Source organism: Manacus candei, unplaced genomic scaffold (assembly GCF_025592945.1).
Source record: "Manacus candei isolate 608988 ecotype Guabito, Panama unplaced genomic scaffold, ASM2559294v1 h1tg000007l, whole genome shotgun sequence".
NCBI classification, from domain to species: domain Eukaryota; kingdom Metazoa; phylum Chordata; class Aves; order Passeriformes; family Pipridae; genus Manacus; species Manacus candei.
This window is the reverse complement of record NW_026138055.1, coordinates 24832-96920: the sequence shown is the minus strand read 5'-3', so window position 1 is coordinate 96920 and position 72089 is coordinate 24832. Positions and strand designations below refer to the sequence as shown.

At 37.5% G+C, this 72089-nt stretch overlaps 2 long non-coding RNA genes across 5 annotated transcripts; both read right to left on the bottom strand.

Moving 5' to 3' along the window:
- Positions 1-33746: 33746 nt before the first annotated feature.
- Positions 33747-38085, bottom strand: LOC127481728 (uncharacterized). Its single transcript, XR_007908313.1, has 2 exons — positions 37583-38085; positions 33747-34082 (listed from the first exon to the last, which is right to left on the bottom strand). It is a non-coding gene; the product is annotated as an uncharacterized LOC127481728 (long non-coding RNA).
- Positions 38086-38296: 211 nt separating this feature from the next.
- On the bottom strand, positions 38297-57865 carry LOC127481717 (uncharacterized). 4 transcript variants are annotated; one of them, XR_007908310.1, is made up of 5 exons: positions 57820-57865; positions 51421-51513; positions 49158-49326; positions 47963-48135; positions 38297-40541 (listed from the first exon to the last, which is right to left on the bottom strand). It is a non-coding gene; the product is annotated as an uncharacterized LOC127481717 (long non-coding RNA). The 4 variants fall into 4 exon arrangements; XR_007908312.1 differs by lacking the exon at positions 49158-49326; XR_007908311.1 differs by lacking the exons at positions 47963-48135; positions 49158-49326 and adding an exon at positions 41395-41487.
- Positions 57866-72089: the final 14224 nt, after the last annotated feature.

Sequence of the window (72089 nt, the reverse complement as noted above, 5' to 3'; positions counted from 1 at the left end):
TTCTGGCTCTTGGAAGTTGCTCTACAACCTCATGTTCTCAATATGCTCACAACACCAGACTTCAGAGCACCCTGGAGGGTCTATTTTATCTACTCTGCATATGAGGATCTATATTAAACTAAGCTGGATAGGAAGGATTCTGTTACTTGGTACTGTGCATCTGGGAAGGATGATTTCTGCAATATTTTTACTGCTGCTGATCTGGGTTGGTCCTACTTGTGACTCTTTGTAAGTTAAAAGGCTGTCCAGAATGCTCAGGGTATCTGCAACAAATATAACATTTAAATAAATAATTTTTAAAAAAGCAATTAAAATAATTATATAAGGATATGAAACATTTGGAGGGGTCTTGCAGAGTTTCAAAAAGTTGAAGAAGTTCTTATGTGTTATTAGAAGTTTGAAATTGAAAAGATCTTCAAGTTTTAATTTTTCTCTTTTGTTAGATAAAGTTTAATTCCTTTTAATTTGTAGTCATACATTCACAAGCAATGTATATTTTGTGTGTATTGGTGCATGAGTGTATTTACATGTGTAACTATGTTTTTGCACATGTAATGTGTATGCATAAAGAAAGTTGCTTCTGAGTGCATGAACTTCTCTATGAAAGTAGGAACAATAATTTTTGTATTGCAGCTGTGGCTGTTTTCAACATCAAAGCGAAATGAAAACAGTAAAAGTAAAAGAAGAGGAAAAAAAAGAAACATAAACCAAAACTATTATTAGAGAAGAACAAAGGAACTGATCCCACAGACAGTTTTTCAACAGCTATTTTTACTGGTCTAGTGCCGGTCCTCTTAACTCTGTCATTTTTTCTGTTTTGTTTGGTGTACTATTTTTTTTGTTCACAAGTATCACTTATGTTTGGGTTGATTTCAATTATGCAGGTGTATGTGTTAAGTTAAACCATACTGAAGTCAAGGAAGTGCAAAAATCAGCACCCTCAGTAGTTCTGTAGGGACTCATCGCCTTGATCTGCCGGGCAGGTGGCCTTTAGATAATATACATTTAACAACTGGTCCAGCATTTCAATTATCGTCCCTGGATTTTGTCGCACTGTAAAGCAACCCTTCAAGTAAGCAGCTTCATTCCCTTTTTTGTAGTGATCTGAGAGAGCCTCAAGACTGAAAGCCATTGACATTCAGAATTTGTACTGATTGACAAACAGTCAAAAAAATGACTCAAAAATCACATAAGTAAATAAAAGTGGGAAACTCCTGGTTTCCTTTGGTACTTCTTTCTGATTTGCATTTGTGGTCTAGAAACTGGAATCTATTTATTTTATATGAGGAAAATCAAGAATCTTTCTTAATCATATGTCCCCAGGAGGTGAAGCTTGATGGAAAAGAAACAGTAAAGTGTGGTAAGATTCAGGATGCAAATTATGGGAGTTGGCAAAGATGAAGTCACATACTCCTCTGCTTCTGAATCTTGGATTGACAAAAAGAGGTGGGTTTTCAGCATCTTGCAGAAGTTGTGCCATAAATGCTTTCTGCTGAAGCAGCTTCTCTTCCTTTTATGGGACTGATGAGAGTACTGTGACTGGTAGCAAAGATTTTTTTACTACTAACAATGTTCCATAAATAGATTCTGAAGAAAACCTGAGAGAATATTTTTAAGAATGTTTTTATTAAAGAAACTGAGAAACTTAGCTGACTAAAAGATGGGATTTGCCTACTGGAAGATAAGTATTTACAGTTTAGGCTCTGAAAACTCATCACTGGGATAAGGGAATGCAACTGCTAACTAAAGTAGAGTAGGACCCACAGATAGGGTGCAGATAGGAACAATAAAATCTATTTAGTTTTGTCACTCTTGGGAATATTTTCAATTATGTTATCTAAAGAAGACATTAATTCACTGAAAATCAAAACTGTGGATACAGCCAAAATCAAATCAAAGCAGTAAAAGATTGTTTGCCCCATTTTTGATGTTATGATTAGTTTGTGACAGGCCAATCATTGTTATTTCCCATTGGATCAGGTTCAGAATTCTCTCTCTCAGCACCTGTTTCTGGCAGTGCAATGTCTATAAATGTCTATCTGGACACAGGTGTGGAATCCAGATACATAATTTTCCTAGATGGTCCCTGAAGGGATGCAACAACCTCAAACGAGTCATTGCTTCAGAAAGTTAAGTAGGAGCTGTCTGAAACTAGCCAATAAGAGAGACCAAGTACAGGGACCCAAAGTTAACAATTTCTTTCAAACTGCAGCTGTGAAATCCTGGATGCTGATACTAATCAGCATCTTCACCTGCTTCAATATGGAGCAGAGAGAACCACGCTGAGGAACTTCCTATCTGAATATGAGTAATTGTTCAGAAGTGAAGGCTTGGGCTCAGCGTGGGAGGGATTTAAAAGCAGAGTTGTCATTCTCTGAGAAGCTTATCCCAACCAACAGAAGCTAATTAAGCAGGTTGGCTGCGTAGGTGGAGAGATCTCACTGAGTTCCTCATTTCTGAGAGCTGAGCCACTGCATAGTTCAGAGTGCAACTCTTGTGGACACATTATGAGCCCCTATGACTGAAAGGAAATGATACCAAGATTCAATTTTCCACCTGCTCAGTACTTGATCCTACCATTCCTCTCTTTGTAAGTGGTTGCCTCCTTCAGTCTGGACAAAAGCCACCATGATTGCTGTGCTCTGCATAGGAGACAGTGGCCGTGTTTATGCACAGGTTCTGCTAGTGAGCCACGAATCAGGCCTTCCTGTGGGGTAGACGTGTGGATAGGTTGTTTCTTGACTTGTGTATGGATTGCTTGGAGCTCAGAGTGGGCTAGCTGTGGACCCAGTTTACTGAATTAGTGAGAGCAAGTGTTCCTCAGCTCTTTCCCCAGGAGCTAGTATGGAATACTGTCTTTCTTTGGGCTACCTTTAATTTATATACACTGAGCCCTTTCAAAAGGACTTTGTTAAATCTTGATCATGATCATTCTTGGGGTGAGTACGTTTAGCTTTGGAATTACTTGATAACATGTGGAATAATATTTACATTGGCCTACTATGAGAGGAAAACAGGAATATTTCAAACTGTGTTCCACATGTTTACTTTTTAAATCCTCCTAAGCCAGCTAATTTTTACACTGAGTCTGTACATCCATTACCTGGTATCACATACTCAAAGAAACTGTCTATGGACTAGAGCTAAGAGGTCATCATGTTATTTCCCTGCACATACAAAATCACTCCCTGCAGAAACCTTTGTTCTCAATGGTATTGTTTTGTCTTGCTTTAACTAACTATCAACAGTTCTATCATGAATTCCCTTGGGAAAATGTTCCACTGAGTATTAGACCTCACTATTAGGTATGTGACTCTGGCATTTTGAGTATTTTTTTCTTGGATCATTTTGTCCCTTAAAATTTATTATTTTATTTACTATGATGTCACTTTCACCATGCAAATGAAAAAAAATCCTTTTAAAGCATCAGCAGAGTGCTGAGGGATGTTAGAAATTATACTGAGAACCTTCACATCCAGGATTTGATCTCGTTACCTACTGGTAGACACCTTTTGCCCTTTCAAGATGGGATCCAGTATGGGATCCTGGCTGGCCTCCTGCTGCTGATCAGAGCCTCCTGCTGCTGTCAGACCTTGACAACCTTATGTGGATGTGTCAGAGAGTGTCTTCTGATGGCTTTCAGTACTTGTGTTAAGGGAACTGAGTTGCACAAAGACCCCTATTTTAAGAATGTGAGTCTTCAGAGTAAGGTAAGTATGATAAGACCTAATGTAAAGTTTTAGGAAAAGTCTTCTGCAATGAGGATTCCCTGATAAAAGATGGGCATGGGGATTATCTGCTTCTTATGGCTATTCCAACCTAGTTTCTACAGGATGAAAGAAACGTTAGAGGTGGGAATTGGCTGTTAGACCAAGATACCTAAATGAGTACTACAGTCACCTGGGCATGGTTCTGTCTGACTGTATTGGCTACCCATCATGGTGGGGTTTAGTAGCCTACATAAGAGCTTTTGCTGTGTGAGAGGAATCTCATGGTCAAAATTCAGCTGCTTAGATATATGTGCCTGCTGTCATCTGAAATGCTCTGATATTTCCAAACTAGCCACACCGGCTGTTTTGCCTATAACATAGGACATGTGATAGACCCACACGTATCTGGAGAGGCTCATGGAGGTGGTGGAACACCTTAGGCCACCTAAAATAGTGCCTGTATTTTACCTATGTTTAGACAAACTGAATCTCACCCTGAATTTAAGAAGGATGAATATTGAAATCTCTCTCAAAGCTTTCAAGAGCCATATTTATTCAGCTAATTTAACCACACAAATTCTTCCATTTGCTGATGTGTTTTAATGCCTTTCTCTAATGGTCCATTTAATGCTTCTAGTTTGTAGTAGAACAAGTAGAAGTTAAAAATTTAAAATATGAAGTATTCCACTGGTACCTTATCAAAATATGCTTTAATATGATAGTCGAAGCATGGAGTGTAAAGTACATGATTAGAATGGCTCATGAACACCTGGGATATTTACATTATCATCTAGCTTGGCATCAAGCTTGAGTATCCTGGTTAAAAGTGTCTTCCTCTCCCCCCAGTCATATAGTGAACCAAACAAGAAGCATGTGTGCTCTGAGTATCACCTGAACTGAAAGTCTAAAATCAATAGAGCATCTGACTATCACCTACCAAAAGGAGCTGCCAAGTACTGCTCTGGAACTCTGTAGTTAGAATCCTTATTTGTGAAAATGAGGTTTCTAATGCTGTCTTAGTGCAATTCCACAGTGATGTGTCCCAAGAAATGGGTTCCTCATTGCCAATAACTGAGGAACAAAGTAATTACATACTGAAAACACAAACTAATATGGTTGCATGGACAAGAAATTCTCTTATTGCCTATTGTTCAACTTTTTGGGTCAAATGTAGCGACAATAGTTCCATATGAATTATTTATGTCATGTATCTTGAAAAAAAATTGCTTCTAGAAGGTGCTATTTTTTTGGTTGGATCAATTAGTTGTTTGAACTTCTGCAAAGATTATAACACATTCAGCTTGTCAATGCCTCTATGTCTGAGATGAAAAATGCAAAATTTATTATGTTCTGCTTCACTGTCATCACTTGCACAGGAATTTTGTTCTGCTCTATTTGGATGTGAAGATTTCTTTGATAAAGCTTTTTATTTGCAGTAAATGATGAAAAAAATCATGTTGACACAATGTCAGACTGGGGAATGTAAAACTAATATGCTTGGTAAACTCAGGAAGAACAGACAACAACCCTTGTTTACTGCTTTAACTGAGGAATATCACAGAATCATAGAATGGTTTGGAAAGGACTTTGAAGATCATCTAGTTCCAACCCCCCTGCCATGGGCAGGGACACCTTCCACTAGAACAAGTTGCTCAGAGTCTCATCCAACCTTGTCTTGAACATTTCCGAGGTAGAACAGCCGCAACTTCTCTGGGCAACCAGTGACTCACCACTCTCACAGCAAATAATTTCTTCCTAATATCTAATTTAAACCTGACCTCTGTCAGTTAAAAGCCATTCTCTCTTGAAGTATCACTACATGCCCTTGTGAAAAGACCCTCTCTATCTTTCCTGTAGGCTCCTTTAAGTACTGGAAGACTGCTATAAAGTCTTGCTGATCCTTATAAAGGAGAAAACCCCTGTAAACATATGCATTTGCAGATGAGAAGATTGCCATTGATTTACCTGGTTTAAGACAATGTTTAGCAAACACTTGTACTAACAGAACTAACAAAGTAGTGTACCAAGACTTATACCCACAAAATCAACATTACAATTAGTCATGCAATAACAGCTGTGTAATTAGACCCTGGAATTTTGCTGTCAAGAGCTACCTCTGGTGTAATATGTGCTTTGTGCTTTACACAGAGATTTGCAATGCAGAGTATGTCTGCATTTCTGCTGACCCTGTACATTACAAATCATGAGCTGCATTCTCTCAAAATCATAAGATTAAAAAAAATCATAAATCTGGAGCTCTTTTGATTTATCTTCTGTCATCAGGGGTGTTAGCTTTCAAGTCTTCAGGCTTGATGTGTCCTTTTTTAAGAGAGGAAACTAAGCTTCGTGCATAATCCTGTGCTGAAAAGTAATTTTAAAAAGAAATAGAGAAACAAACACAACCCCTTGCTTGAGGGACCCCTTATGAGAACTGTAAGGGTCCTCAGTGTTAACCTGTAACTCTCCTACTGTGTTTCACTTATATAACTGTATATTTATATTTGCCGTACAACTTCATTAACTCAAACAGGAAAATACCCCAGAATACGTTGCAGTGTGCTTCACAAAGCTCTGGACTAATTAATTGTGTCTCTTTTCATGTTTTTACATTCCCTTCGAGAAGTACTGATGAAACTTCACCTCAGACATCGTTTTCTGGGAAAAGTGAAAATATAATTTGCCTTTACTTTCACTAGAAATGGTCTGTTGCTTGCAATTCAAATGACACAGCAGCTCAGGGTTTCCCAAATGTCTTGACATTGCTTATGTTTTATAATCACTTTAGGCATCCTTCTTAATCATGGCTGATGTGTGCATATCAGCAAATGCAGAAATTTACTTTGGGTCATTTAATGGGGCCATAAAATTACCAGATGGGTAAATGCAGCTCTTCCCTCACAGTGCATGCAGGCACTCATCCAAGCTGGGAAAGGATCTAACCACACCCTGCAGAGCCGAGGTTGTGCATACATGCAAAACTACTTTTGTGGATGCGACTGCGGAGAATTTACTGCTGAAGCCCCGGGGAAGTAGAGCCGGGGTGTGCCCACTGTGGCTCTCATGGCAATAACAGGCACAGCTTCCAACTTGGCAGCTCGGTTCAGTCTGAGCTTCAAATATTCATCAGAGGAGCTAGTGGAGATTAACTTTCAGAGTTAAGTCAGGAGAGTAGTTTGCAGTCTTAATGACCCTAAACACAACCCGTTCCTGTCCTGTACTTACACCTCTGTGTACCTGAAGGTATAGAAGAGGAGAGGTGGGATGAAATATGAGTGTCTTTGGAAGGAACTAATGCAAAAGTGTGCAAAAGTATATAAATATTCCTTTGAGCTTTCACTGCTCCTGGTAAAGGTAATTTTCACAGAAACTCTCTGCTGCTTGAATTGCAAAATTTGTCACTGTTATTTTCAAAAGTGGAGATTAACGATACTTTCTGTATTCACTGAGAGTTGCTACCCAAAGATAATGGATGAATGAGCACCTGTTGGTTGATATAGTGAGTACTGAAATAATGAACATATTTTTGCACACCTCTCCATTGTTCAAAATATACTGTCTTACCCATAAAGTAGATAAAATTACTGCACATGTAAATATATTTTTCTATATTCCATAATTATACATAATAAAATTATATGTCTTATAAAAATTATGTTAGTTTTATACCTTATTTTTAAGCTGGAACTAGTCGGCTACACCTGAAAATTTTTATGAACAAAATAATAAAAAAAGAGGAAGTGATAAACACAGGAAAAGTTGATCAGAGAGCTTTCTATCACGTTCTGTGCCCAGAGATGTAACTGCTCTGAATGTTGCTCTTCTTACCTTACCTATAATCGAACTCTAAATTAAGGTCATAAGGATATATTTACATTTTTAGGTATGGTATTTTATTTGAAAACATACATTGCCATGTTCTTCCTATGTCTGTTTTCTTCACATTTTAATGGATGTGATAAGTGAGGTAGCTGTATACCTTATATTCATTCTTTAAAAGGAGCTAAAATTTTCTCCCCTCCTCTCATATTTGCCAAGGGAGGTTAACTTTTTGTACAGATAATGCCTAAGTTAAACTGGATTTAGAGCTGCATTGGGTCAGTTGTACTGGAACTTTCACAGGATCAGATCCTACTGTTTTTGAACTGATGGGAACAAAACCAGGTTCACAGTGTAGAAAGCTTGTATTAAATTTTGGTTCAGTAGAAGGTATAGAAAGAATATAGTTTCTTCTTAAAATGATTTATTTAAATTGGTAGACTAGAATTATACTTAAAACCAAGTGTCTAAATGCACCTGTTTAAGTCAGCTTCTTGTTCTCTCAGGTATTTAGGCATTGAATTTTCCCCATTAGCAGCATGATTGACACTGTGGTCCCTACAATAACACATGATTATAACTCTGAAAATAGCAATTACATAAAATGGAAACCAGATGTTTCGTGGAATTTGACTCTCTTGGTTTCTCAGTGAAGTAGATGAATTTGTAAAGCAGAAAACCACAATCATTATTCAGATGGATTGTACATGAATTAATGACATAATATCTAAATCATATATGGTTGAAAATAATGATTAACTTCAGCTATCAAGATAAGCTAATGGAAAACAGATTTTTTAAAGAAAAAATCAAGGACATGCTCTTTTCAATATACTTTATCTTTACAGTAATAACAAAACCAGACCTGCTTTAACATTTCTTTATCCCTTAGATATCAAGGATTTACGTTAAAAATAAACTCTTCACAACTTTTAACCTCAGGGAGTGAGCTAAACAACTGTTCTTGCTGTTTCTTGTTGAAGGCAAGTGCTTTACCTTCTCAGGCTGGAGTAAGTTTGATCAAATCACCTCTTCTTATTCATGATGTTCAGTGAACAAACTTCAGCAAAGGTTCGGGTTTGTGCCTACATAGAATTACAAGTGTGGTGGTGTTGCTCAGTCCACACAGCCACGTTCACACCACAGACACAACACCGGACTCACTTTGGCAGACCAGCAAGGTAGCTTGTTGCCCCTCAGAATCTTAATTCATTTATAGCAATGAATATCAACCCTTGGTCAGCAGCATCCTAAGTGGTTAAATTTATGAAAGACCTGGCACATCATTTTCACTATCATGTATTCTCAATGACATCATCATTGTAAAATTAGGAACTTTCTTTCTCTCTTTCCTGCAGATGTGGAAGTTTGAAATTGCATTCCATGGTCCTGTGCCACATTTCATCAGCGTTTTTCCTTTGCTTTCTCCAAAGACTGGCCACATGTGGTGTGTAGATTGCTGGTGCTGTTTGGGATCTCATATCAAATACTGCTACCTAATCCCAGGCGGCCTCGGTGGGCCCACACCTGCAGCTGATTGAATCCTCCCGGAGTACAAAGCCCTGATTTACAGCATCAAGGATACAGGGCCTGGTTGCAGCTGGGCTTCAGCAGGAAAAGGAAGTTGTTCATCATCTTGTGTGCATTTCATTAACAATAGTGTACCCGATATGTAGCTTATACAATAATTTCAAATCACTGACAGAGAGCATTATGGTGTTTGGCATTAGGAGGAAAAATACTTCAGGATGGGCAAATTAAATCTGAGCGTGAGGTTTTCATGTGACCCAGTGAAGGTCCACATGCTGATTTACACTGGGAGGGCTAATTTCAAAATATTTTCTTTCCTTGACTTTATCCCATTTCTTTCCTCTTGTTTGATGAGCAAAGTGATACATCACTGTGACCCTCAGTGTATGAGCATAGAGGAAAGCCACCTCAAGCTATAACCCTTTCAGAAGAAAAGGCCTGGAAAAAGAGTACTGAAGAAAGAGATGATCATGGTTATAAACCTATTGTTGTCTTTAAAAACAAGGAACTCATGGTTTAAAAATTAGCTTTGAGATAAATTCTGCATGCTGGGCCACAAAGGGATTAATCTAAGATCTGCATCAGTTAGCTGTACAGCCATGTGAAGAAAGGGGCACAGCTGGGATGATGTTCTTCAAGCCTGGGAGTCCTACCCTTACAGTATCTACATCCCATGAATTTAGAAGAGATTGTGGGTACTGTTTCCTGGCAGGACAAATCTTGCACTTCTGTCGCTAGTCTACAAGGTTTATGACTTACAATTCAGTGGTTTAGCTCACCTACAACAGATTATTCTTTACAAAAATGTTGCATACTTTATGAAATTATGTCTTTTGAGTGTTACCTCACTTTCCCCCTTTTCAGGATGACCTGGTTTCCTATTCAAAAGAATTTATTTTTTTGGTGACAAAATTACCTTGTTTTCTTCCACTTTCCCTAATCAGAAGGCTTACAAACAGGCTCACAGAAACAGCTGTTGTATACATGAGCCTTTCAAATTCAAAAGATGAAAACTTTGGATGAATAGTCTCTAAACTGAACTCACAGTCTTTTTTTTTTCAGAAACAATTAAGTAGTTTCCTGACTAAATGGTACTATTTACTCTCAAAAGTCACTGAACTTCTTCAATTGCAATGTCAAATATAATTTATATTTGAAGTAATTGAGAAGAAAAATCTTTGAAAAGTGCATCCAATATCTATACAAATTGAGCATAATTCTGATGCTGCTAAGACCGAGTCTAACACTAAGACAAATAAAAAGTCCCTTATTGACTTGCTGATCAGGGAATTAAAAAGATTTCTTGAATGACATAATGTTTAAGAACTATGCAGTCATAAATGCAATTTACATGGGCTAAGATTTGCTCTCAGAAATTCTTAGTTCATTAGTTTTATTATAACATATCATAGTTCTTACAGAAAAGCAAAACAAAAATGAAGTATTTGTGATTAAATAAAGTGGTTGTTCTATATCCATTTATTTCATTAATGTGCAACACGAAATGTTTTGCTGGAAGCAATTCTCTTTAATCTGTAAACACAGTTGATGACCACAGCTCTTTATACAAGAAATAGCTTTAAATGTTTAAATATGATGTTAAAAGTCTACAAAAAGAAAGGTAATGATTTGTTGTACTCATGCTCTTGTGATCACACCATATGTGTGGAAATTGTATGAATAGTATCACATTAATTAGTGTGGTTTACAGAAAAAAAAAAGGAATTGCAAAGTGTGTAAGACATTACCCAAAAGACTCATTTGCATTTATGTAGATAGTTTTAGAGGTATAAATCACATAGAAAACTCAGCTGTGAATGTTGGTTTGCAGTGAGATTCTTCTTGGCTTCCTGCTGTGAACTTCTAAAATTATTAAATAAACACTATTCTTACAGGACATATTCTTACAGGACATATGAGAATACAGATAGTGAGAGTGTTTCTGTGTCTCTGAGAGGTTTTTCTGACTTAATCCATATTTTCTTTAGCACCCATACTGAGCAACATTTTCAGACTCATTTCAAGGTGCTCAGTTATGAAAAACTGTAACTTCTTGAATTACCTTAGCCTCCTCAGCCTTTTTTCTGTTGTTCCTTATGGTGTCTCATTGCACATCCATCCTAAATTTGCCATTCCTTACTGATGATAAGGTCCATGCTAAAGGCTCAACCCAAAGCTTTCAAACAGCTTTCTATTTGCTTTTTCTCTCCTAACCTTTACTCTTCTTGTTCTCTAATCTAAGTGAACTAGTCATGGTTAATTTTTTTTTTTTCCTCTAGCATGAAGCATGTACGTGCTGTGTTTGTAGGGCACAGGTATTTCATCAAGAGTTTCAGGTCAACATATGTCTGACAAGTGGCTGGTGCCTCACGACATAAAGTCCTAATGTATCAGAGACACCTCATTGCTCCAACTTGTGACCACTTGGGACAGCCCCTAAACCCTCATTGTAATCAAAAATACCTTTTCCTGTTTGTTCCAATAATCATATACCTACCTACCTTGTTAAATACTCACACCACCTGGCTGTCTAGGCCTGGTGATAATGACCAGCATCAGCCCTCTAAATTTCCTAGTCTCAGCTTATTTACACTCTCTCCCATGCCATTTTGCTCATGCCCTAGGTTTTGAAAACACAATGTGAAAATGATAAAAAATAGGAAGACTGAAAGTATTTGTCCCAGATGGGATATCCTGATTTCACAAAGGGAAGAGTATAGGATAAGTTATCTTGCATTTCTGAATCCAGAAATATGAATCTAATTGAGGACTGGAACAAATCCATCAAATTTGTCTGTAAAAATAATTTCCCTTAAATAGTTATCCATACAGTATTGTTGCTGATACAGTTGTAAAAAACATTTAGCACTTTATAATCCAATCTCTGCTCCTATGCAGGCCTGGGAACCTATTATGCTTAGAAAGGTAACAACTTTTACAAAGTGTTCCTCATGGAAATCACCTGGAAAACTTCCAGGATGGCATTCCAGAAGTTATAGTTTTAGCAGTCACAGAAATGCACCACACTGCATTTCCAGATCCAACATACAGTAAAATGATTGTATGGGGTAGCACCTTCACCTTAACCCAAGAACACTGTTATTTAATTGTTTAGCATTTGATATGCAATATGGGATACTCTAAAGCTCTCAGTCATTGCTGGCCTACCTCTGCTCACAGAACAGCCAAGGGTAAGACCTGAGTTGACTTTACAGAAAGCAGAGTTAGACCAATACTGAAAACCTCTGGCAATTCTACATACGTGCTTGGATTGGTCATGTACAGCTCACAGTTCCATATGTATAGGCATGCGTGTTTGGGAAAGGCATTGTAATTTCTCTTTGAACACAGTTTCTTTGCTACAGCAATTTAATGAACTGCCCTTTTGATATTTTGGCAAAATCTTTATCTTTTGCATGCCTCTAGTGTCAAAATTTTATTTGGCACAGTATACACAATATCGTGACTTTAAAATAGCACAGAAATTAATTGAAACCTACTCTACAGCATTTTAAAAAATCCATTTCATAAGGGGCCAATATGTTTATCTCTGACTCTTCAGCTTTCAGCTATTCCATGGGTATTGTCATCATGGTTTGAACTATCTATTAGACATGCTGTTGGGTTTTTATCTATGTGTACAGTAATATAAATACAACTGAACCCAAAGCATGGACAAAGCATGAAACTTATCTTTGGAGGCATGTCAAACTCAGAGTTCCTGTGTAGCTTAAAATATTAAATTTGCTGTATTTGATTGGCTATTTGTTAAAAAAACTTCTAGGAATCCAATGCAGATTTGGTAGCTTGCCATTTTAGCTAACTGCCTAAAATTCACATATTTAAAACACGTACTCTCTTTCAGGAAATGACCACTGAAATATAAAATCAGGTACAATGACAAGAATCAAAAAGCGCAGAAAAAACTGCACAAAGAATCCTAGTGTTGTTTCAAGGACTTTAAGGAGTGAGTTTTCTGGCTTTTTTCTGAGTAGATTTCAACACGAATGTCCAGACTCGGTACAGATACAGAAGTTCTGTGTCTCTTTCATAGGAACTGAGTCTAAATGAGACCCAGCACAAAGATATATGGTCAGTCATCCACCCTAAGTGGAATTAAGTACTAGAAACAATGTTAAGTAGCTTCTTTGTGTTGAAAACTACTTGATTTAGAGCTAGATTGGATGTTACCTCTTTCTTCTTCTCCCGTCATGCTTCTTCAAAAAAACTGTGATATGAGGAAAAAGATTGATTGGTTTACAGAACTTCTTGACTATATTTTTTTTTAAATTTCTTTGGTAACACATCACTCCCTCTCCTAATACTGTCTGCTTTCCTTTTCAAGCTCCCTCAACCAAGAGATCTATTTTATCTAGAAAGAGGGAGGCATTGTAAACTGCAGAATATACAGGGAAGATTTCAGGAGGAGAAGAACTATTCTATTCTATTTATTTATTCCTAATTCTTCAAGCAAGATGCCTTACCAGTGCTAACATGCAAGGATTCTTCAACTCCTTAAAAAGTAACTATATTTTACTTTGGAGAAAATCTCTCCTTAGAACCATTTCTACATGTAGTCTTTCTTTTCTTGAACGTTACTGCAGAGGCTCATCCTGCTCCCTTTCATTTCAGTTCACAAATCATTATTTTTCCAGCCAAAGACTCCTTTATTTGGTAAGTAGCAGAGCAGAACTTTATCCACATGTTGTCACCACTGATTTCCAAAATAGCTTATTCAAGTGGGTTGGCAAATTTCAACTAAAATGTGTGTAGAACTGAAAACAATATCTGGCTTCTTGAGTTACCAGACTTAATTGTGCCAGTGTATGCTTTCATTGCCTGTTGCTGTTCCACAACTTTCTCAAACATAAACAAAACAGAGTTCCAAAATATTAGAACTTTCCAGCTTTGAGAAAGTTGTTTTCTTCCTCAAATCAAGTAAGGGAGTTTCTAGTAGTCAAAGAATGGAAAAAGTGTTCAAAAATATTTTTTCTAACCAACTGCCTTTTAATGTTTATTCTGTATTCCACTTTTGCCCATCATGTTGCTGATGTATCAGAGTATGCAGCAGAGGGTACCTGCTGACTGCTGACCATGACCGTGCAGAGTCTGTACTGGCACAATCCTCTGTACCTCTGGTTGGGTTCCCTCTTCACCCATTTAGTCACAATATATTTATGTATGCTAATTAAAAACAGCTTTTCAGTAAAAAGTATACTTTTTAGTATTGCTTAATGCAGTAGAACTGAGCCTGAGTGATTTAGAGAATACCACTCAAACCTTACCAACTCCGTCAAGATGGGAGAGTCACTCTTGTAATCACCTGCTATTTACTGTGAGCTTCTTGACTCCATATGCCATTCATATACATGTGTATATGAATTTATATTTTGTTCATGCTTTATAAACTATATTTCATAAAACTAGGTAGGACACTTTCCAGGAATAAAGGTAGCAGTGGACAGCTGTAGGTTAAATTTCATTGTTCAATGGGAAATGAAAATATTTTATGACAGATGAGCCCAGAGAACTCCTTATCTTAGTGCTAGGCAGGTATATAATTTGGAGTTCATTTGATCTCCTTTTTATGACCAAGATTAGGAGAGGTATTGCAAGTTTTCTCTGCAAATTCTTATCTCTTGCAGTGATGCTACAGAAGATACAAAATAAAATGCCATTACCCATGTTAAACTTCATTTATTTTAATGATCCCAGTGAGAAGGGTTATGGTTCTCAGGTTAAGCAGAGCCCTAATTAAAACAGCTGCTCTACTCTGTTTTCTTCAGTTTCCTAACTGCTTGGATTCTTCTTTATTACAATTGTTTGGAGAATTTTTGCGTCTTAAATTACGAGGGTGTGGATTAGAAGCTGATTACCCTAACTGCAACATCTGTAAACGCTAAATTTCTGATACAGCAGGTGTCAACTTTTCCCTAGATGACTGTCCTGTTGTTCTGGTTACATGTAGCCTTGTAAACAAGCTGTTTTTCAGCAGGTTCACTTGTGTTTTCTTTTCTTCTTGAGCATTGATCAAGCCAACAACTGGAGAGGATCAAGGGTGGAACTTCTGTGCTGGTTGATTTAAAGTGTAATCAGACAGGTCCAAGAGTAAGAAATGCTGTTTGAGTAATTGTGAGCGACTATCTTTTATGATACTATGCTTTTTAAGGAGCTGCAAATTGTAATGTTTTGGAACATTAATACATTGCAACAAACCTGACTTCCTACTTAGCAAAAGCCATAGGAATTCCTTGTATGCCTGAGTATATGTTTCACTAGAAAAGACAATCTGATGAACACATTTCCAGTAATGGAGAATCCACTACTAGTGTGTTTTTCCCTTGGTTAGCAATCCTCCCTGCAATTTCATGCCTGAGTTGTATTGCTCCACTTTCCAGCTGTTGGGAGGCAGTTTATCTGCTAAAATATTATTCCCTTGCCTGATGCTATCAACTTTATTTTTTTACAGATTACAGAAAAGTAATTCCTAGTGTTTGTCTCCTTGCTACACTCATCACAGCTAAGTCTTTGTGCCTTGCAAGAGACACGATGTCCAGTCTGTCAAAAGTTCTCGTGACAGTGCCCTAAACCGTCATCAAATGTCTTCATCCATATATTTTCGAGCATGTTTGGTTAATGAGTAGCTATGAGACTTTCTTGGGACATAACATGGAACAAAGAGTCACGATGAGAGTAAGTATGTTAACCCAGGCTCAGTGCCACACTGATAGCTGTGTGCTTAGCTAAGAGGGAGTTTGTTCCAACTCCTGTTGAAATCAGTGGCTGAGCTCCCATCTGGGTTCTGGAACAGGCTCATGTTTTTAGGACTTTACAGAGTTTTAAATAATAAAATTACTTTGTGAGATTTTATGTCTGATGTGAACCTTTATTTAGTCCCGCATGACTTCTTTCTACTATCATTTTGAGTATCAATTCCAAATAACAAATAGATTAAAAATTATTAGTCAATCTGAGATGAAGCTGTCACTTTCTTCTTGGTTTTCCTATCAGATATAAAAAATTCAATTTCACTATTTTCACTCTTTTTTTTTCTGATTAACCATTGATTATTAACTATTTTTCAGTGATTTAATATTTCCATATTAATTCTGGTTAACCTTGAACATCAGCCTGATTTGCTAAAACCTGCCCCAAACTCAGGGTCTGAACTAACAACAAGGGAGTCTTTGCTTGCTCTCAAGTTTAGTGACAAAATATGTCCTAATACGTTATTAGCACTGCATGGAAACAGCAACTGTCTCTGCAAATAAGCAACAAAATTTGATCAAATACTCAGAACTTCACAGGTAAGAAGGGCTCACCTATAAGGCTGTGTAGATCTCCCTGGTTCTTCCATGCAGTTGAATTCTGGTGCAGTTGTCCACCCTGCACAGAGAAACTTTCTGGTGTTGGATGGAGAGTGTTGCCCATCTGGTTCCACCAGGCCCAGGTGAAAGAGATGAGAAACGGGTCTAGAAGTAGCAGATCAGTGTTGTACAGTGCCTGGTGTGTTAATTCCCAAGACAGGGTACTCATGCTTGGCATCCCTCCACTGCTCCCCTCACAGCTCCCAGGCAGCAGTCGGCAGTGGGATGACACGTCCAAAAGATGCTGCTGCTAGTTCAGAGTTTCCTGCAGCTGACTGTGCAGGTGGATGCTCCCTGCCTGCCTGTGTGTTTTCCAAAGCCTGTTGAATTCAGTGGCCAGACTCCCACTGCTTTCTCTGGGCTTTGGAACAAATGTTCAGGATTTTTATGCTTTTAAATGGCCTCATGCTTTTTTGGACTCTAAAGTTTCTGAATCAGTGTGTTCGGTCTGTCTCTATTTCTGTGTGTTTCCATTCTTCTGAAGGAAGAAGAAGATGGAATATGAGCTGGACTGTGTGCTTACTATGTGGCAGTTGAGTGTGCCACAGGTTGGATACTGCTGCTGGAATAAAGGAAAATAGGTTTATGGGCAACTTTGTGGCTGTAAGAATAAAGTAAGTCAAAAAAGTGCCAAGAAAATCCAAAAATGAAATTCCAGAGATCTTTTTAAACAGAATAAGAAATCTCATTTTGAAAACACTCTGAAACCTCTATCAAATAATTTTCCATTTTCCTTGTAATTGCCTGGAATAAATAATCCATTTGTTCCTATTGCTCAGCCTTTTCACAATCCCAAGTCAAAATCACGTAACTGCTGGAATAACTCTTGATTTTTCTCAAATAGCTTCTCTATTAAAATCTGCCTCAGTAAAGTTGTAGTAAACTTGTTTGTTTTGCTACCTGTTTGTAGAAAGCTTTTTTTTTGCCCAAAGAGTCAAAGCAAGGAGTGAGTGTGGAGGTATGTGGATTCATCTATTAGACTGCGCCCTGAAGTTAAATCAGGCTAGCTAAAATGGAATTACTAACTTTATATTTTTATCCAGCTTTTCTTCATTCACTAAAGATCACACAGTATTCTTTGACACCAGGTATTTATGATAACACAAGGCTTCTACTGTCTCACAGATTATTTTCTTTAGCATCCTTTGAAAAGCAAGGAATCTACAGAAAAAATCAGAAAGCAGAAAAAGTTGATTAATAGGAATTTCAACTTGTTTCTGTGATGAGTTGTCTCCAACAACCTGGTAAGAAGGGTCATTCAGTGCATATTTCCATGATTAACTCAACTTTCATTTTAGCTTTTCAGTTCACCTTTAAATATTTAGTTTGGTTCCTGTGGACAAATGTTGATGTTGGCTCTCTTGTTAGACTGATGAAAATGTTACACAGATGTCCTTTGGTGATCCAGTCGCACTGAAAGGTCTGCAAATTGCTAAATGATGAACTCTCTTTCTCCGTCATTCTTTTGGTTGGTGACTCTTACTTAAGAACTTTTGCTACTTGCTCTATGTGCTTGCCTAAGGTTCCTGCTCTTCCTTAATGCAGTAATGTCTGTTTGAGTATCCTGTTTGCTGGACAAAACTGTCTGCATTACACTCTTTTGAGGAGACTGCATTTTACTGGTTGCTGATTAGAACTGGTGAGGTATGCCAATGTCCTCCATCCTCTTTAGAAATATGTCATCTCCCATGTTAAAACAGACCCTTCAGCAGTTTTACTGCTACTCATAAAGAGCTCATCCTCTAGCAGAATACCACTAGCTCAGAACAACAGTAGCTCAATCCTACGTGTCATTTCAGGAAACCTAATTTAGTCTGCACAAGAATTCTATTTCTTGGTCAGGTCTTCACACACACACACCCACACACACACCCACACTCACACACCCTGGAAAATGTGAAATCCTCTTTCTTCTCATGAGTTTCCATAGCTGACTTGGTAACAAAGCAGTGTAATCTCTGGCTCCTTTCCCTCACTAGTCATTTGGGGCATGTTCTGCTACACTCATTTGAACTAGTGTTTTTGAGGATCCTCAAATTGCAAGGCTGTAAACAAATAGGAAAGCAAGAAATTCTCATACTAGTTTAGATGCCTAGAGTTGGGAGTCTGCTTTTCTCAGCTTACTTGCTATATAATCTTGACTGATCATATTCCTACCTTATTTATAATGCAGATTGTTCTTTTTAAAGGGGAGGCTGGAATTTAGATCATATCTGCATTCAAATACTTCATCCATCACATCACAGCCACACATCCAGCTGCAGAACACTTTGATTAGCACTTAATATACAAGCAACAACACTACTTTATCAAAAGTATAAGATTGAATTGCTCAAGAAGAGAACATTTCTATGCAACGTTCTCTGTAGCCCACTTGCTCTTTCATTCTTTCTTAGGCAAGAGAGAGTCAGGAGACCTGTTGTTTCAACACAGTTGTCCCATTGCCTAAAGGTCAGCTTTGGTTTTGACTTGTCCTTCAAAATCTAGAACTCTCTCTGTCAGTCTCCTGTGTCTTGAGCACTGCACGTAGCCAGAGATGCGACGATTTCACTTCACCTATCTGCTAGACAGGGAGAATGACAGACTACACAGTGAAATTTTTGATGGATGAATGTGGTTTGTTTTCACTATCTATAGTTTCTTCACCATCTCTGGTAGACTTTTTCATGTTGTTTTCCACTGTTTTGTGGGCAATTTCTGAAACCCAGTATATTATTTCCATTCTTTAGGAAAGCTATCCTAATTTTAGTGAGTGGAGTTTGATTCCTTTAATGCATCTTGCATTTTGGCCATATCTACACTACACAACAGAGCACTGTGCTTGCAACATGTCACCTTGCACTAAAAGAGCTCTCATGTCCACAGGCAATAGTGCGGTGCCTCATGGGGTAATAGGCCAGCTGTGAGAACACAGCAGTTTGGAGGTATGGCTATGTAATCCCTGAACCGAGCCCTGCTGACATGGCTGTAGTTCAGGGGATTGCTTGTTCTGAGCTACTTTGGTTAGTTCTTCCTGCACTTGTACTGTTTGATTATAGAAATATCCCACATCATGGTAAATCAAGGGATTTTGTAATGTTTTTAACTTAATTGTGTTGCATTTTTTTCCACGTGCTGATTGAAAGTTAACCTTGTGTTGATTAATTGATACAAACAAACCATAATTAGCATTGCTCCAGAGGCTAACTTCCATTGCTGGCAAAATCAGGTTTAACTTCATTCATTTTTGTGGACTAGAGCCTGCTTATGTCAACATCAAATTTGGCCTCAGAGAATGAAAAAAATGGAGTCATACAAAGGAGAGTGCTCTTTTTCAGTGCATTAAACAAAGGATAATATTAAGTTTGGACAGTGGATAAAGTTAAGCTATGCTAATACTTATAATCAATTACCACTCTGTTGAAATTAGAAATCATGCATTCCTGAGGTTTCTAGCTATTTTTCCTGCCAAGAACATATAGTGCTTCTACCAACTGCATAGTAAAAACTAGAGACAGACTTTCTTGTACTAAAGCAGTGAGCTCTAAGCTCACCTTTAAATCATGGACACCTTGGATATTGATCATTTAAAACAATACACAGGTGGAGAGAGATTGCTTGATAAAGGGTGGTGAAAGCATTACATAGGTTGAGAAACAGCAACTGGCCAGTGTTTGTGGTGTCAAAAATCTCATCACAGAAAGTAACAGGGAATAAGCCTCTTTCTCTTTCTTTTCCCCTGTTTCTCATTACTAAGAGGAAATTTGCCTACTCCCTCTGAAACCATCACCCTGTCAAAGTGAAAATTTCCATTGGTGCTGGGCTGTGGATTCTGGGAGTGTGCCTCGTGTGTCTGTGTGCTGGCTTTCATGGAAGGATGGGCTATTGGGTCTCACTTGGACCAGAAAAATTGAGGTTCAGATTAGACAGTCAGAAACACTGCTGGGATTTCCATCCTTAAGCTATTTTCAGTACTCAGCTGAGCAGAGCCACTGATCTGACCTAGTGATACGATTGTCGTGCAAAGGCTGGACTGAATGGACAAACTAGAAGTCCCTTCCAGCCAGCATTTCTGTGAGTCTATCAACTTACGCTTCTCCAGGCCTCAACACAAGCTCATTATATTCATGCACTTTGGCCTGGGTATTCTCTGGAATAAAGGTAACAATAGAAAATACTATCACATGTAGTTCAACACTTCTAATAGATGGTACAAAAGCAGCTCCTTTCCTCTAGCTTTGACATTACAAAGACACCATTACAGTAATGCACAAAGCTGAAGAATAAAACTTGTATTAAAGACCTAGACTTATCTATAAACACACAATTTCTCAAATCTTAGGAAGTGATGCTCCCCATGCCTGCTCTTCCTCTGTTTCCTCTCCCTGCAGTGTAATAGAATTGAGCCACATTTTATATGTGGACATTGTATTTTTGTTGATTGTTCATGAGAGTTATTGCGCAGTTGCTCTTTTAGTTTAGATATACTATGCCAATGCCTGAACCTTAGGTGAGATTTAAAAGACTCTTCCGACCTCAAAGTACTAGAAAATTTATTTGACCTTTATAGACAATGTGGAGAAAAACATCATTCTTTTTAGCACTGAGTATGGTCTTCAGATTCAGTCCCAATGTTAAAAAAGTTCTGAAGTGGAGTGTCAGGGTAACTAATACAGAAGAAAACATCTGTCCAATTCTAATTTAAAAGACTGTCAATTTTTGGAGCTAAAGCACACACCTGACTAACTGAGAAGTGCTAGCTTATACGTTCAGCCAAATAATGTTAATTTTTAGTGCTCCATCCAGGGTGCCAAGATTGTGTATAGTTTTTCCACTTAATGTAATTAATAGAAACTTCCTTCTAGTTAGTTTTGCCCTAAAGATGTAAACAGCTTTATGAACTAATTATTAAGAAATAATGGGCTTTCCATAATTACAGTGGTCATCAGCTTCCACTGCAGGAATTTCTTTTTGCCACCTTATAATTTTCACATAGAAAAAAAAATCAACTTACCCTGATAAATACTGATCTTACTCTAAGGGAAAAGTAGAATACTTCTATGGAGTTTGATGAAAAGTAACCAAACCACACCTGAGTTACAGGCCATTAAAAATAACCCATATTTCAAATTTTGGAATTTGGCTTGTATTCCACACTTGACACCTTTCTTCTTATGAAAAGTGTCATTCAATCATTAATGATGAACAGTCAAACTTTGGACCTCACACTGTACGTCTCAAGTGAAAAGTGATACCTCTTGTAACACATTGCACCTCAGTTAAGAAGTAACTGAGGGACTCAGAGTTATGGCTGCTGGTCCCACGCACACCACTGTAAATTGAATGGCAATCTGTTTGACCATGGAGTTACACCAGTGCAAGTGTTTTTAACTACATCACTAGCACTCTTTGTAATATGAAGAATTTCTCCTGTGCTTGTCATACATCTCTGAATTATTGTTCCCTTTTTATTCCTTTCCTTTTGGTATCTTGTCTCATTTTTTGACCTGTTGGAAGGTGAGTGATTTACTGACTAGCGTTCCCTAAATGATTATTGTTTTACTCCTTTTTTATTGTTTTTTAAGGTTTCCAGAATCTCAGAATCTAGTGGGGATTTCCACTTCCTCTGTTATAATAAGGCTAAAACCAGAATTGATCTAGACCTGGCACAAATGCTAGAGCAGAGACCTCCATATATCTCCAGGGAAGATAGCAACAGCTGGTGAAACAGAACAGCCACCAGGGAACAGAAACATTCTCCAATAACATATTTATTCTAAGAGGTTCATGCCCTCCTTAGTCCCTTTTGTCTTAGTGCTTCTTCCACAGACACTCACTTAGATGTCTCAATGATGATGTCTGTATGTGCACAAGAAATTGTCATTCTCTTTGTAGACAAAGGAGATTACAGTCAAAAGAGCCACATTCATGTTAAAAACAAGAAACAAATTGAGGATTAGATTATAATTTTATAGGCTTAGTTATTAAGGACAAGGAGGTTAACTTTGCTGTAGTATCATAAAACCATAGTAAAATCCAGGTTGGATGGGACCTCTGGAGATCATCTTGTCCGAACTGTTGTTGAAATCAGGTCTTAGGTTAGGGTATTCAGAGAACTAGGAAACCGAGTGTTGAATGTTTTCAGAGAAGGAGACTCCACTGCTTCTTTGAGCAATCTAACCCTAAGTTTTGTTGTTATCTAGATGGAATTTCCCTTATAGTCGCTTTCCTGTGTTTCTTATGTCCTATCACTGTGTGTCCTTTGGATGAATATTCTTCTTCTCTAAAACTGACTTCTAGGTATTGAAGTCTCTGATTAGATTCCCCTTAAGCTTCCTCTTCTCCAGGCTGAAAAAACCATAATTCCATCACTCTTTTGTCATATGTCAAATTCTTCAATCCTCTAATCTTCCTGGTAACCCTCCACTGAACCCTCTTCAATTTTCCAATGTCTCTTTCACACTGCAGGGACCAAAATGGATTCAGTATTTGAAATGTGGCCAAGCAAGGGGTGAATAGAGTTCACAATGACACTCCTTGATCCGCAAGTTCCCTTACCTGTGAGAGCCATGATGCTGTTAACTTCCCTGCTACCACTCTTGGCTCAAGTGCAGCTTGCTACCCACCAGGAACCTCATCACCTTCCCAGCAGAACTGCTTCCCAGCAACTCAGTCTCCTGTCTCTGCTGCTAGTTGGGGTTGTTCCATCTCAGATGGATGATCAGACGTTTTTCTTTCTTTAAAACCTCAAGGAGTTCTTGGCACAATCTTTCATCTCTCTCTCTGTGATGGGTTTTCCTTCTGGCACTTAAACCTCTGTCCTCCATCATGTGCAAACATAGTAAGGGAGCCTTCAGCTCTGTGCTCCACACTGTTCATGTAGGTACTGAACAGGATTGAACCCACAACTGACTTTGGAGGAACTCTGCTTGTGACTGGTTGCCAGTTCAACTCTCGGCTATCATCTACCACTATTAAGGCCAGAGTTTAACCAATTTTCACCTGTTTAGTACATATCTTACCAGTTTGCCAAGAAGGATGTTGAAGGAGAATGTGTTTTACAGCTTGCTAAAATCAAGGGAGATGATTTCCTTGGCCCTTCTTTTCCACACTGAGCAATTTTTTTGGTCATACAAGGAATAAGATTGGTCAAGGATTAATTATTCTTGGTAAATAAGCCATTTTTTTCCCCAGTCATGCCCCTTGCACCATTCATGTGTATATAAATACTTATCATGAGGAGTTGTTCCACAGTTTTCTCTGGGGCTGAAGTGAGGCTGGCTGATCTGCAGTTTTCTAGATCTTCCTTTTTGCCATTTTTGGTAGATGGGCATATTATTTGCTCTTTTTGAGTGATCTGTGGCTTTCTCTGAACTCCACAATCTTTCAAAAATGGTAGACAGTGGCTTTGAAACAATGAAAAGCAACTCTTCTAGCACCCTTTGATGCATCCTGTCCAGTTCAGCATCCATATATATGTTGAATTAATACAGATGATCACCATTTCTACCTTCCTCCATTGTTCATGGTTTACCATTTGCTTTGATTTACTTCTTTACACAGAGATTTAGAGAATGACTTTATCTGGGAGGACTAAGACAAAGAAGTTTTACCTATTCAGGGTGTGTCAGACAGACCCTAGCTGCCTCTAAAGGCTATTGCAACACAAATAATAGCAATAGCAGTGACAGCATTAAACCTCATAAAGTAAATCAAATTATTATGCCTTAGTAAGTCACTGAAGGAAACAATAATTTTACTTAACTTTTGGTGTCTGTATATTCAAGCTAATTATTCCAGACTCCTTATGCTGCATCGGAGATAAATAGGTATTTTTATAGTGATTCACCTGAATTCCTTTAGACATTTATTACAGAATAAGATGACTTGTGCTTTGCACTGACTTTATTTTCTAGACTGCTCAGTGACTAGCTCAGACACCAGTCTACAGCTGTGACATAAACCCTCACATTTATCCACTCTTAGCCTGTGCAAGTGTGAGGCAAAATTCTTACTCCAACAGCAGAGCAAAAGGAGTGAAAAACTGACATGACCACGTGGTGCAGCTCAGTTTTTGCCCAGAAACCTGGTAAGTCTCATTAAACCCCATCATACACATGAGCCTTAAGTGACTTCAGTTCTAATTTCTCAGCAAAACTGCGCTAGGCTGAAACAAGCTGGACTGTGGTAGATCTATTAAATAGGAGAGTAAACTAAATGGTTAACAAATTGAAAATGCAAAAGAGAATAAATAGAATGTTATTTAGCTTCTAAAGCCAAATAAACCTCTTGGGCTTCTTCTAAAAATTTTTAAAGAGAGCAGTGGGTCTCACACTAGTAGCAGCATAGTGCTTCCCAACCAGTACACCTACTGTTGAGCATGACACTGGAAAAAAATCAGCACCTTTAGCTTCAGCTGTGGCAGCTGCAGAACAGATGGAGACGAGTGTTGTTTGACTCCTCCACATCTAATTAACCTGTACAAAGGGGACAGCAGTCATAAGATCCTAAGTGAAAAACCCTGTGTCTCTGTTAAGACTTTTTCTTTTTCAGAGTGGTGAAAAGCAGGGAGAGCTCTGTATCTTAGCAGGTACAACTCCTACCTTTCAACACAGAGGTCACACTTTGTGTTTAAAGGAGCTGCTTAGTTTAATTCAATGCATTTCAGCTCAAAAGCTAATACTGTGGCTTAAATTAAAGAGTGACTTGATTCTCAATTCTGTTGTCAAATAAGAATCTCATATTCAGGAGAAACTTTAGGTGATGCAATAAAGTCTAAACTCATCTATGGATAGACAGAGAAGGAAGAGACCACAAAATCTGCCAACACTGTAAATAATGCACAAAATCCGGCCCGAGACCCTCTGCCAGTGTGGTGTTCTATACAAATACATATGGGCACATAAATATATATAAATATGTGTTCTAAATGCTTGACTTATAATATAGAAAGTTTACAGCAGAAATGGGTTTCAAGAATTCCTGTGTACCAGAGGCAGAGATGACTAAATACTTAACTTGTGTATGTGATGAATGGTAGTCATTTGCACAGCCATACATTTTGACATCCATGAATAGAGGTGGATTCTCATGTGTTTTTTCATTGGCTCTTTATAGGACTGCTTGTTATTTATTCCAAGATGGAGCCATTTGAGAATGGGAATCACATGATGAGACAGACTTGGTGATTCAAAAGTATAAATTCTTAGATCTCAAGAACTTATAACCTATTAAAACAAATGAGAAATATAGTTTTGGGAATGGGCATGTACAAAATGAGCAAGAAGAATTGCTTTGAAGAATTGCTTTAAAAAAAAGGATCTGTGTATCACATGATTTACCCTTGTGTCATAACAAGGTTTTGGCAGTTGACTTGGTCTAATGTTTATTTAAAATCAAATTTTAAAAAATGTGGTTTTTAAATAAATGTAAACGTTAACAAAACACTTTCAGATTAATAATTACAGATGGTGTCAGCGAGAAAAAAAATGCTTAGCAGGTGTTGACCCAGCCAATATTCCAACATATTTTATGTTATTACCCAATATGATAACATTAGACAACGACATCACCATACGACTTCAGAGGTGCAGGTATTCAACAGAGAGTCATTAAATATTGGATTTTCTCAGTGTCACAGAATTGCAGAAACAGTTGCGTTGGATATTTGTGCTGATCCACTGAGAAAAGTGTCGGTGTTGAATGACTCTAAAATGTCCTGTTCTTTAGCCATATGAAGCATGCAGAGGATTGAAATTTAAGCCTATGTCAGTGTGTGAAGAATCAGCAACTTTTTTTTCTTCTTTTTGAAAAAAAAATACTGTCCAGGTTTTTTCTGAGATTCTTAACTTAACAATGTTCATTTCTTACCCATTTTGTGTTTTGAAGTTGCTGTTGTCTCTCATCTCTTAATTCCTGTATGTGGATTCTTTAAGGATATCTTATACCTCTGTCTAAACACTCCACTGCTGCCTTCAGCTTCAATTTAGTTTTTCTGGATCATTTTAATCTACACTTGGATCTCCTAACATCTTGGTTTCTCCTATGGTAATCAATTCATTTTTTTTTCCTTCACTTGGAAGTGGACTCAGATTGTTGTCAGAGTCTGGGTCTTGCTGTATGCATTCTCTCACCTCCAAGGTTCAGGACAACATCTTTCTCTTTTCCACATTTCTTTTTGGAATGCAATTTATAAATTAGCCTACATGATCTCAACTTTAATTGAATGTACTGGCCTACCTATATGCTTAAAGCAAGTATGTATTAAACACCCTGATAGATTAAGTCCTGCTGGTTTCTTCCAAGCTCAGAAGAGACTCTTGCTGTGCCACAATTGATACTTCACTGCTATTGTCATTGTTGCTATTATTTTGGAAAGTTCACTGGCCAAGAGTCCCAGCCACAGACTAGCATCCTGTTATGTTTAATGTGATGCAAATGCAGAATAGAAAGATTCAGTGCTTTCTCCTCTCAGAATTTCATGCACAGAGCTGGACTGGGGAAGTTCTAGGAAGCATCAAGCACTTCTAGGAGCATCTCTGCAAGAATGGGCAACACAGTCAGAAATTAAAGGAATTTTAGCTTGTGGAGGGTAGAAACTGTGTCCTACCAGAATTAAGGTAGGTAATTTAACTGCATCTGTATTTTCTTGCAAAGACTACCCTATGTAACCAAGCAACTGTAGAGTTCATAAGAATATTATGGCCCAGACAAAAGCTGTGAGATTGTCCCCTCCGTAGCAGTGTTAAAATTGATTATGACAAGAGAAGCAGTCCAGTCACCAATCTTGCTAAAAATTGTCCTTTTTTTTTTTCCTTTTGTGAGAGTTAGAAATTAGAGAATGTATTAAAGAGCTAAATTTTGTAAGGTCTGCAGTCCTTCCCTCAGAAGGCACTGCACTGAGTCTACTAATGCACTGGGTTTAGAGGGACAACAGTCCTGGATTAAGTATTCCACTATTTTTAAAAGGGGTTTCCATGTCAAATCTCCTGTATTTTAAAAAACATTTTACACAGTTACATCACCACTCCTACAACTTCTTATTAAATATAGTTCCCAGTGCGACTCCCTGGCTTAAATACAACAGGTACTTTTATGAAACCTGGTTTGAGTTTTTAGTGCAGCTGTGCAGAACTTTCATAATGAAACCCAAAACCCACCCAGGCTTGAGTTTCATTACAAATCTGAAACTCACATCAGGTTCTCTAAAGGGTTTGTCAGAGTTCACAACTCCAAAGATTTGAGGCTGGATGAAGCAAGTCTATACTGAGTTATGATTTCAGGTGCAAGCCAGGGAAAATGTGATTTGACCCTCAACTAGATAAAACCTGGTAGTTTATCTAGTTGGAAAAAGGAATGAGTCCTTGCTACAGGAAACTAGAGGATGAGTATCATAAGGTCTTGTGAATTAAGGTTTTAAGCTACAGCCCAGTGTAGGTGAAAGTTTTACCAATAGTTATGCTTTTTTATTTTGCCTTTCCCTTATTCATTTCTATTTACTTAGCATTTGTTGTATTGAAATTCAACCTGTTTGTACAGTTTTCAAATGGTCAAATAAAGAGGTAGTACAAATACAAATTCCTCTGGTCTAAGAGAGAAACCATTCATCGGGGAGTCAGGAATCAGAAGATGGATTCTGCATGTGCTTTGACAACTGACTTGTTATCTTGTGCAATGGGGAGTATATTTCCATGTCTGAGAAATGCTTTTACCCTCTAAAGTAAAGCACCTCCAAGATACAAGTCTGTGCTGATACAGCCACATCGTTTCTTGTTCCAGTGCTACTTGCTCAGAATCAGCCTTTGTGCTTCCGCATTGTCCTCCACTGGAGGTGTGAGAAAAGCAACTCTTTGTGTAAAGATACATTAACATTACAGGTGTGAAAATATGAAATCTGCTATCTCAGAATAGTTAGTTCATGTTCATGTTCTTGTTTCAGACATTTTCCCTTTTGCATTTCTTTTGCATCATCCATTAAGTGTCCAGTGAGGGTATTAATCAGAAATGCTTTTCCATCCCTTGCTCCCCCAGTTCCTGGGAGGAAACTTGCACATTTTTGTGTAGTGTTACAGCTTCTGATTTTTGCCAAGACCTCATTAAAAGGTCTAAGTTACAGTAGGACAAAACTTAAGTTTCAAAACCATCCCAATAAATTATGAGTCTAAGTTCCACTTTAAAAAGTGTTTTAGGTATTGAAAAGACTGACTCTCATTGAAAGCTTATGGTATATCAATCACTTGCAAATCAATAAAATGAGAAACTTTTGCCCAAAATATGAATGTTTTAAGTGCCTGTGGGTGGAATCTTGGTTTTAGAAATTGAGTGTATTGTTATAATAACTTTTGGTTCGAGTCCATCACTAATTTTAGTCAGTTGTGAAGAGACTGATGACAATTTTCATGTCAGCAGAGCTAGAGTATCAGTTCATACTCAGATTCATGTCTCCCTAGTAATTAACATATGCAACAGAAGAAAAATAGAGGGTTTTTTAATCTTCTCCAAGAACTATCTAAGAGATGGAGAAAAACACTGTTAAAAAATCATAAATCTGTCAAAATTCACAGAATTTACAAGCTTGTCTTTGTGACATAAAATATGAGTTGGAATAATCTTTACAACTTTATTAAATATAATTGACATCCAGTGGTCAAGTGTCACTGTATATACTCAAAAATTTTGAGCTTGACCTCATAAATGTCACCGGTCTACTAACTTGGAGATGTTGTCCAGCTCTCAGCCAACCTGTTTCAATGTATGACAGCTAATACGTGCATCACAAAGATGTGGTTCCAGGGTCCTGCATAGATCTGAAGGTGCTGGCAGTTCAAATCCTTTTTCTATTACTCCCTTTCTTAACATTCAAGCTGTCCCTGCCCAACTTCATGATGAAGAGGCCAGCTTAGGCTAGGATAAGTGAAAGGAGATTGCATGAGCTGTTGAACTCTTCCCACAAGGAGGAAACCCTTAAAATGTTTGTGATTTTGTGTTGTGATAGCAACAGGATGAGGAAATAGCCTCAAGCTGTGCTAGGGGAGCTTGCAGTCAGACTTCGGGAAGAATTTCTTCACTGAAAGGGTTGTCAAGCATCAGAACAGGCTGTCAGGGGAAAGTGGTGGAGTCACCATCCCAGGAAGTGTCTGAGAAATGACTGGACGTGGCACTTAGTGCTATGGTTTAGTTGATATGATGGTGTTTGACCAAAGGTTGACTCAGTGATCTTGGACATCTTTTCCAACCCTAATAATTCTATGATTCTGTTTTATTCAACCTCCTTTTAACCTGTAAGCTTAAGACCTGGGGACTGTTGTGAACCAGAATATCGTGCTTTGGTTTGTGATTAGAATTGATGATGAGGAATGTCTACAACAGCCTTTTAAGTTGCAGTAGCAAGTCAGCATATATTGGGTTCCCTTTAGTATGTGCAACTTAGTTGTTAAATAAAATTGAGCACTCTAAACTCCATTTGAGAACTGTATTTTGAGAATACACTGCTTTACATAAATCATAAATATTGTCCTTATACTTACAGCCATTGATGAGAAAGACAGATGATTTCTAGTAAAGCATTAGGTGATCTGTGGATCCAAAGTCCTGCAAGAAGAATCCCAAAATCTACATGATGACCCTTAGTATTGGATGTTGCATTTGACTTTCTACTTTTCCTGAGAAATGAAAACATAACATGTTGCCAGACTGCTTCCAATTAGTCACTCATCTGAGGACAGTCTGTAACTGGTTAGTTTTGTAATTAAGAAATATACTCTGGGAATGGCTGTTGGACATGATATAATGTGACAAATTGGACACAAGTCTCAATTCTCTGCTTTCTATCTGTACTATTTATCCTTAAGGGGATTATCAAGTATATGGTTTGTAGATTTTAAAACATATTTTGGGAATGATTTTGGAGAGTTGTGGTTGTTTTATAGTCAGCTGTTGGTCCCTTGGATACACAGATCTTTTGACTCCTTGAAGGTAAGTTGTTGTCCCTGAGGTCAGATCAGAAATCTATTCAAACTTTGCAATGGCTTAGAAACAGTAACAAAGACAGTTTGTGTGAAAAATTGTAGAGAAAATGAATCTACATTACACTGATTAAACTTGTAATTTTAGACAAAATGCAATACATTTCAACATTGTATTTTATAATGGTAAAGATACAAGCTTCTGTTCCTGGTGCTCATTGGAAATATAATGGGAACAAATTATTGTTATAATTATTCTGATTTAATTTGAATAGGCTTTTAAACAATCTAAATAAACCACCAAGAGAATGGGAAAATTAGAGAAGAAGAAACAAATAAGTTTATGACTGAAATGCGTACTTTGTTTGTTATTATAAAACAATGCCATTCACATGCAAAATGCATTTTGGTGCTTATGTCTTTCTTTATATTGCAGGAATACTTATGGACAGTATTCACTTCTACATGACCAGTTTGATTCAATGTCAATCCTGGTTTCATCCAGGAACTGGTAGTCTTTCCTCCCTTCTCTTGTGAAAGAGAAAAGGAGAATTTTTAATCTGTTTCACTCTAACTTGCCCCATTAATGCCTTACACAGGTTTGCTGTGCTCAAAGGAGATAAGAATTCAGAGAGGACTGAGAGAGAATCAGAAGTATGTGGATATAAGCAGAGTAACCACAACCATTCCTTTTAGCCCCAACCCAAAATGACCCTTTGCAGCTCTGGCATCAGTGGAGTGATGAATTAGCATCTTCCTATGACAGTTGTAGTCCTGAAGGAATAGTTCCTTCTCATGTTTCCCTCTGAGTAGTACAGCTGAGAGTATACAGAGGTCAGGCTGGAGCCTTGGCCCTTAGTTTTACAGTGTGAATTGTAAGAGTATGTTCCAATCAGAAATAACTCAGCAAAAGACATAATTTAACTTGGTTAATTATATTGACTCTTATATAGACCATGAGTAAATAAATACCCTGCATACAAGGAAACTTGTTTATGGAATAAATCTTAGCTCAACTAAAATTTGGTGCTTTTAATATGTTCAGAGTACATTTTTAATACTTTCATATGGTCGAATAATGCTTCCACATTGATTTTTCCCCTTATTATTTAATCTACTCTACAGTGAACATACAACAATGGCTCATTGATTTATTGTGAGTGTAGCAATACATTTATAACTGCATGAATCATGCAGATTGCTCAATTCACCACATGCCTTAATAAAAGTTTCACTTTAATAAAACAGAGCTAAGGCAAATATGTCCAGAGCCTGGTCTGACATTCCTTATACATTACCCTGCCTCAGGAAATTATTACTATATATTTTATAGCAGCTACAGTAGGTTGGGGATCAGGATTAGAGCATAGTAACTACTGTGACATTTAGCAGAACTCCTGTGTATGCCATTAACCCTCATGGGATGGACTGGCATGGAAATATTTTAGAACAGTGTTTTTCATCCTTTTTAAATGGTAGACTCAGAAAATCTTCTGTGAAGGTATGGTTCCTCACTTACTGAATTTAAGTCCCTAGCATTTCATTTGTAACTTTCACAAGTGCTTTTGAAGTAGTTTGTGGACCTCACAGGGTCTACTGGTTGTAAAAGGACATCATTGTTCCAGGACAGTTTCCACCACTTGTCTGCACAGAGATGAACTGACCAGTCTCAGTTGCAATAGCCAGACTTTGAAGACAGAGAATAATCTCAACAGTTACACGAATGTCTACCTCATCTCAAACTAGTTGCAACAATTAAATCTCAACAAGTCAATTGAAGTGGATTGAAGTTTTTTCCAGCTGAGATTGTAGAAAGTGTGATCCACTTATCCAAACCTCCTCTTTCATTGTAGGAAAAGATTACTTAGTCTGTTAGACAAACACAAGCCCTTAGGCAGGCTAATCTTCCGACTCTTCCTTCATTTTAGTCAGAACTGGTCTTATGAAATTTCAGACGGAAATAGTGAAATTGTTGTGGCAGCAGAGGTTTCAGAATGTGGAACTTATTGTGAATCAGCACTGAACTCAAAGCTTGGACTGCACTAAGGTAGATGGTTTTCTTTTCATGCATATTCATTTCCTCATCCCAGCTTTTATCAATGATGTCTCTACCGTAGCTCAGATAGAGGAGCTTAGATATTAAGGACAAAGTTATTAATAACATAATTTTTTTAACCTATGTAGTTGAGGTAGAATTTTAAATGTGTTGTTGGTGTTACTACTGAACTTCATAAAAACAGAACTACATCAATGTTAAATGGTTAGAAAATCTTTAATGTTGGGGTGGCCTCTGCTTGCATTAGATTCATTGCACATTGATGTCCTCTATAAAAATGCTGAAGTTCTGATGGAAGGATCATAGTTTGGAAATTTATTTTATTTTTATTTGGTTGGCTTGGTGTTGTTTTGTTGGGGTTTTTTTGCTTTTTTTTGTTTGTTTGTTTGTTTGGGGGTTTTTTTGGGTTTTTTTGGGTTTTTTTGGGTTTTTTTGGGGTTTTTTTTGTTGTTGGGTTTTTTTGGGTTTTTTTTGTTTTTTTTTTTTTAAGAAACACAAATGCTGTGTCTGCAGCAGTAAAATATTCCTCTCTTACATTTTTTGTAATATGATTTTTTTTACCTACGTTTCTGCATTTTGAATACTTTACATAAGGGTTATATGTTTACAAACAAAATAAAACAAAATCCACAGGCCTTACTGTTCTTAGGGAAACCCCTCATGGAAAAAAAAAAAGAAGAATTGGGAACAATCCGTGAATGTAATAAAAAACAGCCCTGGCATTACTGTCTTCCAGTACAATAAAAAACTTTTTCTATTGTTAGGTTGTCAGTACTGCGAAGTGGTTTTTAATGCATAAACCTCAGGCATGCAGATAAACCCAAGTAAAACTGGAGCCAAGGTTTGAAATTGGTGCTTGAAACATGTCTTTAAAATGATCTTCTTTGTCGGGGGAACTCTCTGTCATCTGGAATTATGGGCTTTAAGGCACCCCCTGGCTACAAAGACAGCAAGTATGAGGATTTTGCCATTATTCCTTTGTAGCTCAGTATCTGAATTACCCCAGACATGATCAGTCCAGATCAGATCACAATGATAATGATTTTACACACACTGCTTCAGGTACTAGATGTAAAATGACTGAAGGCCCACCAGGTTCCAGTTCATTGTTGCCTGTTTTGCTTATTAATTCCTATTATTAATTCCTATTATTAATTCCTATTATCTCTTTCTTTCTGACTTTCTTCCCTTGGCAATTGACTGAATTTTTTTATTGTTGTTCAGGAATTAGTTCTTCTACAGCTGTACTGAAATCTAACCACAAGATGCATATAAGCATTTGTATGAACCTAAATGAAAAAAAAAACTTGTTGACAGAGTAACATTTTATGTTGTAATTTAATAAAACTGATGTAATTTTGTTGCATGTAATCTGGGAACTATATTAACCAGAAAACAGAAAAATTGTGTACCAAGATAATGCTTTTGAAGCAGAATGGAAGTGTATGATGCAACTCAGTTTGGAGAGTCCTGTTGAGAGCTTGTTAGGTTTGGTTTTCTTTAGTAGTAGAGATGGACTGTGGCAGGGTCATTCATTTGGCTTGTTTTGCTTGGTTTTGGGGATCCATCCGCTATAGCATCATGTTAATGTCAGACTTGTGAAGCCAGGCAATGTTGCCTTTATTTCGTCGTTCTTGGAAGTTGCATGAAGATGATTTTCCTTCAAATGACACCAGGGAGAAGAGAAAAATCTTTATTCTTTCCAACACCTACTAAAATAAACAGGAATAAATATCTAGGAAAAAAAAGCAAAATTCATTTTATCCCTCAGTCACACTAGTTCTGTAGCCACTAAACCTCTGAATTATGCTCCATTTTGTCTTTTGTAGGGTCATAGAAGTAGCATTTGTTTCTGCTCCATGATCGCGTTTGAGCAGGTGAGAGGGTGCCTGCCATCACCTTGCGGAGTCCTGGTGCCTCCTGCAGCTGGAGCAGCAGCTCTAGCTGGTGGGATGCTGCATCTCAAAAGAGGAGGAACATCCTATAATTGCAACTGCATTTAGAAAAAAGGTGGCAGTGTTGTGTTTCATGTAGAGTTCAAGTCAATCATTACAGAGAAGAGAGATGGTCTGAGCACACAGTTTAAGTCACTGAGAGTCTGTGGTCAATGCAGTAGTGTACTTGTTTACCAGAGGTATACAGCAGAGATATACCAACCCAGATAGGACAAGTGCAGAAACAGAGAGTAAAACATCTCCAGACCAGCCAAGGAAACAATAAGAGTACTTACTGAACTGGCAGTTCAGTAGGTGGGTCTTGTATCGAAATGTTGGGCCTAAATTCTGCACATCTGCTTTAGTTTTCATGAAAATCCTTGCGTCTTTTATTGTATGTACTGGATTTCAACTCTATATACTGAACTTATTGGCTCAAATTTACGCAAAGGACTAAGAAGAAAGGTCAACAAGGTGTTGAACATGCTTCTTCCAATGACCTGGAGCATTCAGGAACCTCTGCCTCTTCTCTAATTGCAGATGAGGAAGCTTCAGCATTACAAAACAACCTTTAATTGAACAATGCATTAAAGATATTGTGATATCCACTAGTAACCACTTTCCTGCTAAATGTCTCTGCCAGTGCTCAACTAGTAACTCTCTTTCTGCTAAAATATCTGTGTTACTGATGGATCGGGGTTGAATTTCTATGCTTTGCAACATTTACTTCTCAGGCAGATAATATATTGCCATGGAAATACAGGCCATTTCTCACTGTACATTTCAAAGAGAGAGCGTGGCACTATGCCATGTTATGGCTGTTAGCATCACTATATCATCCCTTCAGAGTGGTCTGCTTTGCTACCACTTTCCAAGGAATCTCTTTCAGGGCATGACACTGTGAAACTAGAGAAATTATATTTGGCAATAACATGAGTTGATGGCAAGATATGTCAAACAGCTAAAATTGTAGGCTCTGTTTCAAAAGCTGTCCTCTGCCCCATCACCACCGCTGATGGTTAGATTTGTTGGTCCCACCTCCTGGTTTACACAAAAGGAATAAAAGTAGAGGAGCGAGTCAGGAGCTCAACACACCCTGTGTGATGTGTGTAAAACATCCCCTCAGCGTGAGCTTGGCGGTACAGATAGCCATGTAAGAAGAAGTGAAATAAGTGTTCCTTTGTGAATAGAGGCCCTCTGCCCAGTCTTTGCATCACCCTGCTTAACCTGGCCTACAGCCTACATAAAGATACATAGATTATAAAGAAAACACTACTTTCAGAATGCGATGTGAAAACTTGTAAAACATTGCTTTTGTCCACACAATGTGTATTAGTTCTGGAATGTCAAATAAACACAGGGACTTGCTGAATATCCTTCCTCTCATCTGACATTTTGGGATCCAAACATAAAATTGATACATTGCTAAGCAGGGCTAAGAATTTTAAATCTGTGAAAATTAAAGCATCTTAGAGACCGTAAATTCTTTCTTGCATGAAAGTCCAGGAGTCAAAGTCTGACCTCCTCAGCATGGGGAGAGAATTGGGGGAACATAAAACCTTGATCTCACTCTGAGCATCGTCCAAGGAGATTTAATTCAACAAGATGGATCAGCTGTTATCTGAGCTCTAAAGGGTAAAGAACAATTAGCTCCTTTGCTGCCAAGTGAGACAATTTTAGTATATTGGAAGTACCATGAAAATATGGAAGGGAGACTATTTTCATAAAGTGCATAAGGGTTTGGGGTTTTAACAAATTTTTCCTATAGGAAAGACTATTTTCCTGATGAAATTCAGAAAAATGTCATTCCTTTCTCATCCTCTGTTACATGCTCTTTCTGTAATTCTTTGCTTTCCAGCCTTCTAGATCATAATATGAAAACATGGAGAAATGCTTTTCCCATTTTGATACTCACTTCCATTCAACAAAATTTCTAGAATAAGAAGAAAGTAGAGAAAAATAATTTAATGACACTGATTTTTAAGGAAAAGTGCAAAGTCTCTAGACTTTCATATTGCCTTCAAAAAAACGTATTTTCAAAATCCGAAAAATGAAATTAAGTTTCCAACAATACCTTATTTTCTGCTAAGTACCCTCTTAAGATGACAACAATCATTTGAAGTAAGCATTATTCTAATGTTTTTCTGGAAGAGTGGTCTGACTTTTTCTTTTATGTGAAGCATCTAGGATAAATTTCTGAACTATTATTTCTTAAAAGTACTTTTTGCTACTCGTATTATTTCAGTCATAAACAACATGATACGATTCTCAATAAATGTTTTCTCAAATTTTCATTATATTTTTTTCCTAGTCAAATAAATGAAGGGTAAATAATGTTACCAAAGGGGTAAAACACAGTTACTGTGAGATGGTGATTTAAATGTTAAAACTAAACAAAGTTACTATTCATGATAAAATATTTGCTTGCTTTCAGATAACACTGGTTTGTGTTAGCTATTTTAATAACTTCATTTGCAGATCTTGCTGAAGAAGTCAGTGTGAAGGAATCTCTCCCAAATGTAGTGTTTCTGGTTTTTTGCTTTTGCATTCCTCTAGATACATGCTGTATGCACAATCTATCTTTGGGAAGCTCAGTGTAAAGCCTGGGATATGTCATCAAGAAGGGAAAAAATGAGCTGAGTAACATTTGTCAAATATCTGTGATGATTACATTATCAGATGTTTCTTATAGGATGTTCTGCTAAAGAAGGCCTACATACAAGGCCCTCTTCCTTCTCTCCTGTCCCTCTACCCCCACCCCATCAAAAAAACTATTCTAGCTTCCGTTGGTCCACATAATGCTTAATGTCATTTTAATGCACAGCACAGAGCTGGCACCCTCAGGTTGTGAAAATTATGTTCTGGTATGTGATATGGGGAAGGGAAAAAATGAAAGATACTGCTTGGATTTGGCAAGGATATCAGGAAGGGGAATGGGAGTTGGAAAAGCTGTTAGGAAATGTAGATTGGTAAGAGTGTCAAACAAAGACTGAATGGGAAGGACTCAAGGGGGAAACTGAAAGCTTTCTGGAGAATATATGAGGTGACTGGGTGAGTTTGAAAGCATCCCTATCAACCATTTCAAGTCTGCTCCTCTCCTATTTCAGCTTCTCGTTTACTCGTCATTCGTTACTCTGGTGGTTTGCCTCTCTAGTGACTTTTTCCTGAGCAAATGACATTCCATGGCTTAAGTCAACCAGGTGCCCAGGTGCTTCCTCTCTCCTACCTTTGAATAACGTCCCCTGAAATCCAGGGAGCAGGTAGGATTCCTCATCATTTTCCTGAAGTCCAGGTTAGTGTTTTCTTTTGCATTCAGTCCTGTGGCACCCATCCCTGTTTGGGGAATGTAGCACTGTTTGACTGTTTTCTCTTACTGTTGGTACCTCTTTCAGAGACTGGGTATTTTTATGGTGTTCAGTTTATTTCTTTCACCCTTGACTTTCAGAAAAACCTTCAGTTTTCTTCTACCACATCTGTCCCCACTAACTCCTCTGCCTATTTGTGGGATCTAATCTCCCTGAAATTTCCTCCTCCCTCTCCCCCCCTACTCTGCACTTGACAACAGCATTGCTTCCCTTTGCCCCCTCACTGGGGAATATTTGCTACGACTTAAGCTCCATCTCTTATTTTCCCACCTGACTTGGCATCTTCTTCTGATTACATAAATAAGCATGGTTATGAAACCTTCTTGGATGGGTACTGAGCTGGCACAGGTGTCCAAACATTCTGTTCTTTCATGAGCAGCATATCAGTTGCATAGATCTTGCAGAAAGGAATAGGAGCCCTAAACTGTCCCTATGCTTCTACTTTCTCTTTTTGGTTGGTAGGCAATGATTTTCAGATTGCAAATCCTCTGAGATGAACGCTATGTCTCACAGGTCAGCCCTTACTATTTGTGGTCATGAAAGAGATTATGAAAATGTATGATAGCAAAGTTGACTATAAAAATAGATTTCAAAAATGGTATGAGAAATTGGGTACAACTATTTATTTACATATTACCAAAAAAAAAAATCTCAAAAGGCTCTCTAAAAATAGTGGACATAACGTAAAAGACTTTGTAGCACAATCCTTTATGAAAGATTATAATTGAAACACAGCATCTTTAAGACCAGAGAACAGAGAAAAATGTATACCAGGAAAAAAAAAGGAAAAACATAGGTGAAAACCCAAGCCTTTTAATTTCATACCTGTTTGACTCATTTCTGTTTGGTGTTGAATTCAGCCATCAGTCGTTTCCTTTGTCTTGGCTTATTATCAATGGCTAGACACCAGTCCCACTTCCAGTAGAGGGTGATATCAAATATGCTTTAAATACAGGTTTCTTTCCTTTTTTATTAGAAGAGCACAAACTAATGAATTGACTAATGCTGCCTATAGCAGGTATTATTTTACAGAATCTCAACCTGGGCTCAAAGATGCTGAAACTACCAAGTGGGTATGCTAGTATTTTCATTCTTAGGCACATTTGATGTTGAGGACCGAAGAATGAGGTTTTGATTTTTTACATAGTTCTCATACAGACAAATTATTTGTTCCCTCTCCGTAGAAAGGAGGCTACTCTTCTTTCTATGCCTTCTAAGCTGGACAACACCCCTGGAATGCTCAAGGAGGGTAAAGAGCCAGCAAATCTTGCCTGCAAAGGTCAGTTGGATAAGCTCAGTTAGAGGGAAAAATTTCTGGCACAAAAGTTTGCTTTGTGCTTCATCTTGTGTAATCACAAAGGCACGATATGACTCTACCATGTTTCTTACAGATAATTTATCCTATAGTGATTAAGCATCATGGGATGAGTAGCCTCTTTCCTTGCTTTTATATACACTATGGTTCAGAAGAAGCATCCAGGAATGTGGAACATCTTTTTGTATCTTTGCTGGGGAATTGTTTTAGCTGCACCTCCTATTTGAAGGGAGAAGCATGAATACCCTAGGGCAAATTGATTACTGCTTGGAGGAAATATCTCAGTTTGAGAAACAGAATTGTCTCTAAGATGTACTCAAACCACAGAATTTTGGTGCAATGTGTGGGCAGTAAAAATCATTCTAGTACTGGGTTGAATCTGGTAGTGGTATTGATTATTTGAATTTGGAAAACTGGCAAAAGAAGAAAAATACCATGCCAGTTTCTGCCTTGGGAAATTCCGTCTTTGGCTTCAGCTCCAAGAATTTTATGCTGCTATCAAAATATTCTAGATTAGGATATTCTGGTAAAGGGGAGTACAGATAATTTTACTTGCTCCTTCATTAGAGGAATCCATGCTGTTTTAAAGAAACACCACCACCATTGTACTGAAAATGGAGATGGGCTGATGCACAAAAATGTGATTCTAGTTGTGGGTCTGAAACAAGATAATGATGATCAAAGATCTCAGGTGATCCATGTAAGGCTGTAGACTTACATCTGATTTGCCTGTTGTTCTCCTTTGATATCAGCACTGGTTTGTTTTTTCTCGCCTTGAGTTCAGCTCTCTTTAGTCCTCACCTCTCTGTGTGAGCTGTGGAGGGTCACCACGTAACGGGCTCAGCAGAGGAAACTCTCTAGTGCCAGCCTTTGAGCTGCAAATTCTCTGAAGGGCCTGAGCAGGTTCTTCAGCTGGCAATCAACACTGTGAACATTTCTGCTGAGAATGGTGGGAAGAGAGATGTTGTGTCTAGAGACTACACAACTCTGCTGTTAGTCATTTATGACTTGCACAAATAGCCATGTTGGGGAAATAACCCAATACTGATCAAAATCAACAAAAGAATTTGCTCTAAATGAGTCACCTATCCAAATAAACTTCTTGAATCAAAACAAATTTGTGAATAATGAGTGACTACGACTAATCAAGCTCTTTTCCTGAAATATACCAAAGAGTAACATGTAACAAAATTGCTTCTTATTTTGTCCCTCTGAATGGATCAGGAAAATTTGGGGCATCATCAGCTTCAGGCTCTAAGTGTCTACAATACAAGAGGCTGTCTATGTGTTGGGTGTCTAAGATCCCACTGCAATCAATGGGGGAAAGGATTTGATTCAGCTGTCCACACAAATGGCTGATACCTTCTGAGGTATGTAAGGTATCTGAGCCATCTTCTTGCAGACAATGAATATGGCACATGGCTATTGCAGATCCCTTCTGGAGTTGCTGGAGGTTAAATGAGATGATTTAAGTGGCAGACATGCAGCCCCAAGGTTGTAGTTACCTGCGTATGAACAAAGGAGACCTGTTTAGCACAACCTGAGAGCACTAAGAATGTCTCACCTTATTATAAAACAGCTGATCCTTCAGCTGATCTGTAGATTTTTGTCAGTATCTTTTGCTTTATTATAAACCTGTTGATATTAAGGTGCACTCTGTTTAGAGTGCCTAACTGTTCAATTGGTCATGTGCAATTAAAGTTTCCTCTAAAATAGAGTCCCCTCTTGCAAATCCTGACATTTCAGAAGAACATAACATACACTCATCCTATGCCAGACTGAGACAGAGGACGGACAATTGTCTGATAAGCTCTTTAAAGACCTATACAAAACCTGGAAAATAGTAGGGTTAGAGCACTTCTGCTGGTGTTATTGAGTTTCTAAGACATATCAGGACTAAAATAAAAAATTGAGAGAGTGGACTGGAGTCTCTTGTGTCCCCATGCCTATAATCCACTCCAAACTTTCAGGAACCATTGCTTAGCTCCATGTCTAGAGAGGCAAGCTGTCAGGGGGAAAAATTCTACTGCCTTTTTTTGTTCTCTATAAAAGACTGAACATTAGTTCACAATCTTGAATATGTCACCACATCATCTGTCTTGCTTGAGTATCAAGACACAGTTAGTGGGTGATAAATGCCCTCTAACTGAAAGAGAGGGAATACCCCATGTACCAAATAGTCATGGAATTTTCTGCTTCATGCAACATTTTATTAAGTTATTCTATATAGTTTTCACCAGAGGTCGTTTAGTTAACCTCTGCCTCATGATATATTTGTCAACTCAATTAAAAGAACCCATTAAAAATAGTATAAATCAAATTTTTATTTTCCCTTTTTTCTAATATTTAATTACTTACTCTTTTTTCACCTTTCCCCAAGGTTCTTTTATTTAGCTCTCACACATAGATTAGCTGATGGAGAAGGCTGGCTCCAAATCCATTTCACAGGTCCTTTGAGACACACCAAGATCAACAATTTAAACCATGTTTTCTCCAAATAGGCAACACAAGGTTAATTTTCATGGTTATCCTTTGCTTGGATCTGCGCCGTGAGCTTTTCAGTGTCACCAAATGAAGTACATGAACAGTAGACCAGTGGTAGCAATATAATGACATTTCCACAATTTCATCAGGAAAATAATAAAATAGCTCACCAAGACTTTTGGGAAAAGTCAGATGAACTCTAACACTGTAATTGGGGTAGGCTGAGGTTCAAACCTAGGTGAAACACTTTAGACATATAGTAAACCTAAAGTGGTGACCTCATGCAAAATAAAGCAAACCCATAGTTTGTTACCACACATGTTCTTTGCACAAACATTTCAATGGCTTTTAGAAAGGAAATAATAGCAGTAACTATATTAGTAATGAATAAGAATTAAATCTGAGGTTTTGATTAACTCCTCTTTGCATGTTTTGAAAAAGTATGGATACTCTACAGATGGTACTAATTCCCTTATAACATTAAATTAGACATTGTACTTCATGTATGCCAACCAAGCCCATCCTTCTGCCAGCTCCAGCCCAGAGATAAAGTCCAGTCATGAGTCTCATGAGTCCCATCCCAGCACAACAAAAGTCTCAGTGGTGAAGCCATCTTTTGATCAGATTCCCAGGGAGTTTCAGGTCATAGAAAGAAGTGCTCGTTGCCTTTCATTGCCTGCTGTGCCAGAACACAGGGTCTTATCTGATACCGATGTTTTAATGTACCCCATGGCTACAGATCAAGGGTAAAGGCACTGATAAAAGGAAGAGGGCTGAACCTCAAGCCTACTTTCACACTGCCAGGATGAGTGCCCTCAAGCTGTTTTGAACCTTTCACTGAAATAGAAGATATTTTGGTTTTGGATGGGATGTGTGTTATTATTTGTTAGGATTTCTTTAAAAAAAGACTACAGACAGTTAGATGGAAACAGCCTGTGATCATTAAAGAGATTTCAGTTACAAATATTAGCATGTTCAAAGAAGGACAATGGAGCCGGTGAAGGGTCTGGAGCACAGGTATGAAGAGAAGCAGCTCAGGGAACTGGGGTTGTTTAGCCTGGAGAAAAGGAGACTCAGGGAAGACACTACTGCTCTTTACAACTACCCGAAAGGAGGTTGTCGTGAGGCGGTGGTCAGGCTCTTCTCCCAAGCAGCAAGTGAGAGGATGAGAGGAAATAGCCTGATGTTGCACCACAGGAAGTTTAGGTTAGATATTAGGAAAAATTTCTTCATGGAAAGGTTTGTCAATCTCTGGAGGAGACTTACCAGGGAAGTGGTGTAGTCACCATCCCTAGAGGTGTTCAAAAAATGTGTGGATATGGTACCTGAAATCATGGTTTAATGGTGACCATGGTAGTGGTGTGCTGAGTTGACAATTGGACTAGATGATCTTGGACGTCTTTTCCAACCTTCTATGATTCTATGAGTCTGAGGTATAATACTTTGCGGTGTCCCTCTTGTGCAGTATTTTGCCTGTGACAGTCCCCAGGAGTGGATGCTCAGAGGGGCTGCAGCTGTACACTCCCAGCATCTCAAAATCAGGACATCCCATGATGTCCTGAAACAGTTTACTTTAGGCCCATCATTTATAAGAGCTGTCTCTAGACATTCAGAAATTTGTCTAACTCTCTTTTTAGCTAATCTACGCTTTTGACATCCAAAATTTACTGTTAAGGTGAACATTCCAATTTTGTCCTACAAAAAAAAGCAAATAAGTATATTTATATTTGTTAAATCTTTTATGTGATAGTTTCATGGAGTGCTCACATTTGCTTGTTTTGTGGGTTTAGTTATCTCCTATTCACTTTTCTACATTTTTCTGAGTTCCAGTCTCCATTCTCCCTTCCCTGTTTTAGTCTTCTTTTCTGATGTTCCTGTTAACCCAAAACACCTATCAGCCAGGAGAAAATACATTAATATTACCTTTTAAAATACAATGAGAAGTTTCATTTTAATTTCTCTGATCCTCCATAACCTTCAAGGTAACTCAGGAATAAACCCAAAAATCTTTAGACTTACCTTCCCTGCAGAGTCAAAGCAACAATTTTAGCGCTTCTTTTAGTTTAAAAAATCTTTTCGACCTGACCTAGCTGTGCATGTGTTTGAATCTCAATAGGTATTGATGGAATTCAGTGAAGTTATAGCTACTCTATGTTAATAATATAAATATATTTTATTTCTTTTTTTCTGTCACTTAAAAATGGATTAATATGAGAGAAGAAACTGCACAGTGATTTTCTGAAATAATTTGCCATAAAAAACTTCTAATAATTAAATAAGCTTGAAATAAGTCTATTTTTATTATCCTGCTTTTCTCTGACACCAATATTCTAATGTATGGAGTAGTATTGTGATTTTTAACACTGAGAAGCCAGAAAAAAAATTACATTTGAGCAGTGACTTTTTAATTAATTTCTATTAATCAAGATTATGAAAAGTTTTTGGCATGAATTTATTAAGAAGAATTTCAAGTCTAGAGCTTAAGCTCAGTTTGCAAAATGACAGCAGAAAGGTAGACCAAATTATCATACTGAAAAGATATATAATAAATCTTAGACCAGTGCAGGCATATTTGCTAATGAGAAAAAGTACACTCCAATGAAATAATAAAATCTGCTGATTCCAGTGGCAGAATACATCTCATCTACCCATGTTGGCATCCTTCTAAGGCTGTTCAGTGACCAAGTATTTTCCCTTCAAAAATACCACACATTTCATAGCAAATAAAATTCTGTGCTCAGGCAAGGCCAAGACAATAGTAAATATCACACTTCCAGGATAATTCTGGTGCCACAGAATTGTTATTATCATTGCATAGAAATAATGCCAAAGGAAAATGACGATACTAATACAGAACATAGCAGGAAGGCATGTGAATGATATCCTCACATGTGGCCTCAATTCTCTGTTGATTTAAATCTGCATTCAAAGGCCATAAAAGAGAAAGAAAGTAATAAAAACAGAAGAAGAAGGAAAAAACACATCCAAAAACCAAAATAAGAGGCAAAAAAAATACATATAACACATATAAGACCTTCCACCACATCTTTTCAGACATATGGGTAGGCTCCAGCTTAGGCACGTAGCTTTAGAGTCATCTCTTGAGGGTCTTAGTGAAGAGAAGGGAGCAGAGGTAGCTGGTTGCATGAGGTACGTGGTGCTGAGCAGTGCTAAGTGCCTTCTTTCTCTATCCATATCCTAGTGAAAAGTTTTTAGGGGACTGAACTGCCTTTGTGCTTGTCTTACATAGAACTGAACAGATTTACAAAAGACAACAATAAACAATAAAATGTACCCTGATGATTCAATTAACAGTCAATTTTTAGTTAGTGAGTCTAAACAGCAGTAGCAGAGAAAGCTGTCTGCTGGCTCAGAGATGGTAGACTTCTTGGGACATATTATAAATGTGTAACACTTGTGCCTATATTTAGAAGTAATATTCACACTCCCAGAAAAATCTCAGCATGTGAAAGATTCGTAGTTTCCTTCAACACATAAGTGAAAGCACATCCAGCAGAAACCTTACAGAATGAATGTTGAGTTGAACTATAGTCATAAACAGGACAGGGTAATCCTTTCTGAAGTTTCTGGAGGATAACTTAATGCTGCTTGTGAGGGTCTGAAATGCTGGTGTCAGTGAAAATAGCAGGTGATCATCTGAAATCATTGCATGTCAATTAATAAAGTTTGCAAGATTTTAGTCTGTGTATATGAAAAAGAGAGAGATTACAGGAATTGAAATTTTTCAGTTATTTTTATGCTTGCTTGTGAGTGCTGGAAAAGTAACTAGGATTTTAATATATGGCAAGACATGAGACAAAGAGGGATCAGTTGCATGTTGGGTGAAGCCCTGATCCCTGCACATATCAGGGTATTCTGAATGTGGCCAGTGCATGAAACCTGCAAGTGCCTGGAGATTCACAGCTCCAAGTGCGCTCTGAGAGGAACAGGGGCTGATTCTCAGGGTGCTTATGATTATTGAAGAACTCCAAAGAAAGTCACTGGTATCAAACTGGTATCATAGAATCAAACAGAAAAATTATTTTGTGTGATAAGTGCCTTTTTCTAGAGAAATGTCATGCTTATAATTTTCCAAAGAGCAAGATTGGGTATTTGGGCATTCCTAACATTTTTAAAAGAGCATTGTTTTGGAGCCAGAGGCTAGAAAACAAAGGCATTTGTGTTGTGATTTTAGCCAGTGTGAGTTTTGTTAAGAAAGCCAGCATAAGAGAACATTAATAATCACTCACACCCTCAAAAGCACAGGGACTGACATTTGTGAGTTCAAGGCAAAAGTACATGGCTTCTTTTCCAGATACTTGGAGATCATGCACTTAGTGCAAGTATCATAAATCAGCTGAAAAATAAATTGGCAAAAGAGAAATTGTCACAGTCCAAGGCATCTTATTTGATGAGGAAGAATACATATGATTTATGGACAGGCATAACTTTTTTCATGTTACAACTGGCCTGTTGTGCTCTCAGCTGAATGGAGAGTCTGAGGGAAACGTGCAGTCTGCAAAGCACAGTCTGAAACAAGCCAACTTAAATTGATGTGCTCTAGAGCAACTCCCATCCAAAACTATTCATTCAGCCCAGCTTCACCAATGTGAGAATCACTATGGAAATGTCAAATGAGATGAGGATGTGTAGGTACTTCCATATACTTCTACTTGTATCATGTGACAATTGTTTACTGCCATTAGTATTAACAAGTCTCAGTTGAGTGCTCAGAGGAGGAAATGTGAATTACATGTATCCCTTGTAGCAGGAGATGATACAGGAGGATTCATTTTTCCAATCACACTGTTGCCTAGAGTCAAGAGTTCCTCTGAAGTTTCACTGTTCAATCCACTGTTTATGCTCATCTTTTATTGGCTTTAATCATAGTTTTGTGATTATATAAGATAATTAAGTTCCTAAGTACATGAGATTTAGGAGACAAAACCAGCAGCCAGGTGGGATTAATCTGACCTAATCTCAGCTGTAAGGCATCTAGACTCAGTCCTGGCTAGTGTGTCTCTGTAGCCAATGGAAACAAAAACATTTCTAAGGAGAAACTAAAATCAGTTATCTTAGGAATTTTTTTTACAATAGGATTGGCTCTCTCTTGGTAACATCTCTGACTCTACACCAAATTTAAAGTAAACCTGGATAACTAGTTTAGACAAGGTGCCTACATTTTAGACAGCTAAAGGTCATTTTCTACTGTCACCCACGTGGGTGAGTAGTTTTGCAGATTTCAATGAATATGTATATGTTGATGACAAGTAATTTTCTTTACTGCTGTGGCTAAATCAAAAAAAAAAAGTGATGAGAAAAGCCTGAAAAGTTTAGACACTCACATGTAATTGTAATATTTGTAGTTATAACTGTAGTATTAACATTTGTTTGTTACTTCTTGTCTACTTAAACCCAGGAAAAAAACATACAAAAAATCCCAAGCTGTGTTATCATGTTATCTGTCTGCATTCAGAATTCATAGAAATTTTGAACTGTGAATTGCAGTGGTTTCTTATGAATCCATAGAAGGTACACACTAGTATAAATTGTGCTAGTGGGAAGGGAATGAAAATACCTGGTGGCCTACAGAGTACACCTGCTATGAAATGCTTACAGTGAGAGTGTCTGTTATCAGGATACTTTTGGACAGCTCTGGCATTTGGTTCTAGAGGTCTGCCTTCACATTTCTGACTCACGTATCCTTCAAACCAACTAGGATGATTTTGCTCCTATTATACTATGCAATAGTGAAACAATATTTTTGCTAGTGGTTTTACTATACCTTGTCACAAGATTTTCTTCTTTTGCCCACTGGAAACAGCGTGTCTTCCCTTATTAGAGTATATTTTATTACAAACTGGCGATTTCATGTTGATGCCTAAGGAATTAGTGCAGCCTGAAATGGAGACCACCCTAAAATGGAGTGATTTAAAGAAAGCTTGGAAAGAACTGATAATGAACTGTTAGTAGTCTGAATTTCTCTCCAATGATATTGTAAGTCCAGTACTGCCAGAACTGGACTTTACAAGATGTATTCTAGGTATTTAGTCTAAGTAGGATGATCATCAAACAGAAGGTGCCTGACTCTCACACCAGCAAAATTAGATACCTAAATTCCTTTTTAAAGTGTTGAAGGCAGGTTCCTCTGAAAGTGATTTTTAAAGACCTAGGAAAAATATCCTGCCCTTACAATTTAATACTATACAGCATCCAAATTGGGCAAGCTGAATATGTTCTTCAGTATATGAAAATATTCCTAACCAGTCAAACTCACACAGGGTTTGACTTCCTGACTCGCTATTTTGTTTCTTAACCAAAATTCTTTTTCCCATTCAACAAACTGTGTTAATGCCTTTATTTCAATACTGAGAGTTTAAGGCTATATCAGGAAGTCAGTCTTTTCTAATAAATATACAATATTAACCTGATATTGCCTCACCTTTTAAACTGAAAACAGTGTTCCTAAACCTAAAGAGTCTCTCAGGAACCAGTAAGATGTCTCAAAAGTCTGTAAAATGCTCCTGGGGTACTTTAGAAGGCTTGTAGTTAAATTCATTCTGTATGTGATGATCAGTGTTCAGTTTTTCTGAAATATAATGTACTTTTCCCACCCTGAAATACATAGTAATAAATATTTTGTTACATTGTGACATACAGTATTAAGTCAGAGATCTTTTTCTCCAAATTGAGGCTTCTAGAAAGTGTTAGTGTTGATTTTTGCTGAAATATTATACTGCTTTATCCTAAGATATATGGAACTTTGTACCCAGCTTTCCTGTGTCTTGCACCTGGCGGTTCATTTGAAATGGTAATCTGCCACCAGGCCAAGAAGTCTGCTCATTAGGGCAAACTGTACAACTACCACAAGCTAACCAGGTGGAATTAGATTAATTGATCAGGAATTTCTAATAGAAAATCAAGGTAAAATTAGAGAGTATATCAGTAAAGTTACCAGACTTGTACACCTTTAATAATCATGGATTAATTACAAGAGTGAAATGGAAACGTGTATGGGGGGGGGTTCTCTCTTTTTCATTCTTTTGTAAGGAATACTTAGTGTAGATTCAGAAGCAAATATTGCAACAAAATTAATACATAGATTCTGAGACATGACTATTATCACACATAGCATAACACAAACTAAAGCACTTGATCACCCTTTGTCTCAGACCAGTATTTTCTATTTAAGCATTAATTTATATTTTTAGAAACTGACTCAAATTTGATTACAACTTTAAAGAGCTGTCTCACCATTTAATTGTCCTCATCTAATGTTTAATTATCTTCATTATTTCCAAACAACTTTTATATTGTGTTTGAGTCACTTTATCATGTTTTACTTTTTTTTTCTATTGTTAAGCTGAGCGGTCCTCTCTTACTTAAATGCTGAGCCAAGTCTTTCCTCATCAGACATGGGTTCTGTGCTTGCAAGAACTTATTTTTTAAGATTTTGACATGGCATAAGTGGTGTTACTGTTTGGACCTTCATGATCAAAAGTGTAAAGTATAAAGGGTATGTGGCTCACCTTCAGCCTTAGAAGAGAAAACCATTGTCTTTCAATACTGTGAAGAGCAAGAATAACAATTCATTTAGCACTTCTGAATAACAAAATTCCTATGCCTGTAAGTTTTACCTATAGTTTTTTGTCTCTTTTCAAAATTTTGATGTGGTCTTGAAGAGTCCTTGGGGCCATCATTTTCCCCGAGCTTTTCACAAGTGAAAAACTCTTCCTACTGGCACCTTTCTCCAGAACACAACTTACAGGAAGATGAAACGTATGATGATGATATACAACAGATTTCCTACAGGAGAAAAAGAGCAAAAGGTAGCAACAAATGGCCAAGGAAGCTTCCTAGAGACTCCTGAAACAAAGGTGTGCACATGCTAGTTCTCCTAGGGAAACTCGAAGTCACCTATAATTGATCATATCTTGATGCAAAAAAATGGTAATAAGCAGTAGCAAAGCTCTGTAGGAATGTATGTCTCCAGAATTATCAGAGAAAGCCCGAGGTGAGGAAAGAAGTGAATAAAGAAGGGGACCTGGCTGATGCCATTAAAATATAAAATCTCTTTCACTTGCAAAATATATGTCCAGCTAACAAAAAACTTCTCAAACATTTTGGAGATTAAGTAGCTTCAAATCATTCCAGATTAGCTGTGATGCTTCAGGATCTCCACTGAGCTTTTGATCCAATACACCAAAACTGAGAAGTGGTTAACTCTTGTAATTTTAAAATTTTTCTTCTTAGAACATTAAAATGGAAAGTATAAAGCAGGTTGGTTAATTAAAACTAGTGAAAACCTTGTAAAAATAATTGACAGTAAAAAAGAGGAAGGGAATTACTTTAGGAATGTTAACATACATTGAATAGTGTGAAAAGGTAAATATAGGCAGAATATCAGGGGGAAAAATTCCTGGCAGAGTGGTCCACAGGATTGTGGGGAAGTGTCAGAAACCCAATTGCTCATGATATTTAAATCCAGGCTGGACAAAGCACTAGAAAATCTGGTGTTGAGAATGATTTTATATTAAGTGGAGCATTGATTGGATGACTTAATAGATCTTTTCTGTATCTGATTTCTATTAGGTTAGGATTCCCAGCTGCTTTTGCTTCCAAAGCCTCTTCCAGTCTTTGGATTTCTTTCTTTAATATTGACTAATAATAGCACTTTAACCAGCTGTCCATTAACAGAACTTTAGGTTTTCCTATGAAAATATTAAACTGGCAGGTGATAAAAGCTTTCCACTTCTCGTTTCTCTTAAAAAGGGTAAAGTATAAATGTCTGCAAGTGTAGCTGAGACACTATTGAAAGTTCCGCCTTAGCTAATCCCACTCAAGTTTTAACCCAAGTCCTCCCACTTTGCAAGTAATGAAAGCAAAGATTTCTGAAGTCTAAGAAGACTGAAAAATAGATAAAAGCTCTTTTTTTCTGGATTATCTGATCACTTTAGATAGATTCTGATCAAAGTTAATTGCTATGCAGTGGTTACATGGCCTTCCTTCCGTCCAGGAGTTTCCCTGTGTTTCATAACTGACCTTAGCTTGAGCTAGTTGGCAGTGTTTCTTGTTGTGTTTGGTTCAGCTGTTTTTATTTTCACAGATTGCTGCTGTTGCCTGCTCACAATGCAGCTCAGGGAACATAGTTATGAGAGTTTAACTACTGAGGCTTTACACATCAGCTGCTTTGTGTTTGTGACTTCTCAGTGAGAAGGCACTAGCCCTTGGGGACCACTAACCAGTGTGAAACAGAGAACAGAGTGAGACCAGGTTCATCCTGGTGAGCTTCAGGTTCTCTAATGAGTACTGAAGTAGTATGAAACTCATTGCTTTTGCATTTAACTTCTAAATGCCTACCAACTTTCATAAACAGACTGGAGGACTGAGCTACAATGACTTGAGGCTTGGAGAGAGCAAAAGGGAAATGAGCATGGTGTGCCAGCCAGCCCTGTTGTTACAGGCTGTCCTAGGCAACTGTACTTCATCACTCTTAGGTGGACTTGCTGCAGGTTGGTGAACTTTTGGTTAGTAAGATTATTTAATATTACATATGGGCTGTAGAGAGGGAGCTTTTGCTAAAGATTAGGTTCTCTGGTTTATGTTTTGGCAGAAAAACCATCTTTCAAATATTAGTATCTCCAAAACATTTTGATTAAGTTCAGTAATTTAGTCAGGGAACATCAGAAATTTGAGTGGGTTCTTATTTTACTGAAAACATATCAGCAAGTTGAATCCCTTGCCATCTGATTCTGTCAGTTTCTCTGAAGGATGAATGGCTTCCATCTAGGATGCAACATTTCCAGAGCTGCTAGGTTCAGCATCATCTTCAGCTTTCTCTTATAGGAAAGAGAAATTCAAAGTTTGTTTTGCAGAATTTCAACTGGGTAAATAACTCACCTTTAGCTATCAGCACTAGATGAGGCATCAGGATTTCTTCTGCAATTACTGTTGAAAAACCACTATGTCCAAGGGACATAAAACTTCCCACACCTGTGAGGTTTGTAATAGAAGATAAGAAGAGGAAAAAAAAATCCCTTGTATCAAGCATACAGTCCACACATTGATTTTCAATGAAATGTCAGGAAGTTTTGCAGAATCCAAACAAAATAAAATAAATCACCTTCTCAAAGTATCTGGAATAGAAATGGAAAAAAGAGTTTTTCTTTTGGCTTGTGAGGCAAACTAGACTTTTAGTTTACACAAAATGCTTAACTTTTACATGGTTAGAGATCAATATTGTCATGTTAGTACTACATTTTAAAATATATTGCACTAAAGAACCCAAACAAGGAAAAAGAATAGAAGAAAAAAATGCAGAAAACAACCAAAGTTAATGTTATGCACATCTTTGTGCACGCTATTATTTATAATGTAGTACCAGAGATAAAGACAGTCTTACAATAACTCACCACATTCAGCTTAAATGTGCACTGAAAAGCTTTAAGTTTTCACACAATTAAATTGAGATCAAAATTCAGATTTTCCTTGAAAATTTTTTCTGTATGGAAACTTTTGGAGTGTGAATGTATGTGCACAGATGAATTAATAAATTTTTGTTTATATTGCATTTGAAGATGAAGATTTTATGCAAGATATTGAATGGACATTTACACTGAAGGAATGGAAAGAAGTAATATTATGACAATATTGTACAGGGAGGCAAACAATTTAGAAACATTTATAGGAAAATAAGAGAACTTAAATCCAGAACATTTAAAAATCCTTTTATTGTGTATCAGCTAAACCATATAAAATTGCATTTTTTGTGGGTGGTTCAAATACCATTTTTATAGTATTTTAAACCTTTGGTTTAATTTACAAAATAACCCTGGACTGAGTCAGTAACAAATTTACAATGTTCAGTGGGGCTCAGAATACCTCACTTCCTAACTGTGGTTTAGTTGTAGAATATTAAACCATTATATAAACCCTCTATCAGTAGGGAATTAGGAGTAAACTCTGACTGTAGTCAGTTTTTCTCAAAACCACCTGTTACAAGGATTAGCAATCCAGGAAACCAGAGCAGAACCCAGGGCTCATGCCATGCTGTTTGCTGTTCCCTGTCTGCAGGGTATGAAACCTTCTTGCTGTGGTTGAGGGCACCACCTCTGGGATTTAGTAGTTCTGTTTCACTTATTTGTGTCAGATTTCAAAAAGAGGAAGTCAGTTTTAAAGTAGCAGATCACAGGTTGAACATTGTAGAAGCAGGAGGGGAAAGCCAGGCAATAGGCTCTGCATCACTTCTTCAGTGAAAAGGTGATTATGTGCATTAATCACTAATTGCATCTGAAAGAGAATTATTATTAGACTGCTGTCAAGTGTTCTCCTAACAGCATGGGAGCACTTAGAAATGAATGCAAGCACGGATGTAAGGAGTGGAAAAATATTTCTAGATTTATAGCACCATCATCCCAGAGTACACCCCTGCATGTTCTACTTCTCCTGTCCTTGCAGTTTAGATGTAGTACAAAAAAGCAGGTGAGACACTTCCCATTTAAATCAGACAACAGTCAAATATTTATTAGATAGGAGGAAAATCTGAAATACACATAGATAGAACTAAGCACAGACAAAAGGATACATTCTTGATACATCTCAATAATACGGGATGGTGTATCCCAAGATGTCAGCCCTTTTTTAAGTGTTTATTTTTTTCTCTTAGAATAAAAGATAACAATACCAACAAACACCACAGACTTCAGAAAAAAAATCACACTAGTTTATGGACTCTGTTATTAGATCTAAACTAACAAAAGAAAAAGCAGCAGAGACTCTACTGGTCTGGTTTCTTCTATATTTCTAAACTTCCCTACACTCAAGGACTGGGTAGGTGACTTCAGCTACTTAATGGGAAAAGCTGAAGCTGTGCCTGGGAAACACCCAGGAAGAGTCTTAATTAGTGCAGGCAACATGCATGTAAGGGACCATTCCTGCTGTTAATCTGTGCTGAGCTTCAGCATCTTGAAAGTTAGCAAAAGCCCTTGTAAGCTTGGGCTGCTGACCTGTGAGGAAACCACAATGCTACAACTCCTGGTGGTTAAAGCACGAGCACTGCTCCCATTCCTGCAGTCACTACTTCTTGTCCTGTGTGGACATACTGCTGTTAAGGGAAGCATAATTTTTTGCTCCATTTCCTAGCCTTTGGCTCAATTTGTGTATAAATTGGGTGGGATCGTCTCACTTAGACATCTGTGTGTCGACATTTCCATCTGACACCATTTATATTTGGTAGGGAGGAACAGTTTGGCTTGCTATTCTAGCCTCTCTGTGTTAGAATGAAATCAGTCACACCCAGGAAGCACCTATTTCTCCCCAAAGGGAGTCTCCAGTGATAAGGTCAGATGAAGAAGTTTGTATTTTAAACACATCTGTTTGAGCAGATCAGTTTTCCCTTCCCTGATTCCTTTTTAATTTGTACCCTTTTGCCTACATCACCCTCTAGTCTCATTGCTGAAACTAAGAGAGCACTCAGGATTGTGACCAGCGTATAAAAAAGCTGGGAGACATGGTACAGCTAAAAAGTTTTGTTTAGCTATCCAACATTGTCAAAGCTCTCTGCACCTTTTGGACTTGCAACTTTGCCAAAGGGAACTATAGCTTTATAGGGGAATATACACGCTCTCTGCCCTTTTACACTGATTCATCCAAACTTTATCTATTACTCTGTTAGATAGATTTGGAAGTGGAAAAACAAACGTCTGCCATCTGCTCCATGTTATTTATGATGATTTCTCCAATTAGGTCCAATTAACTTGCTGTCAATGATTAAATGTAATGGGTAATAATAACTTGACTTCATCATTACCACCAGCATTATTAGCTCATTGATTGCAATAATTTCAAAAATTACCCATCAGAATAAAATATGTTTAGCACCTGGTTTGTCTGTTTAGGAACATCTGCTATAAACGTGTGATATATGTGGAATTTAATGTCTCATGATGTGAAAGGGAAGCATATAATCTGTACTTTGAGAGTCAGTGCTGGCACAAATTTATCATGAGACAGTGAGGGGATCAAATAAAAATCAGTCCAGAATTTATTGCTGGACCCACAGAACTGTCAAAACAGGAATGGAGCTATCGTATATTTACCAGCCTGAACTTTCTTGTCTACCAAGGAGATAGTTCTGTTCTGAATTTACATGCCTATGTTGTACTATAACCCATGCTTGTGGATGAATTGGAGATTGCTGGATACCCAGCCTACCTTCAGCACACTTTCATTTGCTGCTTGCCAAAGAGAACTGTTTTTATCCAAATCCATGGGTCTGGCCTTACTTGAAGTCTTATGTAAATGCTTTACAGTGAAGGGCTGCATCTTCTTAAATGTGGCAGGCAGTAAGTGAAGGCACAGTCTTCTTTTCCTTACTGTCTCTCAACAGCAGATCTCTCTTTCACTGTGTTCCTGCTCCTTTTGTCCATGATGATCTGTAATTGCCATCTCCTAGGTTTGCCATGTGTTTTGGGTCAAGTATCTCACTGTCATGCAATTCTATTTTCCCCGTAACCATATGGAAATACCATGGAATAAGTGCTGTCTGGAATGGTTCACAACAGACTTTGTTCAGACAGCTAATGATTCCCCAATCTTTAAGTGTACCAGTTAGTTCCCCTTCCTGCAAACAATTTTTTTCTTGAGCATCATGAATGCTAATTCTCCTAATTTTCCTCTGATTTACATCCTTTAGTGAAAATAAGAGGGCTGTTTAGAAGAACAAATTTTGATCTTGGTTCTTTTCTTAACTACCCCCTCAAAAATGCTCAGGAATAATATTTTCACAAACACCTAGAAAACAAATCTCAGTTTAAGATTCCTGAAAACTGATAAATTTGGAGAAAATCTAATAAAATGTCTGGCTGTTATTTATACACTGAATGTCTGCTTATTGGCCTGCCAGATCTGAGAAACATTAGTTCTGGGGGGATACTTCAGACTTGAGCCACACTTTTTTTTTACCTAACCCAGTCTTGGAAAAACAAGCAAGGCTTTGGCTGGACTTGCCCCTTTTCTAACATTTCATTGCCCATTTTACCCAATTTTGCCATCTGGAATGTAAATTAAGGTTGGGGTTTTTTGCTTAAAAAAACATCATATCTTATCAAATTTTCATTAATTGGCTATTTAACAAATTGTTGATTGGCAAGCTAATGCTTATTCGATGGGATCATTTCATTGGATATTTGGCTCAAAGTCTTCAGGAAATTTAGTAGCCTAGCCTTCAAACATCTGATCTCTTCCCATTGGTTGTTCCTAAGAAATATTGAACTGCAAGAAGCTAAATAGCTTCATGAATATTGTTTAACACTTGCTATAACTCAAAAATGCAAAAAGTTTCCCACCCAAAGTCCTAATTAGTCTCTCTCTCTTAAAGCATTGCAGTCTAGAAAGGGTAGTAGACATTATCTTCCATATCACATGAATGGGGAAACCAATTCCAAGGTCTTCCAGCAGTTCCTGGCTCTGCCGTTCTTGCTTCCCAGCATTTTGTACAGCCTTTCCATTACTTTAAATGTCAGGCCAGATTTTCACTTGGAGCTTTGTTGGTTTACAACAGATGAAGAAACCCCATGTTTTTGAAATATGAAAAAAAAAACATTGCCCATTTGGTTCTGCTGCAGTGTACTCTTCTCTTTGTAAAATAAAGACTCTTTTACAAATATTCACCAGGAAAATTATGGTGCAGAAGAAGGGAAGAGGCTTATCTTGGTATGATGCTTCATCCTTCACTGTAACTGTTTGATTGCTGTGCCTGACCCAGACAACATTCAAGTCCCACAAGAATGAAATCTTTCATTAAGTTGGTAAAATGTAGGGTGTTTTCAGTTTGGGGTATGCAGGGAAGTGGTGACAAGACCAAAATTCATCCTGCAGTGCTTCAACTCTGATACTGTTAGAAAGCAGCAATAATTTTGTCTCAGAGACTTGATCACTCAGGTGAACATGGAAAATGTGAGAAGCCCTTTTTAACTTATTAATATTTATTTATGAAAAATATACACTTTAAACATGATTGTTGGATTTCTATTAGACTTTATGCAGAAGATTATTGTCTAAATTTTGGACTAGATGTTTTTATTGTTGGTGAAAAATGCTTGTCTCTGTATGGTGTCTTGGGACTTGTCTGTTTCATTTTGATCAAAAACTCCTCCGAAACCTATTTGAGAGAATCACAATATTTTACTTAGATTTTTTTTCCCTGGAGTTCTGAGTTTAGTGTATCCTAATAAAAGTAAAGTCCCAGCCCTGTAATGCCATAGCTCAGAAGAGTACTTTCTGCAGGACCTGATCCTGAGTCACGTCTGCTTACAGAGGCTGGATATCACTGTACTAGTTAGGAGATATAGTTCAGCCAGGGGACCTGAACTTTCAGTCAAAAGCAGAAGGCTACCAAACTAGGTGTTTTGTTTGTTTGCTGGTTTGTGGGTTTTTTTCTGAAATGTCACAACAGAAATTTTACAAGCACAAAAATATTTTTTTTATTAAGAGTTAAGTTTTCAATTTTTTTGTTCTATGGACAATATAGGAAATTCAGCCAGCTCTTGACACACTACAATAAATGTGCTCTGTGTATTGAGAAAAATAGTTTGCCCTTTCTTCCTCATATAAACCTAAGAGTAATTTTCAATGACTGACCAGCCTCATAGTGAAAGAGCATTCCTTGCATCCTTATCTTTAGACATCTACAGTGAAGTGTCTAAAGCTGAAGCTGAATCCCACTTGCCCTCAGGGACCCTGGATGAAAGGTCTAAAGCTCAGATTCATCACACGGTTTAAGGTACTGATCTGAGCTATGCAAGATGGTTACCTAATCACCCTAAGCTGACATGTCCAGAGAAAAATTACAGCTAAGATCTCTGGTAATGCATATGTCTTTCATATTACTACAGCAGCTACTTTTCTATTGACAGACTGTAGATGATGTGAATGTGCTCCCAAGGAAGGTGCCTTGGTTACAAAAAGTAAAGTGGGATGAATGTGGACCAGAGTACAGGAAGCTAATTTAGCCCAATATATCACAACCTAGATTTTTAGTCGTTTAAAATCAGTACACCCAGCAGAAGTCAATGGAGCTATGTTAATGGAGGTCTGGTTCTATGGACAGGGCAGCATTAAAAACAAGGGTTTTGTTTTCAGGAAATACTATATTTTTGATTTATGAAATAGAGATGAGCACCGAATGTTAAAAAAAAATCCCTGACCCACAAGCATCATGTTGTGCTCAAAAAACATCAGCTATGTAGATCAATAAATATCAAACACAGTTCAGCATGGTGAATGTAAAATAATACTTACGGGAAAGTAGCCAATTTGGATAGCTTGTGCTGCCTCTGCACTGTTGATCAAAGGAAAAAACATGGGGATTATACAGGAAAATATTGATTAAGTCAACACCACAAACACCTGCATTTTGGGAGGCAGAACTTAGGTTAAAAAACTATGATAAAAAATACTTGAAGTTTGGATAAACACAGAAAACAGGTGCTTTGGGAAGCATTTCTTACAGCAAGTGAAAGAACTATCTTTTCTTCATTAGGAGTCGTAATGCATCTGTTTAGGAAATCTGCTTCCCAAACAGACTCAGGCTGAGATTTCCTTTTTTATTGGTCTAATTACTCTTTTAAATCCTTATTCTGCTTCACCACAGTATATGAAAAGAGTTTCTGTGTACTTTCTGCTGGAAGATCTGGTCTTACACTCTGTTGGGTGATTTGGGTCAGTGAACTCTGTCAAGTCCTGTTTCCCAATGTGCCAGTCACCACACTGGAGAGCAGGGCTGGAGGCAAGCTGGTGAACAGCTCGAGATGTTCTCCTGTGGGGACAGACCTTTTCCAAAAAATGCCAGAGAAACTGGTGCATCAGGGATCAGCTGGTCAAATAACTGAACCAGAAAGGTTTCTCATAGGAATTTCTAGTGACAGCTTAATTCTGTGTCATCTGACAACACAGGTTGTCCCGAGATTATCATGTCCCTCTCTGAGAAGCAGCACAGTGAGTTAAACCTGTGCTGTGTTTTCTTCTGCCCAATACTAACCCAATACTTATTTTAGTAATAAGCTTGATGATGGTACAGCAGAAAGAGGTCAAATGCATCTGGAGACATATTAACACCCAAGTCTTGTCAAAAGGTTTATAACTAGATATGTAGGTGAAGTACCTTTTCTGATTCACACCAAATGAAAACTCCACTGTGTTTAATATGCCATGCATTTCCTTCTGAAGAAGAATAGTTTGTATTTCTATGCATCTTCCCATTCTATGTTTTTACAGGAATTCACAACTTTTACACCTTTAACCTCATAAAACCTACTGGGTTTATTATCTCTGCTTAACCAGAGACAGTAGCAGAACATACTCAACAGCACAAGGCATCTGCAGCAGAGCTGAAATTGGAGCCCAGGTACTCTTGACTCTTTAGTCTTCCTCAAAGCCATCCCTAGATTGTAAACTAGAGACCTCTAGTGCTTTTATACACTGCCAACTGCCCAGAAAAATCTTGTACATGGTCATTGAGTACTGCTTTGAAGTCTTCCTATTTAAGGGTCCCCGTCCTTACTGAAACCCTTTTGTATTCAATATAAAAACACAAATAAGAATTACTTTTATTCCAAAGATTATAGTGTCTAGTTTCAGACAGACTTTAGTTGGAGAAAATCAGAATGGGTGAAAGGAAGACATAAAATCAAGAATCCATGGCAATATAAATTTGTAATTACTCCCTGAAATCAGTTTGTGTTTTAAAATCAGTAAAGCTATAATGGTAAGATGCATAAACAAACCCAACTTTATGCTCTCAAAATTTACTTTATACATGAATAATATTTTTGATAGCTTTACACTGAGAGTATGTTACACCTATATTACATATTATAGAGTAACCAAACTGACCTCTTAGCTATCCCAATTGGAACTTTTTTCTAATTTAAAAAGATCCCAACCTTTCTTTTGTGTTCTTAAACATCATTTCTATTCAGCATGATTTTTGGCCTATCGCCTCATCTTTTTTTAATACATTCTAGTGTCTCACCTAGTGTTGCTATGCACAGCCAGTAAGTTCCCTTTCTCTTATCACAAGCGCGTTGTCTTCAAGCAACTCCAGAAGATCAGTTCTATTTATTACTGGCATTTATAGTTAGTTAAACACAAACTGCTTGACTCCACACTGCTTACACTTAACAAAACCACTTTCCCAGGTGTTCTTCCTACTGCATAGTTTAAGGTTTCCAAGATTTCCCTTCAACAGATGTTAAACTCCCTGGTCTCAGTTTCTTGGTCTTTAATCTCTTGACCCTTTTTAAACTAATGGAGTTGTATTTGCCACTTCCTAATCCTCAGGAATCTCCTTCATTTTTAAGAATGTCAGTTAACTTAATGCCTTTAACTAATGCTTGTGAAATCATGTTATTTGGACCTATGGTTATATCTGCCACAAGTTCATTAATTTTTTTCTTTTTCTAACTAAAAATTTTGCTTTTAACTCTAGACTGCCTTCTTTTTTTCTCTGGAAAATTGATCCATTGTTTAGTCAGAGTACTGTTCCACCTTCTTCTAAGACAAAAAGAGAGTAACTGTTTAACAGATTTTTTATTTCCTTGTGCCTCAAATAGTAAGCTTCACTTGCACAGAGGAAAATGAAGTTGCAGAAAGAAAGGCAGTTCCCACATATTTTTCTATCCTCAGTGGGTCTTGAGCATTTCCAGCATTACTGTAGAAATGTGAAGCCATATCAATAAACCTTCAGTCTGATTAAAAGTTGTGAGATAACCAGCAGTTAACAGCAGTTTGGTTACACATTGACTAAAATAGTCCCCCTTCTTTTCTTGGGTTTCCTTTCTTCCAATGAGATCTTAGTGAAGGAACCACTTCTCATAGACCAAACCAAGTGCTCTGTTGAATTGAAGCCCACGTGTGCTGAAGGGAAATGTGCTGGTATATTTTCTTTGATAATTGAAACACTTTGTAGACCACCCTCATCTTCAGACAATTATGAAGAATGTCTCAGAGCATTTTGAGACTGAGATTTTCCCAGACCATCCAAGTGGGAGTTAAAAAATATATGCTAACAAGTTCCAAGAAACATATTTTGACTTTTTGTTGAGAGCTGTGAAATCTTTTCCCACTGTCAATTTTCTCTTGATACTTAAAAATCTTTTTCCCTAGCTGCAAACTGCTTCTGATCATATTCCTTGGACTCCGATCTCTTCGTAAGCAATGTTAGGTATCCATAAGAGTTACATTTGCAGAAGCAGTCTATACTTTATCTGATATGAATCATATCTTTTGGCTTCAGCTGCAAAGTTCTCCATACTCTTGAAATTGAGCTCCCTCAGATGTGACCCATTCACTTTCTGAAGGTTCTATTCATGTAGTATTTTGCTGCAGTAGGTTTGGACACCCATACATGTTCTGGAATATACAGAGATTTGAAAATTAAGAACTAGCTTTTTTGCCAAATATGTTGGGAATTTCATAGGATCTAAACTGAGTAATGATAATTTTTTATCCAGGATCAAAAATATAGTGAAGTTTTAATAATTATGAACTTGTCTGAATCCTTCATCATTATGGTCAAACAAAGAGCTGACATTTAAGTTTAATTAGAACCACTTACTTTCCAGCATTACTAAGTAAGGAAAATGTAAAAAGCATGAAGGTTTGAGGAGTGCTGATGGACTCTATTTTGCTCAAAACTCCCACAGGAGCAAAGGTCTTTAAATGTAGTGTAAATCAAGGAATTTTTGCTTTCAAATGCTGTCACAGAAGAAGTCAGTGGCATTCTGTATGGGAAAAGAAGTGATAAATTCTACTGCTTGTCTCAGAAGTCCAGAAATTTCAGCTTTAAAGATGCATTTTGCATTGAAGAAGAAGCTTAGAAAGGAGGAAAGTGCATTGGACAATCAAAAGGAGTTTCTTTTAGACTACCTGCTGAATTTCTACAAGGAGAGAAAACTCTGCAATTCCTCTAACATGCCTAAGATGTACTTATTAGAATGAATAAATGACGAACTTCACCAAGAAGGTTTAAAACTAATATATATATATTAAAATAAAGATCAATTGGCTGAAGACTTTTCAGTCCAAAGTCTCATATTGATAACTGAAAGAAAGAACCACCAAGCAGATGTTATCATATTTCACCAAGAAGGCATGAACATCCTTTGGATAAAAGGGAACAAGGATCTGAAGAAATCTGAATGAGTGTTACCCAAGGTTTTTTTAAAAAACATTTGCTCTGGGTTTGTGAATGAAAAAAATGAATTTTGGGAAGCAGTTGCATTGTAAACACAGTAGAAAAAAAAGAAGGTAAAGTGAGGAAACAAGTAAGGAAAAGCTTAAAGTGTGGACTAGAGAAAAACTATGAAGATGCTAATAAGTTTTCCACAAAAATTTTCTCTGAGCTAAAATAATGACATTTAATATTGTCTTACATAAAATGTAAAGTATCCAGGGTATATATTTAACTAGATTTCAGATTTCTTTCAAATACCATTTCTGTGAACTGCTCCTCACTGTATTGTTCTGTATTGAGAACCAAAAGGTCTAAATGTTTAGTACATACAAACAAGGCCCTGGGTTCTTACTTTTTATTTTCCATATTTTCTCTGAGTTTTCATTTTTCATGACCACAAAAATGAGAGAATCTAAGGCAACATCTTCATATCTCATCTTGACCAGTGGTATGATCTATACATGGCCATTCTATGATTTAAAAAAAATAAATTATCAATTACTCTCTGAAGTCTGTATGAATGCAACTATCTTGCTTTTCATAGCTATGGCTTATACTGCTGAAACAAATAGTCTTTTATTATTTCCATTAAAATTATTCCACTACTCTAATTAGTATTTACATACTTAGTAGAATCATCACAATCTCGGTTTAATTAAAAGGAAAGGTGTCATAATTAAGTGTTCAAACAGTTTAAATGACCTGACACTGAATTTCCGTTTTCAAAACAAGTTTGGGCACTGAAACGTAGTAGTAGATAACATCTTCATTGTTATACATAATTTCTGAAAATGGAATGTAAATTAAGGACTTTTGAATACTTATCCCTTCACGTAGCTCTGTGGAGTCCAGGGTCTAGCAAATGTTTTACCATTGCCTTTTCACATTTGTCTTCTCTTGAATATACTGTAAAAATGTGCTTCCTGTAACAGCCACATGCAAAAAGGCCCATTTTTTATCAGCTATATTTTGTGTTACTTTGTGTTGGTGTGTCCTGTCACCCTGCAACTTGCCTTCCTTCCTTTTTTTTTGTCACATCTCTGCACACGAAGACCATCCGGATTTAACTAACTCTCTGCAGCTCCCTGCAGAATGCATTCCTCTGTCAGCACATATGCTTCTCATTCACCAATATTGTTATGCATTCGATTTTTCCCCCCCTTCTCTTTTTTACTGCCACTACCTTGTTGGCATTGTAAAAAAGGAATACCTTTAAAGGGCCCTGAACCACTGTCATTACATACTCCAGACAGCAACCCAGGGTGCAACCGGCATCCCACCACAAGTAGGAAATGAGAAATTCTGGGCTATAATGAGAGCTATTGAATTTTTTTTAACAGCAGCTTAACAAAGGTTTTTTTAGCTCAGGTGTTTCAGTAATGGTAGCACATATGGAAAAAGCAGTGCTTTGGGCCCTTGAGCTTTTTCGTCTCTCTCCCACTTCAACACATGAATCAATCTAATTCTCATGAAGGAGGCACAGTAGCCCTGGCATGGCAGGATTGCAAGCACTATTTTTACTTGTGTAATTTCTTGCATATATTTGGTAGCTGATTGATTCTAGAATTTTCCTTGGTACCTGCATAGTGGCTCCATTGTCCTTACATACTATTTTCTCTGAAGCAAGCATCCTTTTCTTCCAAACATTTTCAAGCAATTTTTTAGAAGGGTTTTAATTTTTAGCCTGTTTTGAGTTTGTTTGGTTTAGGTTTTTTTTTCCTAATAAAAAGAAGTAAACCTTTCCTATGTGAACATTTTTACTTTGTAGAAAGTCAGTCGACTTAGCCTTTGGATTCTGCAGCCATGTCACCTTTAGCAGCACAGCTGCAAAGCCCGAAGGACTCGAGAATGTGAGGAGAAAACCAGTCTGGGCCCCTCTGGCTTCAGTATAGCTAGGATTTCACCCCATGTGCCCTGAAACTAGAGGTCATGGCCAATCTCTGCAATATGAGACAGGGATGAGGTCACTAATCTAATCATGACCTAAGCTTATGCTGGAATTCCTGACTTTGGAGACACAGATGCTAAAGAAACCAGTTTTGGGAGCCCTAATAAACCAATTAAATGGGTGTCCTTATTTACCAGATTTTTCTATTAATTTAAACTGTCAGGAAGGTTCAGTGAGATTGAACTTCTGTTGAAAGATTTTTAGGAAAAGTTATCTCCTTCAATAAAATTATATATCCTTTAGCCATGTGGAACACCATTTTTTTCTAGGGACTTTGGGATAACAAAAATATTCAGTACAGAAACCAAGAATTGGGTCAAGGCTGAGGAAAATATGAAAATCTTTTCAAAATTTAATGTCCAAGGAAAGAATCATCTGTTTGCCTACCTGTATCTGATGTTACTGTCCTGTCACTATTTATGAGTTTGGAGATTCATAAATCAGGCAACTGTGGACATTCTTTTGCAGAATAATATTTTTACCCTAAAAATTTAAGAACATGAACAGTTTTGTGCCTGAGGCCTTAGGTGATCATGCTCCCATCCCTACTTCTCTGTGGAGGTGTTGTTAATGAAAGTTTGGATGTTATTTCAAGTACTGCTAGAATGTACCTAAAGGTCCTAGGAATGGGCAGAGTACAGGAAAACGAAGGGACCAGCAGATCCTTTATTATTGTTGATGTGCAATGTGGGGGATTGTTTGTAAAACTGCATCAGATAAAAATGCTTTGGTTTTCTTCTGTCTTTTAAACAAACAGGCAAACATAAAAACCTTGTGGTGTACATTTAAATGAAGAAAGCTCTAGTATTCGGTCTTTTTTTTTTTTTCAAAAAGGAACTAACTGTGTCATGCTTTCAGAATACACAAACACTATGGTGATGTAATAGAAATGGTTACAAATAAATAAAACAAATTTGCAAACAGCTACAAGAATTCCCATCTCCTGACACTGGGAAAATCAAGTCTTCTGGAAAAACTTTGAAACTTATACAGAAGACAGTCTATGAATTCATGCAATATTCCACTGTAATCCTTTTTTGGCCTTTTAGTTAACAATACGATAGTGATGCCTGTAAAAAGAAAATACTTTCTTTAATATATCAAAGAATACTCATTCAATTAAAGCACTTAATATTCTATGTGGTGCCTGTAGTTTCTGGATATATTTATTATTTCTTAATGTCAACGAAACTGTCTTTAAATATAAAAACACATTCCTTTGTCCTGAGAAAGCAGATTTGTTTTAAGCCCATTGAAATGCACAATGAAGAGGAGAAGAAGTGATATCTCCACCGGACTTCTTATTTTCGACATCTGGTTGTGGTCCGTTGGGAGAAATGTAAGTAACAGTTTACCACATGGATTACAAATGTGCTGAATTGCAAGAATGAATATTAAATGAAAATATCCATAGCACCTGCAGCTTGTCCGGGAGAATTCCCCTTGTGTGTTGTGGGTGGGTTTTCTGAAAAACCCCCAGTGAGATGCAAACTGCAACTGCAGCTGCTTGTAGTAGCAGCTTGTCTAGTGTTACTGAAGAGTTTGCAGATTCTGTTCCCTTCAATGAATCAACATTGATCAGGGCTGCCAACACACTAAAAAAAGAAAGGGAGGGAGCAGGAGGAGGCTTGCAGGGGAAGGATTATGACCATTAGGATTATTCCCACAGGTTTTAGATGATTAGGAAAAATTTTTAAATAGTGATTAAAAAAAAAGGCAGAAAAAGGAAATGCAAGCAAAATGCCTGATGAAATAGAAAGCTGGTTTGATGTATCTGGGTGAGAAAGCGCTGTTTGCTCTGTCAAAAGGTCAGGCCTGTTTTTTTCTCAATAGAAGCCCTGCAATTGTGTTTTGCTGACTTCGTATACATTCTGTATATACTGAGCACTGTACACATGTGATACTTGGCTGGATTTCAGATGCAGTGCTAGAGGGGATTAAACAGTGGGGAATGTTTCACCCTTAGTATTAACTTTTTATTTTAAAGAAACTGAGTTATTTCTACCTGAACATGCCTCGAAAACAGAGTGGTTCATTAGGAATTGTGTGACTCCCCATTTAATTTTATTCTCTAAAGAAATGGTGAAGAACAGACTGCATGCTTCACATCTTTTTATCTGGCCTCTCTGAAGAGCACTTGCATGTTTAGGCATAACATAGTGGAAATCAAAGGCAGAGCAATGCTGGCAGCACAAAAAGGGAATAGCTAGTCTTTCCTTTGGGTTTTATAATGTCAAGATGATAAAAATATGAACGCCAAGTGGTACTTAATATTTTTTTCTTACAGAAAAAAAATCATATTTTTAGCCTTGAGTGGCTGCCAAATTATTCTGTTTTGGAATTTGTGTAGGATCTTGCTACTATTACAGAAAAATGAAAACTTTAATACACATTTCTTTGGACCTCTTTGATACAACGGGTCCTCAAGGAAAACTCAAGTTGCACATGGATTAGAAGAGAGTCACACAGCAACCACTTTTTACCCTGAAACAGCCTCAGTGGGTGACTACCTCCGAATGATAGGTTTACTTTGGAGATAGATGATAATTCTACCTTTGGTTCTAGCCTGTTGCACAAATATTTGGAGCATGTCTAAAGAAACCCACTGAATTGAACTGCCCATATGCAGTTCCAGATTTTGCATCCCTCGATTTTATATCTCTGGGAATCAAGTCTGATGCTGACAGATGGGATATGGAACACACCATCTCAGTAGTGGAGACTCCAGCTGGGCAGCGTTCATTCTACCATTGCTCATGGGAATATTAAGGTCCACATCCGAAGAGGAGGAGGGAGTGAATCAGAAGAGGGAGCTCTAGCTGTGCTACTGAGGCCAGAAGGGGCCTTGTGTTGGAGTATACCCAAAGTAGGAAGAGAGAGTTCTTTATCTGTTTTTCATGAAGAAAAAGGAGTTTTATTGCTTTCCTGCCCCTCTGGAAGTCCATGTTTTCATCCTAGTTTAATAGCTCCCAACAGACTCTCTAGCAACCTATTGTACTGTGCTTCTTGTCTCCTCCCTCCCTCTTCTTTCCCTCCCAGGCAAATCCCAGGCATCCCACCAGTAAAGACTCCAGCTTTCTAGGAATCTCTGATGGGGAAACTTTATTCATTTTGCTTAAAACATTTCATGAGTCCAGTTTCTAAACCTATTGTACAATATCATATTAATCAACACAGGAGGACTTCTACATAATGGTCTTCAGAGACATTGCAGAAATTGGAACAATATCTTTAAAGAAATCAGAGCTTTAAATGTTCCCAAATAAGGGGCAAATATGGGCTGTTCCTTACAATAAAGTGAAATATGGTAAACAAAAAGTTTCCTATCATGTGTTGCCTTTTGTAGACACTTCCTTCCTTATCATTTTTTTCTGCCCAAGATAAATGAAGTTTCAACAGGAGTCAGCACGTATGATGTTGCTTCCGAGTCCTATTGACCTGACTTGGACATTGCCACTGTGAGGCACAACCAAGGAGGCTGAAACAAGGAAAAAGTGCTTTTGTCTGCTTGGAAACTCTGGGAGATGTTTGGTGTGTGGCCCTTAGGGAAGGGCCCTTGTGCTGCATCCCAATCCTGTTAAGTGTTGTGTTTGAAGGGATGTGCAGACTCCTTAAAAACACCACCACACTGACAGTACACTAATGTTTTCTCTGTTTCATAAATAATTTGTGTAATTTTTTACAGGTAAAATTACTTTCTGGACATCAGGATAAACTGCTCTATTTTGTGCTAGGCAGAAACAGTTTAAAAAAAGAAGTCATGTTACTGCATCCTTACGTTCTTCTGTACAAAGGCTCCAGGGTTTTGACAAGGAGCGGGTGTTCTGCACACTGCTTACAGTCCTTCTTTTTGCTACTGGTTATAGTGTCATTAGAAATGGAATTAATCATAACTTTCATCCCATTGTGACTCACGAAAGTTAATAAAAAGCTTGACTAATCACCACTGGAGATGCTTCAGCTTTCTCAAGGGGGAAATCGGTGACTTTGACTTACACACCCTTCTAGCATACACAGACATACAGTTATCCAAAACATAAGGAAGATGTTACTGCTCTTCAGGGATGCAGGAATATTCAGTGACAAGGAGAGAAGTGGTAAGGGGTCAGTCATGTGACATAGGAAGAGTGGCACTAAGAAGATTTTAACTGGCAGGAAAACTCCAATATAAAAAAAGTTAGAAAGCACCTAGCATCACTACACCAATTTTCTAGAACAATGTACTCTGTGTATAGGAGTGCACCCAAAAAGATCTGCTATTGACAGGAGCCCTGGGGCACCTCCGGGACTGTGCTGGTGCTCTCTGAAGCAGGGTCTTGATCACCTTTCCAGGGAATTCTCAGCTTGAACTTCCAACACCCAGTGCAAAGACATTTGCTAAAATGTGATTTAAAAAATATGTGAGGCCAGTAGGATATTTCTTATCAATCACTCCAATAGACACCATTTTCCTTGCTAAAAATCCCTTACATGGACACCTGCATGAGTATACGGCAGAGCTCATGGGGTTGCATATAAAGAGTAAGGTAATTGGAAGATTAGCAATTTCTCTTTGGGGTTGGTTTTTAATATTTCATCATGAGTTTACTGGAAGTGTGCAGCTGAGATCTATATTACCACAGTGCTTAGACATGTGACTTTTAATGGATAGAAATTGAAAGAACCTATCTTTCTGGTTAGTGAAAACCTTAATTACTCATTATTCCCTTCTCCCTCCTTTACCACACTCCTTGGAGCCTGGTGGTGAGCTGCATAGAGGTGTTTCTTTTACAAGGGTTATTATAGAGACACCTGTTAGGATAGATATAGTTAATACTGCATCAATATTTCCATTGATTTCTTTTATGACCCAGCTGTAAAAACTCCTTTTAGTCTGAGAACTGATGAATGATGACTGAACCAAGGAGCTCAGGGAAAATAATTATTGTAACTTACGAGAAAGCAACATCAAATTAGATGAATTAGACATCAAGAAGTTTCAGAAGTTTGCTTTACATATTTATAGTGTGAAAAATATTTCTTTCTACAATGGAAGTATGGAAGTTTTTTAGAAACAGAAGTCTAGTGCCTCTGTGTACATTAAAAAAAAATAATTAAAACAAGGCTTTTCAGGTGGAGGAATGGCTCCTGTTAGCAGTTTGGCTAATTATTTTGCATTAGGAAATTCACTGTTATTTTAGCAGATAATTTGGGAAAGGCTATGACTTAAGGTATGGTGCCCTTTCTGCTTTGGACAGATTAAAGAATCATTTGATACTTACTGAGTAAGGTAGAAGAAATGTCACCAATCTTTTCTCCTCTATAAGATGGGTAAGTAATATGGAAACATAGACTTTCTGAACTAGTGTTTATAAAGCAATGGCACAGAAGTTCTGTATGTTCTGTTCAGAGAAAATCCACAGAAACCAGTGACCCATGTGAAACAAAACTTTGTAAGGTGCCTCATGTACTAAATAAATCGTCTCACCTTCCCCCTCCTCTCAGGGTCCAAAACCACAAAATGCAACCACATGTTTGGGTAATAGTCTTCCAAACTGAAAAGAGGACCATTAAGGGAAGGCAGATCTGGTTTTAAGCTCAAAAGAGTCTGCCATTATAGCAGTAACAGACATCCTCCTGCAAGTGGTCCTAGTGTAGGTTGTGTGTCTCACCCCTTCTGCAGCAAAGGTGAAGGTAAGTAATTACAGGCTGGGAGCAATTTTACCTGCAGAGTAAGAGCTAGACTACAACAAAAGAAGACAATAGTGTCGCAGGGATGTGAAATTACAGAGAACCTGGTCTAGATGTATGAGATAATCCACGTCCCTTTGCAAGCAAGGGGTGATGTGTGTTTGTAACTATCAGTACTGAACCAGAGCTCATTCATTGCACCTGACTTGGGGCAGTCACTGTTAGTTCCATTACAGTATATTGTAACTCAATATTTACACACGGAAATATCTGAGTGAATGGTCTCAGCCTGGGTGACTTATGCTACACTCATCAAGGTAGTCAATCTCCTGGAGGGTTCCAGATTTGCTTAACTCCTGTGGGTTTGCTAAATGTGATATAAATAATGGGGCTGGCATCACTTTCCTCAACAAGAAGAAAAGACTGATTTTCATAGCAAAAAAATATCCATTTGTGAAGACAATATTTTCTAAGGTAAAATGTGAGAACTGGGGTCTCAAAGGATGTGGAAGTTTAAGAAAATGTGAGATCTGATCCAGAGTTCACTGAAGTCATGGAAAGATTTCCTTTACCTCTATTAGTGTGTATTGAATGAACCCCTTGGATCAACAGAAACAGAGGAAGAGCCAGAAACAAGTTATCATGACAAGTGATGGCAACAGCACCCAGAAAAACATGAAAGTGTAATAAATGTGATATAAAAGTAATGGTTTTATTTTAATAGTTGGCATTTTCTCTTCTAGTCCTCTTGGTTAACCACCAGGGCCAAAATATTTAATATCCATTAGGCATTTTAGGCTTGATTTTTTGATCATTACTCACTTTCAGTAACACGTGTTCATTCAATGTTCTTTATACAATGACTATATCCAAGTTCTAATTGGCATATTCCCTACTGGACACCCCTGGTGAATTAACTCCCATAATCAGGCCCTGAAAGTAAATAGATTTAGTTGATCAGATCTGCACTGATTTTGAATAATGAGCATGATTATATTGCACATATTAATTCTAGGTAAGTTTCAGGTGAAATAGATGGCTGTACATGCAAGGCCACAGGCACACACACACACAGAGTCACACACACACACACAAGACCCATTTGCAGAACACAAAAAATTTCTTCCAGAGAAGACCATGTCATTGATTTTACTGAGCTGAAGTTAATCAGAAATTGAGCTATGTAGTGAAGAAAGGTCTGTTTTTACCAGACAGTAGTCTCTCTTCATGTGAATTACAGAAAAAGGCAGCGTGATTTTTTTACAATAGTCTTCACAGCCCAGAGTAAGATGGCATTTAGACAGCTGATTTACAACCAATGGGAAATAGTTATCTAGGTTTTTGTACCTATTGGGAAAGTTCTCAATAAGGCATTTGCATTTCTACTACTTTACAAGTGGTCTGGATTCAATTTTGTGCCATGGGGCACTGTAGGTGTGTTGACACAGTTCAGGCAATGGGTGCTGTCTACAGTCTTCTGAGGAGAATTTGATGGACTGGAAAAGTGCACCCTTCTGCATGCATCTAAATGAAATACGGAAAGAAGTGGAAGGATAAGTGTGTTTTGGCAGAGAATAAACACCCGATCCCTCCTTTTCTTTCTCAGAACTTATCTACTTCAGAACTTGGTAAGTTCATAACTTACTTTGGAAAAGCCTGATTAAAGCAGAGGAAAGAGCAGGATGTTTTTATAAATCTGTGAATATAAAGTTGTTCTAGTCCACCAGTCATTTTCTATATTGCTAGGACAACAAAAAAAAAAAAAAAAGCAGAGTCATATGAAAAATGTGGGCAGTACTTTATTTTAAATGTTATTCAGGATACAAAAAAAGTCCTTGGCATATCAAACATTTTTTTTCTAAAGCATATTTTGATATTGTGTTCGAGTATACAATTTAGAGATCATTAATTTCAACTTACTAATTAAAATGGTCCTTATATATCCATAATGACTTTTTACTTTTTCTTCTGAAACCAGTTTATAAGACCTCTTAAATTTACATTTGAAACTAATTCTAGAAGGAAGCTGACATTCAAAATTTATTGAGTTTCTGTAATATATTTTACCATTTTATACAAGGAAAATTTTTTTCTACATCTACATGTAAGATAGGAATAGGCATAAAAGCTTTAAGAAATAAAGAGAAGTAACATCTAAAGATAGAATATTAAACCAGTTCCTAGTACTTGACTTTTAAGATACAGCATATTTTACTGAATCACTTAATGGTGTATTTCTCATATATTACCTTCCATCAAATTTCAATTTTCAATAACCTTTAAAATTTCCCAAAAGGGAAGAAAGGGAAGAAATTGAACAGGGTTAGCATAGTTTTGTTAGGTGAAATCAAAGTCTGAAGTCAGATATTTGAGAACTAATGTATATCACTAAATGAAATCCTTTCCCATTCCTCCCAGGTTACCATGATTTGTTCTCAGATAAGAGTTATGTTTATGAATTGAGAATCTGTCATCAATTTATTTATATAATTTAAACTTCTGTGAATAAATGAACAAGGTAATAAACTTCAGCTTAAGGAAAATCAGATTTTTTAAATCTGCATTGCACAAATCTTATAGAACATTGTATGAGAAATATAAACACTGTTCAGTCACTGAGTATTTCTTTCTATCGCTCCACTGACTGCCACCCTCCCAGGACTAAAAACTACAAATAAGCAGTTTTGTCTGGTATGCAAAGTGACTTCTAAGAGTTGA